Below are 72,089 nucleotides of genomic sequence, written 5' to 3'. Positions count from 1 at the left end.
ACAAACTTTTCAGTATCACCCGTATTGCTTCCAAAATCATCGGACTTCCTACACCCACACTTTCTGATATGAACAATAACGCCATCACACGACTAGCACTCTCGATATCAAATGACACTGACCACCCTCTGTATCGTTTCTTTAACCTCATGCCATCTGGACAAAGATACAGAACCTTGCCATGGAAAAAGGTCCGTTTTAGTAGGAGTTTTGTCCCCTCAGCCATCGCGGCATTAAACAAACTGCCCCGCCGATAGGATGGTTCTGTACACAGCTTGTGGGGACCTCATGTTTTGTTTTTTTTGTACTGTCTTGGTGTTATGTGCTCTGTGTTGTTTTGATGTGGGTGTTGAACTGTTGAACAGATTGTGAAGACAAATATCCTTCGGGACAATAAAGATTATTATTATTATTATTATTATTATTATTATAACCCTGCTGTCAAAGTGCTGCTGTGGCCACGGCTCTCCTCAGACTCCTCAACCATGTCTAGGCATGGCCTCTCCTTACCCCTGATTTACATGTTCTATGTGTTACACACAATACAAGAGAGAGAGGAGAGAGAGAGAGAGAGAGAGAGAATTATGTGTGGGTTTGTTTTTGCATGCGCCATTGATCTACAAATTAGTGGAATGTATGTGTTGAGGAGGAGATGGTTTACATTAACACACTGGTCACAGCAGGACATATTGGGCACTGCCACTGTTGTCATAGTTATGTTAAAAACAGCATAGGTATACATACGTGTGTGTGTGTGTGTGTGTGTGTGTGCGTGCGTGCATGACTGTGTTTGCGTGGGTGGTGCACACACACACACACACATAAAGCGATTGCCTCCATTTCAGACACGCTCAATCAACTCCCAGACTATGTGCTTCACGGCGGTGAGGTATATTCTTGCCCTGTGAGATAAGCCAATCATAAAACTATAGCACATGTTTCATATTATTCCCTCTCTCTCCTAACCAGCTTATAGCTCTGTCTGTGGCATGGAAGCATTTCAGTGCAAAGCCTGAGTTATACAAAAGGTTGCTATATGGACCGTCGACCCCACTACAGAGGCAGAAATCAGTGCAAAAAGTATTGGCATCAGAATGTAACAAAAGTAAAAGTATACTCATTATGCAGAATGTCCCATTCTAAGTTTCAAATGTCTCGTGATCTTCTGAAAATAGCAGACCTATAACAGGCTACAAGCTGATAATGCGTCGCATCACGACACATTGTGCCCTTGTAGATTGGCTATTTCCAAATGGCCGAAATGTATTATAGGCCTATAGGGCTGAAGTGGTACTGTATGTTTTATAATATTAATCAAAAATCCACAGTAACTAGCAACTAAGGTTTTCAATTTCAAATAATTGAATTGGAGTAAAAGTACAATATGTTGATGTATTTGGATATGGTGTAGAAGTACAAATATAGAAAATTAGAAATGCTCAAGTAAAGTACTTAAGTACATTTACTTAGTTACTTTACACCACTGTCCAGAATGGTACACAAATCTCCTCAGTCCTATATTTAATCTATATTTAGATTGCGTCACTTTGTGCCACGCTGCGAGCTTGTAAGTGGCCTGGCGCAATACCTTTTCAGACGGGGGTCTGCAGCCGAATGGCATATCAATGTGGTGGTCCTTGACATGAAAAACAGTTTCTGAGAAACACTGTTATAAACTCAGGATTTAGACTGACCTTGTTATTATTACTGAGATTTTTTCCCCCTCTATTGTTCCCAAGTGGTGTTTTTCTCGTCCCACCCCCGAATAAAAGAATGAAAGAAAAAAAAAAATAGGCCTTGGAACTTTCCAGCAGATCATGCGGACCCCGTCGTTTTACGTGATTCACGTTTTTTTGTATTGATTACTTCCTCCACCGGAACGCACATACTGTAGCTGAAGCATGCTAGCTTCACGCATATTCCACACACCACACACAGCCAGAGTGACACAAGAGAGACTCTGAGAGATGCAGCATGTACATGTAACAGCGCGACCTGGTTTGTTTGCAACGTTCTTATTTCTTACACCGTTGAATTGTTATCAAGACGTTGTAGCCTCAGTGGACTGAGCTGTTTATATTGCCCACAAAGCCTGCCTCAAAATCCTTGTTAGATGTACCATATTCCTGTGGCTGACAGTGAAGGTGCAGTTTCCAGGTGGCGTTCTGTTTGTTAGCACCCTCGATAAGCGAAGTGAGGTAGAGGATTGTTTACTTTTTTTTGGGGTCTTGTCTTGTATTGAAATGATGAAATTGTATTGTTGATGGTGATATTCAATTGATTAAGTTAATGCACAGATTTTATTGTTGAAAATTATGAATTGGTATGATTGTAATGGTATTTGTGTAGTTTTCACGGTGCTCAATTAATGATCTTCATCTGTGCCAGAAGAAAATAAATGACACCCGTTGAGACCGTCCACTTCTCATTCTTTCACAAATCGAGGGCCGCTACAAACGTGATCGGGACATCCCTAATTGAAATACATGTTTTTCACTGAGACTTCTATATCTGCTCGCAGAGTCTCTATTTGAACGACTTTTCGCAGCCGTTTTATGTTCTGTTATAGTATTTATATGTACTGTTGTTCTGTTTGTATATATCTGTTTGTATCTATTTCTATGTCCTGCTGTGTTGCGCTGTTTCTTATTTTATTTTACTGCTGTGCTGCTTTATTTTTTACTGTGTTTTTGTTTTATTCTATTATTGTACACTACCTTGACTCCATATATGGGCATGCTGGCATGCTCATATATGGAGATCTCTGGATCTGTCCGGTCTTGTCCCTTTTATGCCCACGTATGGAGATCAGTATATGCCTGATGAGTGATGACACACTGAGGTTAGGCAAAACACACTCCATATATGGGCAGGCATACCTGCATTGGGAACTGTCGGAGGTCAGCCTGCCCGCCAACAACAACTGGGGTTATAAATAGTTAGCGTGTCACAGGCTGTTATCATAAACCTTTAACCTATAACCAAGACCATGGCATCGGCTGAACACGGAGATTTCAAACCCAGTTGGGCGGACCAGGTTGAAGAGGAAGAAACCGATGGTCGGTTTGAAACAATCAAAGGAAACATCAAAACCATTACAGAATATCAAATAGATGAAGCAGGAAAGAAGTTCAAGATTGTGCGGACCATCAGGATTGAGACTAGAAAAACCTCAAAAGCCGTGGCCAGGAGAAAGAATTGGAAGAAATTTGGCAACTCAGAGTTTGACGCACCAGGTCCTAATGTCGCTACCACCACTGTCAGTGACGATGTCTTCATGACCTTCATCTCCAGCAAAGAGGAACTGAACGCCCAAGACCACCATCAGGATGAAGACCCCATGAACAAGCTCAAGGGACAGAAGATGGTGACCTGTCGTGTGTGCAAAGGTGACCATTGGACCACCCGCTGCCCTTACAAGGACACCCTGTTGGCAACGGGAGGCGAGGAGAAGCCTGCCGGCTCAGGAGAATCGGAGCCGGCACAGCCGGCACAGAGCAAGGCCGGAAAATATGTTCCTCCCAGTTTGAGGGACGGAGGCACACGCAGAGGAGAGACCATGCAGTCCAACCGCAGAGCTGACGACAACGCAACTATTCGTGTGAGCAATCTGTCTGAGGACGCCTGCGAGGAGGACCTTCAGGAGCTCTTTAGGCCATTTGGCTCCCTTTCCAGGACGTACCTAGTCAAGGACAAGTTCACTGGACAGTCCAAGGGCTCTGCTTTTATCAGCTTCCACCACCAGGAGGATGCAGCCAAGGCCATTGCAAAGATGTCCGGATATGGTTACGATCATCTTATTCTCAATGTTGAATGGGCAAAGCCATCAAACAACTGAGTGCCACTTATCAAACAATATGCCAGGGGAGATTGTATTGTTCCAGAAGTTCAATTTGGCTGTTATTATATGATAAAGGATTTTTTGAGAAAACAACTTAGAGTCTGAAGTATACCTCAGGTGTGAGAGATGCACATTCAAGCCACATCATTTCTATGTGGATCCAAAGATACAAAAACATCTCCTAGTTTGGGGAAATGTGACATTTCTCTCTGTGCTTTCCGCCAGGCTGTAAAGCACAGAGTATGTGTTCTCCCCTGTTATACATATCTGTGTGTATCTCCCAGTGTTGTAATTGTGTCGACTACAACTATGACAAAATGTCAACTACCTTTTTGTCACAGACGAAAACGAAACAAAAGAATAAAATCACCCTTGTGTGAAGTGAGGGGCCCTCTTGCCATCATACATCATCATACATCATCACATTCCAGCCAATTGCAATTGGCGTCCTTAATTGTCAGTCCTCACTTTTTATCCTTAATACTTACTTTGCTCAGCCAATCAAATCATCGCTAAGGGGTGCTCAGCCAATCAAATCATCGCTATGGGGTACACACAAATGGACAAAGCTGGGCATGGTAGGGACTAGCGCCCCTCAAAAAGGGCACAACTCTGGGAAATTGAAGTGTGTTTGTACTGACAATTTCATGCTTTGAGTCTTGCATAAGTACAGTATGATGATGTATTGACTCACATGACGTCATAGGGACCCTAGCCTCGGAAACCCAGACGTTTTTATTTCCAGGGAGGAAAAAAAAGTCTGGGAGCGAGGCATAGAGCAAACGTCGATCACTCTCTGCTGATTTCTGATCGTCCGCATCTTTGTTAAATTGACGCACACACGCACGCACGTACACACACACTCCTCTCTCTGTCGCTCTAATTAATTAGTCTCATGTCGCGCAGCTGCGTCTAGATTCTCCCGGCGGATCCTGCCGGGAGCTGCCTATGCCATCAAAATAGGTGGACCCCAGGCTACAGGGACCCTGACTATAGTCAAAACAATCACACCCGTGTGAAGTGAGGGGCGCTTTGTGTTTCCACAAATTTATGTCATATTTGGCGGACATTTGACCTAATTTCTTCCATTCCATTGTCAATGGCAAATATGAGATGTGTGGGGACAAGATTTATGTCATATCTGGCGGTCATTTGACAGAATTTCTCCTGTAAATGGCCCAGTTTCCCAAAGGACACCTCTTACACCATGGTGTAAGAGGTATGATGTTGCACATGCTCAAGTTGCCCTGTAGTCCGCACATGAAGCCTGTGTGCGGCCTAATTGGCTGCATGGCAGCCAATCAAACACTATGTCCTTTTTTGGGAAACACTGTCAAACACAACAACATAGAAATACACAACCTATACTAGAGCACAGCCATACCTGTCCTCATTGTGCACGTATAAGGCCTCCTGCATGAATACACAAACCTGTTTCCCTAAAGCCTCTTTAGCCTATACACACACCTGCTGACAGTATCAAAACCACTTTCTTCATCTCATTTAAATATAAAAACTTTGAAATTAAGGCCCACTTCAGCATCAAATAAATGCAATTGAATTAAAAAAAATTATGAGTGAAGAGAGCCTACTGTCAGCTGTCCAGCAGTCCAAATATTATTAAATTAAATTTCAGAATGGTAGACCTGAGGCCTACCATACCAGGCCTGCCTGTGGCCTATCATTGTGTGGCACATCTATGCATGGACTGTCTATGTTCACAGGCTTCATGTGCGGCCTAGAGGGCAACTGAGCATGTGTAGGTACAAGCAGGTGTAAGAGGTGTCCCCAAATATTGAGACGTGCGGGGACAAAAACTGTATATAGCAGAGGCTAGCCTCAAATAGAGTTCATGCGGAATACATACATAAAACTCAGTCACTTACTTGGTCAACCACACTAACTAAATAAAATCACACTCATGTGAAGTGAGGAGTGCCCACTGTCTCTGCCACATTCATTGCATTGTTATCTACTATACATGGGAAAAGTGGTACCCATACTCATTCTTTGAACTCTATCTCCGACCGAACCACACTTTCACCACACATCTCTATATGCAAAATAAATTCGGCACGCTCCCCGAACTGACATAGGCTATTTTTTTGCCGTTCAAGTGTCTTATTTACTCTGCAAATATTACTTTTATGAAACATTCCTACACGGAACACGGAATCACTGCTGCCCCAACACGGTCAGAAACAAGCCCAACCAGCCCACAAACAAGCCCTTTAAACCACGCTACTTACATACACTACAACTCGCTTACAATTCGCAAACCTGGCAACACCCTGCCTCATACGTCACCAGCTCTGTTCTGTCCGTCGAGCTCACACTCTGTTGCAGCCATCTTGCTTTTCTTTTTGATGGGCGAGTGGACATTTAATGCAAATAAATTAATTATAGGTCCAGCAAGCAAATCATGATGGTCTGTTTGTGCTCAATAGGTCACAATAACATTCCGAAATTAGGTGTTGTGTTTTCTATGACATTTTCCCCAGTAGTAGTTGCATATCTATCTCAGCTTTTGCCTGATAGCACACATGCTAACGTCAGCAGCATTTCATGACAGATTGCCATAGCAACATACAGTGTGCGCAGACCTAACATGAGTTGCTTACAACAGAAACACACAGCCTTTTAACCACGCTACTTACACACAACAGGTCGGGAGTTATTAAACCGAACGTGGACGCTGTTTCAGTGTTACATTTGCTGCGCATATCGGAATAATTGTAACGGCATGCATGATACATGTAACAACGCTAAAAAACACCATTAAACATATCGTTTTCAGCTTAAAGCAATTATATTTCATTGAAGCAACTCCTTAGCATTGTTTTCATACCATGGATGTGATAAGAAAATGTATCAAACATAAGGGAAATATTAAATAGTATCGGGTGTACCAGTTTGGGCATTTCTTTTTTTTCAATGGGCCAATACATTGATTAAACAAACGTTTGATTGATTGAGTTGTACAATGTTATACAACCCTAAACTAATTTTAGAATACACTACACAATACAATACAATTTGACACAACAATGGTACATTTCCAGCCATTCAATTAAATTCCCTTGCTTGAAAGGAAGGAAGTAAGGATGCATCTTAATACAGGATCCAGCAGCATCTTAATGATCTCCCATCTAGAACTGGAAAAACAACATTCCTCACCTATAGGCCATCCTTGGGGTGGGGAGGGGTGCTACTGTAATTGTTGCAGTGGTCAGGGTGCTTAAGTGGGCAGATACTGTAACTAGCCAGGGGTGCTAATGTCATTGTGCTGGGTGTGGTCAGGGTGCTTAAGTGGGCAGCTTAGCTACTGTAACTAGCCTATTTATTTGTTTCTAAAAATGTCAATAATTAAATATATATTTTTTAGATTTGCCAATTTTGGCAGTGCCATTGATTGATAAGTTGCAGCATTTGATGTGTGTATAGTTCTTTATCCCTTTCTCAACATTTATACAAGTGAAAACATGTGAGCAAAAAGATGTGATCACCTGTAAACTCACTCATTTACAAACAAGCTCACATCACAACAATAATCCATGTAATAATCACAATAACAATACTAATAATAATAATCATAATAATAACAATAAGCTTCTTTGTAAACTCACTCATTTACAAACAAGCTCACATCAGAACAATAATGCATGTAATAATAATAACAATAATAATAATAATCATTATAAGAAAAACAACAATAACACTAACAACAGTACAGTACAGTAAAGACGTACAGTAAAGTACAGTACAGAGGACAACATTACAGTACAGTGCCATACTAAGGAGTGCAGTACAGTATTATAATAACAACTCCCGCAATTTCTTTCTTCCCATATTGCGCTGCAACGACACTGGGATGAGGCCCCCGAAGGGGGCCGAAATTCTAGTATTGTATAAAACAAAATCTGTCACAAAATGTATTTATATTGGCCACATTCTCATGTGAATGTTCGTCTAACTGCTGCCCTAAACAAACTTAAAAGTCCATAGACTTGGCTACCATTCGATGTTTGAGGGGCGCCAGCCCCTCCTATAAACAGCTATAGTGTAGGTTCTGTCTGAACACAGACATTAAATGCCATTGACAAGGGACCGTACCTATGTTCCCTCAGCCCTATGTTCCCTCGGGTCCGCGTCAATATGCCGACGGTCCGATCGACAACCTACCTCAAACCCTCACCCTAACCCTAACCTCCCCCGGGGCAGACACCTAAACCTAACCACCCACCCTCTCCCGACCCCCAGCGCACCTCGGACCAATGCTCCTTCTGAGGGAACATAGGGCTGAGGGAACATAGGGCTGAGGGAACATAGGTATGACCCCATTGTGGGGAGATAATTCACCGACAGGGAGTTTAACTACCGAGGCGAAGCCGAGGTGGTTAATCACCCACCCTGGACGTAAATTATATCCTGACGCAACACAACCAGATATAGCCAGATATTATCCCGCTTATGGCTACGTAACATAAATGTCGGAAAACAAGGAAGTGAGTTGATCAAATAGAATCCATTTCCGGGTACTGCTTCGTCTATTTCTTGCTCAGATGTTTTCAAAAGCATTTTTGAGAGCAATGTTTAGCTGAAAATGACATTGTGTGTCACAGTGTGTGTGTGTGTTTACATGGCTGTCATGGCTTGTCAGGAAATCAGCGGGGCCCAGCAGGTACTCAGAGGGTTTGATCAGGCAGCGGTCTGTTATAGAGCGGAGCAGTCTTTTATCAAGAATTAATGAATTTAACGAAGCCATGTAATAAGCCATATTATGTTTGATTGTGTACTGGTATACAGGTGTATAGCAGATATACAAATAATATATTTTCAGCATGCAACCACAAGTGCAAAATCTGACACCATAAAGGCCTTCCAAATTTACATTTTAGTCAAAGTCAACTGTAGATTTAGTCGACTAAAACTAAAACTTTTCAGGTGACTAAAATATGACTAAAAATAAATATTCTTTCTATTCAAAACAATATGACTAAAAGCAAAACTAAATTTGCTGCATACAACCAATCAGAATTGGGCTGGATTTGGGGGCTTCCAGTCTAAAGTGTTTCATTCCACGCTATATAACCAGATGCTATAGACTCACTAAGAAAAGGCCTTTGGAACTAATTAGATGTTACTTTGGTTTAGCAGAGAGGGGGGGCCTGGGTGGTTTCTGTGTGTGAGCGTGCGTGCGTGCGTGCGTGTCTGGGGACGACGACGACGACGACAGGAAAACGTGGATGTCGCAGCGATCCATCCATCTCCATGCTTGTCAATTATGTCTGCGGTGGGTCCACTCCACCACGCATACATTTACTCTGTTCTGTGGGCACCATCTCTGAGTCACCATAGAACCAATTACCCGCGCTGGCATTCGCTGCAATGTGGGGTTCATTAAAAACAGGCAGGCGTAGGCATCAATGTGAGGTCTTCATTTGAAGCACTCGATGAATATTCATCCCGGCGCTTAAATTCAATTGTTTATGTGGAGTTGAATCACGCTAAGTGTCCCCGACGGAGTCATAACACAACCTGGTACCAGTGTTAATGGCACTATAGTGAGAGGGAGGACTATACATTAAAGTCCCTTCACTATCAAGGACCAGAACCACCAATGAAAACATTTAACAGGTTTATTGAAAACGGGAAGGACATGATTATGAACACAACAGCGGGGTGATGGCCCACGGGGTGATGGACGACGATAGAGAGAACGGGGGGGGGGGGGGGGGGGGGGGGGGAACCGGGGTTGGATGGGTTTTATATACGCGGGTGGAGGTGACCCGATTGGAGGTGGCTTGATAGGAGGTGGAGGTAGCTGCATTGGAGGTGTGGTCCTGCTCCTGAACTTATAGCTATATGAGCACCATTAAGCCTAACCCATTTAGACCTGAGGCAGATTCTACGAATGTCTTCCAAGGTCACATTCTCACCTAATACTTCGGTAGACGTCGAATGCGTATAGGCGGGGAAATTGGGATTCTTGCATATTGAATTGCCTGCGGTTTGCCTTCACACTGTCATTCGCAGCAATTGGAAACGCAGCAGGGGGGACCTTTATCAATGTGTTCCATTCATAAACTAGCCTACACAGTGAAATCTATATGGTGATACAATTACACTCATAACGTGCATGTGTCGTGCCGTCTGGGACCCCTCTCTCTCTCTCTCTCTCTCTACTGCGTAGTGCGCTCATTCAGCGCTGTGCCAAAAGAACAGTGCGTAGAGTCTACGCACTGTTCTTTTGGCACAGCGCTGCATGAGCGCACTGATATAACTCCCCAGTCCCCACACAGTGACATCACTCCATGTTTACGGCACGCACAGACAGACAGACAGACAGACAGACAGACAGAATATTCTGTAGGCTATAATAGGCTACACTGCAGTGTTTTTATGTGTTTTCTTAATAATAATAATAATAATAGCTCAGATTTATATAGCGCTTTTCTGAATACCCAAAGCGCTTTACAGGGAACACTAAGAACAGACTTTATTAAGAGAAAAAAGACAAAATAAAACATAACAGATACAGGGTTAAAAGATAAAAGGATAAACGAGACGTCAACTGGGGAAAGCTATTTTGAAGAGGTGGGTTTTGAGTGAGGTTTTGAAAGAGGGGAGAGAGGGGGCAGCTCTGAGGTGGTTGGGGAGTTCATTCCAGAGTTTGGGGGCCGAAACGTAGAAGGCCCTGTCACCCCAGGTGCGGTACTTGGCCTTGCGGACCTTCAGGAGGTTGGCTTCACTGGACCTGAGGGAACGGGGGGGGGGCATATGGTTCAAGAAGATCGGAAAGATAGGGGGGAGCCAGGTTATTGAGAGCTTTGTAGGTGGTGAGCAGGATTTTGTAGTGAATTCTTTGTTTGATGGGAAGCCAGTGTAGGTCGTGGAGGACGGGTGTGATGTGGTCTCTGGAGCGTGTACTGGTGAGCAGGCGGGCAGCGGAGTTTTGCACGTGTTGTAGTTTGGACGTAGGACTTTGGAGGTGGTGCCATAGAGAATACTGTTGCAGTAGTCAATCCGGGATGTGATGAATGCGTGTATGAGGGTTTCAGCGGCAGTGAGAGACAGAGAAGGCCGGAGGCGGGCGATATTCCTGAGGTGGAAGAAGGCGGTACGGGTGATCTGGTTTATGTGGGGGAGGAATGAGAGGGTGGAGTCAAATGTGAGCAATTGATTAATGTACACGTCCTCATTTGGATCAGGGCTTCAGTCTCCTCATTCGACCACGTCTATCCACAGTAACGGGACATCTTTGCGCTGCGTAAAATATGCCTTCTCCGTCTCCAACTGTGTTCAGCTCCTCACCCGCCACATTGTTTGCTTCATTTCCTTTATTTACTGCGGATTGCATTCACACCTGCACCGAATCGTAGTCAAGTGCGATTGGAAGCGAAGCGAAACCCCCGTTTTTGGGCGGAGTTAAAATGCGGTTCTTTGCTGCGCATTAGGATTCGAATGAGCCTTCACACCTGCCAAACGAAGCGCACTTTCTGAAAATGCGCAGCAGGATTCGTTTTAATCGCAGCAAAGCTCTCTGGTGAGAATGTGACCTAAGTCTAATGTTCTAGTCTAATTAAGGCTATGTGTTTGTTTGTTGATATACAGTGGTGCTCAAACCTTCATTTCAAGGACCTTCATTTCAAGGACCCCCAAAATGATATGTATTTACCTGCCGACCCCCATCTCAAAAACATGTTGTCCTAGGGATCCAAATAGTAGTAGTAAAGCAAATATTTGAGTTAAGACATTTAGCATTAAAAAGATTTTTTCAAAGCCAATGTTCACAATATTAAAAAAATGACAGATCTACTTGAAGCTATTTCTTTAAAAGTCTACTAATGTGCTATAAATATAGCTATAATCTAAAATGACACAGTGCTTCCCCGGTTTTAGTGTGTTATTCTGAAACATGGCACACCTCACCGTTTTCAGGGGCAGATGATACTACGTGCTAAATGTAAATAAAGGGACATTTTTAGTAGGTGACAGAAAGCCATGCCTCAGGCGCCTCTCCACATACTTACTCACCCACGAGCATACGAGCATAAATATAGCTAATTGCATTGTTAACAACCCCCCACCACAACCCCCACCACCAATTAACTGCCTTCCTCAACAGAGAATAGAAAACCAGCCAATAAGTCACTCTGGGCTTTGCATCCATTACAGGCCCTGCCCACCAAGGAGACCACACTCACGCACACTTGCACACATGCACATGCACGCACGGGAACAGAAAATGTATGCTAGTTAAAGCCACAGAGCTGAGCTGCATTCTTCTCAGCACATGTTTTCAACTTGTTGTAACCGCTGTGATACGAGAGGGACGCGTGCAGTGCTTTACAACCACTGGTTCCCAACAGAAAAAAAAAAAAAGTATAGCGAAAATAGCAGATCTACAAGATTCTGAAACGTAGTTGTTTCTCTCTATAATCTATATATTTTTTTTATTTGCATGGAATTCTTTTGCACTTAATGTTTGAATTTATCTTTAACTGATGAGAAATCCCGATCCCGACAACCTTGATGCGTGTCACTCACCATCTCTCTCCCCATTTCCTTTCTTTTGTTTTGAATCCATGATTTTTGTAACCCTTTCCATTTTTTTTTACCCAGTGTCTAATACTGGCCTGAGCTAACGTTACACTCCCTCTGCCAACCTGGGGAATGCAACGGAACGGACTGACCTCAGGATTACAGCATTTATTTCTGTGAGGGTATGCAAAAGGACATATCATGAGTGCTGCATGGCATCTTCTTCATTTCAATTTTTGTGAGGGTACCTACAATATTTTAAAAAGATCACACCCGTGTGAACTGAGTGGTGCAACTCCCCTCTCCCCCTGCCTTTCTCTCTCTCTCTCTCTCTCTCTCTCTCTCTCTCTCTCTGTAATTAGCAGGCAACAGTGCAACACTATCTCTATTTCTGGCACAACAGCGCCACAACAGCCCTACTGGTACTCATAGTCACATAGGTGAAGACGGACATTGCTGTTCCTTGGAGTGGTTGCACCACTCAATAAAGACAAATGTAGGAAACAAAAAATAAAGGGGTAATCACTACATGGTTAGCTGGAGTTAATATAACGCCTTGGTGACTTAGGTTCCAACCGCCAAGAACCTTGGTGTTGTCCTGGATAGTCAGCTCTCATTCAAAGCGCACAATACAGCGTTCACTCGATCCTGTAGATTTACACTCAGTCAGTCAGGCCAGCTCCTTATACAATCATATCAAAACTTGACTATTGTAACTCTCTCCTTAATGGCCTACCAGCATGCGCACTTAACACATCGAACACGATAACCGTACGTTTACGTTCTTAATTAATAGGTCCGGTGCAGGTAACAAGGAAGAAAAACTGCACAAGGTGAGGCCATTGTTGGGACTTGGGAAAGGGTCCTCCTTCAGTGCTTTCTTTCAGCACCCTGTGTATAGGCTTTCCTGGACTGTATAGCAGCCAAAGTGTTAAGCCTCTCCAATTGATCCAGAAGGTCACAGCTCGCTTGGTATCCAAAATTAGATGTCAGTGTACAAAACTCTGATGCTGGCCTTAAAAGTAACAAAACATTCGTTTTAAATGATTTGGCTTTTCATTTTCAAATCGACGGCCGAATTAGCTTAATGTGAGAATGTGCTGCAGAACCACTTAGGCGAGTTATTTTGCATTTTGAAACGGATTTTAAATGTCAAACAGACATCTGATGGTTTTAAATAGAGATCATTATGCAAGACGAGTGTGTTATTGCTCATATCCATCCTACGGAGGCCATCACCCCTGCACATACGCACGCACGCACATGCACGCACGTCGCACACGCACGCATACACACACACACACACACACACACACACACACACACACACACACACACACACACACAATCTGCTGACACACTAATCAATGCACATTCATTAATTCATTGGTCAACTCTGACAGTATATGTTTGACTCATTGGTTACAAAAGTGTATCTTTACATTAACATCCCGTTAAAAGGACTGACAGTATCCAACTTTTTTTTCTTCTTCAAATTGCAGAATAATCAGGTCTATTAATTGTAGCCTAGGAAATTGTTCATGCTCACCCATTTAAAACCCTGAGGCCAGTTCTACAAATGTTCTTCTAAATCGATAGTTCTCAAACTTTAGGACCCATCCCCATCGTTCCTGACCCCTCCGAATGAATACATTGGTCTACCACGGCAACATCAGCATGGGTTGGGCTGGCCAATCAGGGAAGTTGATGCCTGTTGATGTCCCTAATAATATAAATGGATCACCTTAGCAACCCCAGCCAGTTGCACTCTACGCAGCAGACAGACAGGCTCTCCACAGCAGACAGACAGGCTCTACACAGCAGACAGACAGGCTCTACACAGCAGACAGACAGGCTCTACACAGTAGACAGACAGGCTCTGCACAGCAGACAGACAGGCTCTGCACAGTAGACAGACAGGCTCTATACACAGTAGACAGACAGGCTCTGCACAGCAGACAGACAGGCTCTACACAGTAGACAGACAGGGTCTACACAGCAGACAGACAGGCTCTACACAGTAGACAGACAGGCTCTACACAGCAGACAGACAGGCTCTACACAGCAGACAGACAGGCTCTACACAGTAGACAGACAGGCTCTACACAGTAGACAGACAGGCTCTATACACAGCAGACAGACAGGCTCTACACAGTAGACAGACAGTCTATATACACAGCAGACAGACAGGCTCTACACAGTAGACAGACAGGCTATATACACAGCAGACAGACAGGCTCTACACAGTAGACAGACAGGCTCTACACAGCAGACAGACAGGCTCTACACAGTAGACAGACAGGCTCTACACAGCAGACAGACAGGCTCTACACAGTAGACAGACAGGCTCTATACACAGCAGACAGACAGGCTCTACACAGTAGACAGACAGGCTATATACACAGCAGACAGACAGGCTCTACACAGTAGACAGACAGGCTATATACACAGCAGACAGACAGGCTCTGCACAGCAGACAGACAGGCTCTACACAGTAGACAGACAGGGTCTACACAGCAGACAGACAGGCTCTACACAGTAGACAGACAGGCTCTACACAGCAGACAGACAGGCTCTACACAGTAGACAGACAGGCTCTGCACAGCAGACAGACAGGCTCTACACAGCACTGACAGAAGAAAGTGACCCTCATTCATGAAGGGTCTCATTCATTAAAAAATAAGCTATGATTTATTTTTACAGTTGCAGAGTTGCAGAAACTCATTTTCAAGGGGGTCCTCAAGGATGATGATGTCTAAAATCTAAGCTAAGGCCCTTTCTCAATTCTATTTTTACCTACCCCTCATCCCTTTTGCTTATCCCTTGCCCCTACATAATGAGTGTTGAGGGATAGGGGGATAAATCATCCCCCTAGGAATTGGAACGTGCCTAAATATTGAACGTCCCTTATAAATATTGATATGTGATATTATACACACACTTTTTGTCTCATCTTTGCACACCAGAGTGTAATTCAGCTAGATATAGCTCATTCTGACACCTGCTCAACAGTTGTACCTTGATTGATTGAATGATTGCGACATTGTTAACAATATGTATTTGTAGAATGGGTCCAGTTCAGGGAAAGTGCAGGTCAATACAAAAGAATGCTAAGATGATAAAGTTTCAATTAACCAGAACGTTTACATTTTCAATTCATCAGATCATTTTACTATAATTTAGCATTTAATGCAGACGTAGCACTCTAAAATGTGTATAGCTTCACTGTACAGATATATACTGTTAGACAGATGTAGGTTCTTAGCCTATACTTATGATTCTTGATTAATGTGTATATGCATTTAATGTATTACCATGTAATATGATAATAATGTTGGGGAGTCACCTATAAAGTGAGATGCTCATGTCTAGAACATTTAAATATGAAAAAGAAAGACAAATGCACATTTTCTCCAACAAGGGTTTTGCAAATCATTGCGTTATACCTAAAATTAAACTTTGTAACTTTATGTTGAACTTTTCATGTACAATTGACTCATATCTTAAGAAAGTGTAACCAAATGCTGTTGTATTTACATTGTGCCAAAGTTACATTCATTTGTAAAATAATATATAAATAATACATACAAATTAAATAAATAAAAACATTTTGGATGTATTTTTTTTTTGCATTGAGGTCAGTCACCTTTCTGTACACACATCACTTATAACATCACCACTAATTACATTCCTCATTTATAACAGCTCCACTTACAACAGACATGCAAAATATATAGGCTTGCTGCCACCTTGTGGTGACAACGGAGAAATGCATAATACACGTCCTGACATTAAATTAGCTTTGACAGAACTATGATTTGTTGTTGTTGTTGTTGTTGTTGTTGTTGATGTTGTTGTTGTTGTTGTTTTGCAGTGAGTGCCATTCACATGTCATTCACCTGATGTCATCATACATTATAGAGAAATGGATGAGAATAAATACATTGGTTTTGAATATAGAAAATACAAACTGTATTGTAGGCCCTATTAGTTTCAAAATACTCAAAGTTTGCACAGACTTTACACTTAACTATAGGCAATGCAGATATTGAACAAGTAACCAAAGTTAAAGTTACTATGTTGATAATAAAATGTCCTGGAAGAATAATCAAATTGATGTAATGCCGAAAAATAATTATGGGTGGCGGATGCTATAAAACATTTCAGGAAATACTTGATTTGTAGATTTTGCAAAATGTGCGTGCACGCGCCTCGTGCACGCGCATTTCCGCGCAATTTCATGCAGAAAAGTGGCTTTTACTTTCTATCTCCACACGCATGAGCAATTAACCAGGATAAGGTGCTGATATTGTGATACAGCATATTTATTAAGCCTATAGTACCAGAAATCTGTTTATTCAAATTATTATTATTTCCCCCCTCCTGTCCGAGGGGGGGCTCCAGCCCCCCCAGCACCCCTACTTCCCTCAGCTATGCTGCGTGCACACATAATTATAGCCGATCTACAAGCTGAGTCACAACGCGTTGCAGGCTTTGGTGAAATATCAAGTAGTTCCGGTCATTTTGTGGGGGGCACTGGGGGCCACGCAGTAAAGGTAAATTAATCCACAAAACTAACGTCATTTGTATTGTTGACCTATTTCTTATATTAGTGCAACTTTCGTTCTTTTTATCACACAGAACCATGTTTTTTGTGGCCATATCACTACGCCCAAAAAATAGTTCCATGTGATGGAGGGGTCAAAGTTGAATGAAAGTCGCACTAATATTTTAGAAATAGGCCAACAATACAAATTACGTTTGTTTTGTGGATTAATTTACTTTTACTGCGTGGCCCCTGCAGTGCCCCCCACAAAATTACCGAACTACTTAATATTCACTAAAACCAGAGCAGAACTCCCACCACGGGACTCGGGCAATCAATTAATACAACCAATATAATAATGGCAAGTATTTCATACAACTTAAGTTGAAAAAAATCTGAACTATCCCTTTAGCATTATGTTATACTTTATCTATTGAAAAATAGCAGAACTACAAGCTCATAGCGCGGCACAGAGTGCCACGCTACAAGCTTGTAGATCTGCTTTTTTATTGTGAAAATGGGCGCAAATCTTTGAATATATATTCATTCAGAGCGTTTTAAACGGGGGGGGGGGGGGGGGGGGGAACAACATATTTTCAGATTGGGGTCCGCGGCCAAATATATAATACATCTGGGGGTCCTTGACATGAAAAAGGTTGAGCACCACTGAAACATGGGTTTTTCAGAAAACATTTTGTAGAATCGTCCTCAGGTCTAAATGGGTTAAGATATATTTTAATATTATTATTTATTTTATTTTGGTTACAAAATAATCGTGTTTTAATCGTTTAGACGTGTTTAATGTGCAAATGAACAGTTTTTCCAATTTCAGTTTACTAGAGGGTAGACTACTCTTATTTTGAAGAGATCGTCCACCGGAAGTCTTATATTTGCCAACAAAACACTGGTGTGAACGGCACAGGCTACAGAGAAGTCTGCTGTAGTGAAAAAAACCCGATTATATCTAACTCTATGAAACAATCCTTTCTTTGTGTAACTTGCTCTGTCTGAGATTGTCTGTGCAGAGAGTGACAGACTGGCTCGTTGTGAAAACGGGAGGAATTTAATTTACACACAGAGTTCAAAGACGGTTTGTTTTGTATGCTAACGCGAATGCTAAACTAGGTTCAAGACAAGTACTCACACTTTGGAGGCGTAGCAGTGTGTTTTTTCTACAAGCAGGTATGTTTTTTGTTTTGTTTTGTTTATATACAATGAGAATGTAAGTTGGGAGTGCTGGCCTGAAAGAAAAGGGGCATTTCAGTATTCGTAAACCTGAAGGAAAATAACACAATGTTTTCATTATTATTATTAGTAGTAGCCTACTAGTAGGCAGCATACCATTTGCACAAATCATGACAAAGGCACGCTATAATCGTATAATAACGTTTACTCAAACGTTTCCTCCTGTCCTGTGCAATTCAGAGTGATCACATTTTACTTATAGGCTATCCTTTGCCTCTGTCTTGTCTTTTCTTCAGTTTTGTCTCCACCAGGCCAAAGGCATGGGGAGAGAGTAATGTTTTTAAAAAGCTCCTTAGGGATCAATGTGACAAAAACAAAATAATTTGTCATTCATGAAAAGGAATCTGTGCAGTCCATTACAATTGGTGGACAAATAGTGGAGGTAGTAGACACCTTTAAATACTTAGGCACATATATTGACAGCAAACTAAATTTCAGTGAAAATACTGACCAGATTTTTAAAACTTGTAACCAACTCCTCCACCTACTACGCAAGCTCAACTCCTTTAGAGTGAGCAAGCATATTATGGAAACAGTCTATACAAACCTGATGGGGAATCTTGACTTTTAACATGGCAATGTGGTATGGCAAAATGTAAAAGGAAGAAGCAAGCTGCAGCAAATAGTAAACCTAGCCTCAAAAATAATTGGGAAGAGACAGCAACAATTAGGCTCTATCTACAAAGAGGTACTTCGTTAAAAAGTAAAAAGTAAAAAATGAGAAAATAATTGTGTTAAGTGTTGTTGCTGTTGTTGTTTGTTTTTTACTGTAACTTGAGACCGAAGACGAATTTCCACATGTGGACAATAAATTAAACTAACTAACTAACATGCCAACGATGAACCTCTGCCCCAAATTTTCTAAAACGTTATAGCACCACCAGGAGGCCGACTTTTGAAAAACGAATTATTTGATACTACTCCTCCAGATTCTGTCCAAAAACCCTGCAAATCGTTACACACTATCTCTATAGTGTTCAAGACGCATCTGTCCGACATTTCATATTCCATCCTAAATGCTAACATTGGTTTTCAAAGTTTGCAGGATTGGTCCGTTTTGAACAAAAAAAAATCAAACAACTCAAATCATGAATGCAGCGTGCAATTCACATGACATCTTTCACACACTTTCCTACTAGGCTGATGAATATATCCCACCCTTTTTGCATTGGCCTGTTATAGCGCCACCAACAGGTGGATCTTTGCAAAACACATTTTTGGAACAAAATGCCTCAAATCATGAACGCAGTGTGCAATTTACGTGAAATCTTTCACAGACTTCCCTACTAGGCTGAGGAATTATATCCCACCCTTTTCACATTGGCCTATTATAGTGCCACCAGGAGGCAACAACCTGACCTGCCCTGGTGGAGACCTGTGCCCCGAGGGACACTTTATGTAGTTTCCCTTTGTTTTCTGTCTCCTCCTCTTGTTTTTCTTCTTATTTTTCTAAGTTTGCTTTTGATGTGAAAAAGGTTAGGCGGGATCAGCCTAAAACTTTTTGGTCTTGTCCATAAGTTGTGAGGAAAAAAACAAGATCAAATCAATACATTTAATGTTAATTTTATGACCAAAATAAACTAAAATACTACTATAATAATTAAAATATAAATTATACATAGGCCTACCTTTTTAAAGAGATAATATCTTCAATCAGAGAGATAATTACATTAAGCAACTACTTTCCCACACCATATTAAAGACTGCCAAGGATATTGAAGTGAATAAGGGCCTGGCTTACATTGTATTAAGTATAATTGCTTATTACATGGCTTGGTTGAATGCTTGATTCTGATTAGTCAATCGCTGAATTCAGTGGTCTGTTATTTCTGGATAATGACCGCTCCGCTCTATAACAGACCAATGCCTAATTAAACCCTCGGAGCACCAGCTGTGCGGATGCCCCCTGCTTTTTTATTTTTATGTATTTTCCCACAATCTTGTAACCCATTTTTTCACCCAGTGTCAATTATCTAATGTAACACTTCCTCTGCCAACCTGGGGGGGCAGTGGACTGACCTCATGCTTCCTTCTATGCATGAGGAGTCCAAGCTGCTTCTTTTCACCTGACAGTACTTTTCTCCAGTAACTAGTAAAGTAACTAGTTACTTTCACATTTTGAGTGATAATATTACATTTACTTTTTTCCAAAAGTAACATTACTATTTTCACGAGCCTTGGTGGAACTGTGGGGTTGAGTGTTTATTTATAATGGTAGACTGGGTTGGGGTCGAGTGGCTTTGCAGGCTGCTGATCCGCTCTAGATCTAGACTCTAGAGCGGATACGGAACGATGCGCTCTTGTCTGTACGTATGTGTGAAGTATCGGATGCAGAAGGGCGGGCCTTAACCCTCTAACACCCGCATTAATTTCTACTTGCAAAAAATTGATTTCAACCTTACTACTACTTTGTACTACTAGGACTGACACTAAAAAATATGTTAAAAAAAATAAAAAAATAAAGTTTGATGAAAATTTTATAATAATTATATAATAATATAATAAATTAATAATTTACATTTGGGGGATATCTTTCACAATAATGAATAAAACATGTTCTAGACATTCTAATGATCACAAAAAAACATATATTACAATTATTTTACCTACTTTTATTAGGGTAAAGGTCAAAAGTCTTAGGTTAAAAAATGTTCAAAATCGCACAGAGTCCAGACATTTTTTATTTGTGTGAATTTCAGCCTCTGTGGGGGGTGTTTATATGCAAATATCATGACCAATGGCATTGAAATGGCATTGCAATGAACATCACTGATGATGTTTAGGTGAAAAAAGAACAGAAAAAAATAATAATAATTTAGTAATTAATTAAATTAAATTTGTTGCTAAAAAGCAACTCTGGGTGCTAGAGGGTTAAACCGTCCGGGACGCAGAACAACAAACTATAGTGTGTCTTTAGAGACTAAACAAACTAAACATGGAGGAGACAGAGACACCAGCACAACAAAGCGTTATATTCAAAACTTACATTATTTTGAGTATGTCCACGATAAAGACGAGATGAACATTATTGTCCGCTGCAAGTTGTGCATGGGGAAGAAGCTATATACTCCTCCCTTATCAGTAGTCTGTTATTGTTGAAGTTATGTCTCTCTCTAACAGCATACTTTTAGGTTAGATTTAGGTGAAGAGGTGGCCACCTTTTCAGTGGTCACCGCCGCTCAGTGACATCATGTCATAGTTTTCTGTGATGGTGACCTCATCACCTAAATCTGGAGTATGAATATGTCTTTAGAGTCTTTGTAATTAACCCTGAACTATGGGATTGTAATTGTTTCTTTCCAGACTCTGGAGACCAGACAGCAGGTGCAGATGAACTCTCCAGACCCAGACGCACCTGTTTCAATTAAACAGGAGGTACCTGAAGACCAGCCAGACCTCAGTAAGTCTCTCTCTTGTCCAGCTTGAAGGTGTTCATTGTCACATGATGCAACAGTTGCTAGCTGCACTATTATTATATATTATATATATATATATATATTATTATATACTAATTATTGTGCTTCAACAGTGTGGAATAAGACAAAATTAAATGTGATACTAATGAGAAACCCATTAAATCTGCCAGGACAGTAGAATCTTTTATTTAGAATTCAGGTATGCACTTCCATAGTCTGGAAGGATGATTGTTTCTCATTGTATGGCCTTTTGCACTACACACAGAGCCAACTTGACTGAATACGGAGGGGCACACGTTAGTCCGACATGCACATACGTGGCCAGTTAAAGGTCATATAGACAAGTTTTAAGCCACATTTTTTTAAATATACTGTATATATAAATATTTATATTATTATATTAATATTTTGGCCTTTTTCCCCCCTCTATCTTCCCCTATATTATGATGCTGGGGTGTTCTGTAACAGCACACTCTCCCTTTGGCTCCCTCTGGGTGTTTACATCCACTAATATCTACTGCCGGGCAGGGCTTCAGACTAACTTTTCCACAGGTAGCACTGGTGCCACCTACCTTTTCAGTTGGTAGCGCCACCACAAATTAGTTAGCACCAACTTTTTTTTGTATAGCCCCGCAGCGCGGTATTAATATACCAGGTTTCACGTGGGAGATGTATTTTGTTCGAGGCGATCATGTATGTAGCCTGCACACAGCGCTACTCGACGCAAAATAACACGCTATTGGAAGCTATTTTTCAACGAGTTTACCGTGTTTGGGGCCGGGGACGAGGCGCAGTCAGTCCCCCATATGTTCTGTGTCTGCTGTCTCCGTGGATTCAGCGACAGCAATGCACAGCATCATCATCCCAGTTGTAAAATGTGTGCTGCTAAGTGTGCGCTCCAGGGAAACTTATGTACAGCTGATGCTGAAATCTTTATTTCTTTTTTTTCCGGGCTTGATCAGTGTGAGCGCGCCGCCGCTATTGGACTCACGCGTGCAGACAGACAGGCAGAGAGAGACGGAGCGAGAAAGAGAGGAAGGAGGCGAGACTCGACGGAATGTGGGAGAATAAAGTAATATTTTATTATCGCGCTAACGCCCGTGCTTCATGGTTGAGGCTGGGAGTGAAAGCAATAAGTAGCACCGGTGCGACCTCGTTCAAATTTAACGCACATTAAGAAATTAAGTAGCATATGCGACTTAATAGGTCGCACGCTGGAGCCCTGCTGCCGGGACGCCTCAGGGGATTTCAAACTTTTAGGTTGTGACGGTGTGTTCAACCCAGCAGTATTATAATGAAAATGTTATATATATATATCTTAGTTTTATCAACATTGTTCAATCACTATGTAGCGCTTGGTCTGGGTGGTGTGAAAGCAGATGCAAGCAGCCCTCAACCCTCACATAACCCGGTGGCTTAAGGCTCATTCATGGCCTGGATTTTCGGTGGTGAGGTGATCACCGAACTACAACATGACGTCACGAGCCGCGGTGAAGAGCAAACCACCGCCACCACCCCAGCCCTTCTCTCTGTTTTTATTCACCACCGCTCAACGTTATTTCAGCTCCGGTGGTCAGCTCACCACCGAAGATCCAGACTATAAATGAGCCTTTAACCCATTTAGGCCTGACCTCAAAATAAATAAATAAAATCTTCTAAATCCTCCAGTTTTCTGAAATAAATATTTTCACGACTTTTCAAAAATAGCAGACCTACAAGCTCGCTCTGTGAGCTTGTAGATCTGCTATTTTTCAATAGCTAAATTATAACATAATGTTTAAAACACCAAAAGGGGTTTTCCGCCCAAATTGGGTAACAACCGCACGTGGGTGCATACCATCTCAATGAATTAGAACATTGTGTAGAAGTTCATTGTTTTCCCTAATATAATTCAAAAAGTGAAATTTCATATATTCTCAATTCATTGTGCATAAAGTTAAGTATTTAAAACCTTTTTTGTTTTGATATCGATAAAAAATGACCTAAAGGTACCTATACACGTCCAAGGCACCCTGTGGTTTTGATTCTAAAGACCTGTATACAGTATATGCACACGCAAAAAAGCCCATCACACACCGGGTGTGCAGCGACGTGGCACGCGGCAACGCCTGGAAAATAGAACGGCGGCGTATCGGAGCGCCAGGCGAGGCGTGAACGCGCGTCGGAACGCCACCGGTGTGCGATAGGTTCATTGAAAATAACGGAGGCGGCTGTTTTGACGCGCGGCGTTCGCAGACGGTGTGTGTAGCCCTTAAGATATCCATTTGGGACTTCAATTTATCTCATTCGGGGCAATTGCTGCCCCAACCCTGTGGAAGGACACTCCCCAAAACTCTCATTACACGGTTTTTACTGATTTTATTCCTTTGTCTTAGTGTCCCCCCTAATACATTCGTTTTTATTTGTTTTCTCATGCCACCCATGCAAAGCACATTGAGTATTCATATAGACTATACCTGCGTTGCTGCACTAAAGAAGATGTTTTAAACAAGACCGGTTGTTTATCTGTTGGTCTTAGTCAAGTAGCGGCCTACCACCAACCTTTTTATAAGCTTATGTATTCACTATTCATTGATTCATAGAAAATAAATATCACTGTTCTCAGGCGAATATTGATATGCGATTACAATTTGATTAATTGAGATTCATTAAAGGGACACTTCACCCTTTTTGCAAAAAAATATATGTTAATGAGGTTTAGAAGCTTTAGAACACACTCCTGGGGGTCTTTATGTGTGTAATATGTGGTTTTAGATATTTTAGATTGTAGCAGTGAGCCTGTTGTCTCTGATGTCATGGACACTGGGCTCACTTCCTTCCTGGACTACATGTTGTCTCAGTAAGACAGCTCTCCCCCCTATCCACAAGGAGGAGCAGTGCACCAAAGAATCATGGGAATTGTAGTCCAGGAAGGTAGTGAGACCAGTGTCCATGACATCAGAGACAACAGGCTCACTGCTACAATCTAAAATATCTAAAAACACATATTACACACATAAATACCCCCAGAAAAGTGATCTAAAGCTTCTAAACGTCATTAACATATATTTTTTTGCAAAAAGGGTGAAGTGTCCCTTTAATTACAAAGCCCATCGAGTCCTGGACCTATTTTTCATCTGGGAGCATTTTGACTAAATCAGTGTATTTTCTCTGATCTACAGAAGAAACATGAAGCCCAACAAATAATGTAGTGAATGTATTGTATTACAATAGGAATACAGTTATTCATTTCAATCTGAGTGATGTTATTAGTTTTATTTTTTTATTTTATTTTTACGGTTCAAAGTGTATTTTGGGACGTTTCCGTCCCAAAAATTGGGAACATTGGTGAAAAGAGTTAGTCTGGAGCCCTGCCATGGACATGTTTTGATGCGGTTTGTGGTGGAAAACTGTCTTTCAAAGGTGCAGGATGTCATCGGTAGTGTGGTGACTGGCCACACCATGTCGTGTATGCCAGGAAGCACCCTATGATCCGACGGACCATTGCTCCGAAGGAGCATTGGTCCGAGGTGCGCTGGGGGTCGGGAGAGGGTGGGTGGTTAGGTTTAGGTGTCTGCCCCGGGGGAGGTTAGGGTTAGGGTGAGGGTTTGAGGTAGGTTGTCGATCGGACCAATGGACCGTCGGCATATTGACACGGACCTGTGTATGCCAAGGAAGACGTCGCATGCAGTGTTGATTTTGGTTTTAGTCATAGTCTTTTGAATAGTTTTAATTTAGTTTTAGTCGACTAAATCTGCAGTTGATTTTATCAACTAAAATGTAAATGACATTGTAATGGCTGATTTTACACTTGCTGAAATACAAGCTCACAATGCGACGCAGCGCGGCACGTTGTGAGCTTGTAGATCTGCTATTTTCAGCATGCAACCAAGTGTAAAATTACTTTTACTTATACTGCCCCTTGCAAACATTTTAGTCTACTTTTTATTTGTTGACAAAATATATCTAGTCTTAGTTTTAGTCATCATAGCTTAGGTTTTAGTCATCATAGCTTAGTTTTACATTTAGTTTTCGTCCGTTAAAAAAGGGTTGGTCAACGTTGTTGATGGTGGAGAGGGCCACTATATTTCCACACTCACTCCAGAGGGCCACTATATTTCCACACTCACTCCAGAGGGCCACTATAGTTCCACACTCACTCCGGAGGGCCACTATATTTCCACACTCACTCCGGAGGGCCACTATATTTCCACACTCACTCCAGAGGGCCACTATATTTCCACACTCACTCCAGAAGGCCACTATATTTCCACACTCACTCCAGAGGGCCACTATATTTCCACACTCACTCCAGAGGGCCACTATATTTCCACACTCACTCCAGAGGTCCACTATATTTCCACACTCACTCCAGAGGGCCACTATATTTCCACACTCACTCCAGAGGGCCACTATATTTCCACACTCACTACAGAGGTCCACTATATTTCCACACTCACTCCAGAGGGCCACTATATTTCCACACTCACTCTAGAGGGCCACTATATTTCCACACTCACTCCAGAGGGCCACTATATTTCCACACTCACTCTAGAGGGCCACTATATTTCCACACTCACTCCAGAGGGCCACTATATTTCCACACTCACTCCAGAGGTCCACTATTTCCACACTCACTCCAGAGGGCCACTATATTTCCACACTCACTCTAGAGGGCCACTATATTTCCACACTCACTCCAGAGGGCCACTATATTTCCACACTGAATATTGCACACACATTGCATATTACTGTCATAGCTAAAATAGCTATTGTTGCTATTTCTTTATTTGGAAAACCTGAATGAGCCATGAGCACCAGTATATGACTATGAGTACCAGTAGGGGCGCTGTTGTGCCAGAAACAGAGAGAGAGATAGTATTAGAGCTGCACTGTTGCCTGCTAATGAGAGAGAGAGAGAGAGAGAGAGGAGAGGAGGGGGGAGAGAGGGGAGTTGCACCACTCAGTTCACACGGTTGTGATTTTGATGTTTTTTAAATTAGAATCCTGAAAAGTAACATTTTTATTTAATTTCAAATGCCTTTAATTTTAATTATGTTACCTTTATGAAATAAATAGTAAATACGTGTGTGTGTGTGTGTGTGTGTGTGTGTGTGTGTGTGTGTGTGTGTGTGTGTGTGTGTGTGTGTGTGATTAAAACAGTCCATGGAGTGCCATTGACTTTGCTCTTACCATCAATGGGTGGATTAAGTGGTTGTGTGACAGGGCCCACCCGATGTGCTGTTCTCAAACCCTGTCCAGGGTAATGCGGACGACGTACAGTTAGCCTCTCGGGAAGATAGTGTTATTAAAAAAATGTTCGCTAGAACAGATAGATTTCGAGACCTGTCCGGTCTAGAGGCAAAACGCACTAAGTGTGCTGTTCTCTACCAGAGGCGTAGTGGTGGCAACCGCTGGTATAAGTCTAGTGCCTCGTTCAGACCAAGGAAGCTAGAAGCTGCTGCTGGATATATACAATTGTATTTCTTTCCATAAATACGGTATGCTCTTGCTAAATCAACATTAACATTACATACAGATCCGCTATTTAAAAAAAATGCCCGCAGGGTTTCGCTCGTGGCCCGGGGGAGAGGAGAGGTCCCCCCCCCCCCAAGATGAACACTTCCAGCCGGGGTAAAAAAGGGAGGATCGAGGAGATCCGGTCCGTGTTCTCGTTCGGTTATTTACAAGCATGTTTACCAAGATTATATTATTTATTCATCCATAAATAGGTTACTAAATATATAATTATTTCTCCTCTACAGTCGCTATTTTACATTTTAGACTTTAAAATGCGCGTCTGCTCGGACAGCTTTGCTTTGCCTGTTTTCTTTCTCGTTTCAAAGCCAGTCCAGGCCGCTTGACTGACAGCTATCTTGTACACGCCCACTATCTAAAAAAAAAAGAAGCTGCGTCGAAATCATTTTAGCTTTGCTTTTTTTTTCTAGCTTCGTAGGTGTGAACGAAGCTTAAGGCTGACAAAAGCCCTGAGTTCACCATCAACTCACAGCCCATACGTGTGTATGACCTACATGAGTCATACAACTACCTATGGCATAGATTTTATATTGCAGGGGAATGGAAAGAACATGTTGAGTACATAACATCCAAGTTTACAATGCAATGTCATGCAAAATAATGAAAATAATGCCCTACACCAGATATTGTTGTTGTTGATGAGGACAGCAGAGAAGTGACCATTTCGGAAGTGGCATGTACATTTGACCACAGTCTGGAAGAGGCATTCCTTACCAAGGTGCTTAACACATCAATTGCTGAACCAGTATCTATACGTCATATGTTTATCGATCACGGTGTGCTGAAGACGTATCTATACGCTTTTATAGCTGTTTTATTGAATACTTTAGTTCATCTTTCTATGCGCCCGGACAACATATAAAGTGACACGAATCGGCTCTACAAAGATCCGGTATGTGATCCGGGAGAAAAAAGCCCCCCCCCTCCTGAAAACAGGCGTTGGAGGCGGCCTGCCCGGCATAGACCAACGCAGATGTCAGGGGATCTAAAATGGACGTGCCCATGCTCTAGTGTGTGTGAATAGAATAGTAACACTCGATTCCTCCTCCCCTCCCGTTTCTACATGGTTTCTCCCGAGGGAGAATTGTGGGGGAGGGTCTCTCCGTGTCGGATCGCATTCGCAGTGCCCCCCCCATTGCAAAGTGCCTTGCACCTCTCTCATTCTCGGAAATAGATAGAACACAGCCGTAAGCATCGATTTGCCCGCAGCCCGTATATAAGCTATAAAATCCCACGGCGAATAAGAATAATCCTCAACGATCGGCATTGCATAACGTTTGCAACACACATGGAGTCATGGACAGATGCACGAAACGAATCACATTATCGAGGGACCGCCATGATCAAGCGGCCCGCTACATGTCTTTCGTTGGAGATCACCATAGCGTTTCGCCAGCCAAATGCAGCCGTCACTATCGGTTGTGTGATTGTAACCTTTTTATTCATTATAATTGCAGTGATAATACCGCAATGGAGGCGTCTGGGACCCGGTTGTATGTATAACGAATACACATGTCCTCATCCTAAACCGTTGTGTTCCATCGAGTTGTCATTTTGTCGATATCACAGCCGGGCTTAGCATCTCTCTCGATACCGTCGACGAAGCTTTTTTTTCATCGCTGATTGCTCCTACGTGCTTCAGTGCTTAGACATGTGCAGACATGTCAACGACTAACCTCACCGATCCAGTAACGCGTCTCACCGTTACACTATGGTTCTGAAACGATCGGTGGAATGTAGCCTACACAGATCAAGACTTTTGTTGCCCCCCCTGTTACTGCGATTGAGACAATGAGCAGATATGTGAGATAGATTAGGCGAGGCGCGCATAATCATCATAATCATGAAGTTATCATCATAGCGAGTTATAAAGGTCACAGACATTGACAGGCAGATATAAAAATAAACATAAATAAATTATTATCATATACATACTACACACTGAATGAAAGCCCAGAATGTCTACTTTTAGGAGGAAAAAACAATACACATTGATCCCATGTACAGTTTGTCAGTAATTGGCTATTAAATGCAGCTTGCGAGAATTTTGTGTGTGTGTGTGTGTGTGTGTGTGTGCGTGTGCGTGTGTGGTCCATATCACTTCCGGTCTCCCGATGAGAGCAGAAAAACCATCATCGCAAGGATCGCAGCGTTGGCACTCGGCTATCTGCCTTGGAATAAACAACAGAAATGCCATTTGGGACAAGGAATTGGAGTTAAAAGCGATTGAAAGAAACGGATAGATCTGCGGTTTTGGTGCTCGGCCAGATTTATCCAAAACACGTAGATTTACTGAAGAAGGGAAGCAGCTGATTCGAGTAGCTAATGTTGTATGTCTGAGCAGACTGGGCGTAACATTGTGGCATTTTTATTTAGTAAGTAAGTAAGTACATTTTATTTGTAAAAGCACCTTTCAAGACAAAGTCACAAGGTGCTGAACAGAACACGGAACCAAGCAATCAACAAGTTAAAAACAAACAGGAAAAACATAGCACAAAAAAGTTAAAGGACAATAAAAAATGTAACGAAGAATAAACGAAGCAAAAACTGCAAATGTAGGCATGTGAAATGGTAAACTATAGAGGCAGAATCACAAAAACATAGGTATGTAAAAATAAATCGGGTAAGAGCTACATGGGAAAATAAATACGGAATAAATGTGTCTTTAACTGTCTCTTAAAAGAGTCTACTGACTCAGCATTTTTTAGCATGAGGGGCAGGGCGTTCCAAAGAGTGGGGGTATTTAGCTCATAAAGGCGAGTTTGTATCTGTGGATTATATTTTGGTTCTAAAATGGTTAGTCCCAATACTTGATTCTGATTGGCTGGTTACCGTCACGTGACCGTTGTACATTTCACCGATAATCCACACCTTCAATCACTTTGTATCATCCTGCAGCCTAGCTGTACTGGGGAAGGTACCCGGTAACCTGAGACCTCTCGTGGATTATTGCTTTATTTTAGCATATCAAAATTCCAAGAAATTGCCTGTTATTTCCTTCTGTGGTCCTGTGACCACGCAGTGGGGTGTCTTGATAACCTGCTTTGCACAAAACATCTAGTACCACTTTAATGTGCTCCCAGTTTCGCTCTACATAAACTCTGTTGACCCTGTCTGTTTAACTGGTTTACAATATGTGAGTACATTTGACTGAGGGACTGCCATTGGATTATTTTTTTAAAAATTGTTTTTTCATGTCAGGGAACCATAGCTTCAAATTGACATTGGTTGTTCAGTTTCACCCACCAGTTTTAGAGATATGGCTTATAGAGTAATGTCTTGCAGAAAACAGCGAGTTGAGTAAACAGGCTTGAGAGGTTCACTTATGTGGTCTCTAAGGGCCGATTCATACTCCTATTTTACCGCTGTTTCGGCGCTGTAGTGCCGAAATGATTTTGGCTCGTCAGAATTTTTCAGTAGCACCGAAGAGCCGCTCTAAAATAGCAGTATGAATCGGCCCTTACATTACACCTAGCTACATGTTTAAGCATTTATTTCATTACATTACATTACATTTCAGCTCTGCCATTTATTTCAGACATGCGCTAGTAGTATGCCTGTGCTATAAACCCATTTTGAAAAAAAAAAAAAAAAAAGTTTTTCCTCCTCTGGTGAAAAGCTGAAATTTGTCAAATCTGGTCACTTATTGTCCCGCTGCCGTCCGAGTTGTGGCTCTCTCTGTATCCAAGCAGTCTGCTTTGTGCATTTGTATGTCTATTACTGACCTGGTAATTGTCACGGCCTGTACCAATATGCTTCAAGAAGTGTCTGCATGGTTTTACAGAACACAGCATCTCTTGATTGACAGTACTCCAGCCAATGATATTTTTCATAGTTGGCTGGCAACGGGCACACTTCCTGAGCATTATTGTTGCAGCCGTGGACATTGCTGGCTGGCTGAGCGACTTCATACGCTCTAGCCATTTATTGCCTTCGAATGAAACAATATTTGTCACTCCCATCACTCAATAACGATCAAGTCGGTAGTTCTCTTTACTGGTATAGTTTATTAGACCAACTTCTTCAAACACATTTGGAATTACCGTACCTCACTGGCAGCATAGTGCAGTGAAGGGAATGCGTGCAGTATAGTAAACAACTGTAACACAAAACAATCCATCAATTAAACTCATGTTGAAACATAACGCATAACTCAAAGACATAAAACTTGTGTTGACTGGACATTGAGACAACATACCTTTCCAGCGACACCACGCTGCTTACAAACATCCCTCTCACGGAGGTGCAAACATGCTCTGGGCTAGTGAGCCTCTACCAGGACACGATATGGTAATTTACCGGAAATCACCTGTATTAGCTACTTCCGTTAACAAATACATTAGAAACGCAAGTTCAAGGCAAATCTACATTACATTAATAAAGAATACAAAAAATGACTATAAACTGACATTGTATGACAGTCATACTATTTGATATATCGTTATAACCCACATGTTACTGATTTAAGAGAATGATAATGTAATCCATTCTTTATTGCGAGCGGAGGTCACAGTTACTACGAAACCTTGCGTTTTTTGACACCTAACTCACAATCCATGTCACTCTGTCACGTCACCCAACTCAAATCCCCGTCGCTCACCCCCAGGCAAGCCCCCAGGTCATCGTGACATCACGTTACATCAGCCCCCTGGTACCCCAGGTAAGCCCCCAGGTGCCCAGGTCATCGTGGCATCAGGTCATTGTGATTTATTGGTAAAAGTTAATCACATGCCGATCTGCCCCAGCAGTACGACCTCCACGCTCTCACAGAGGAGACTGCCGTCGAGCGGCACCGTCGTCTGGCCAGAACTAGAGTTCAAACTAGAGTTCTCAACAGGCCCGAAAATGAAGGCCTGGCCCGAGGGAGGGCGAAATCCATTTCACCCGATGGATTTCACCCTTACTGCCTACCTGGGCCCTCATCAAACCCTGTACATTCAATACACTGCCCCCGCTGCCACCCTTATATCTCCATATATGGAGCTGACCTGTTCTGACATTCCATATTCTTGATCTGACCTATCGCACCCTGTACACTCGAGATACGCTCCATATATGGCCAGTGCACATCTCACCCTCAGGCGTCTTACTGGTTTCCTAGGCAATGGGTTAAATACACAGAGCCATGCGTATGTACTGCGTACACAACATATTATTTCATAGAGGCATCATAAAAACAATGAATACACCCAATGACAATAACTTTGAATTATAAAAATCACACCCGTATGAAGTGAGGGGGGTTTATAAATTCCTTCAAATGTCCGGGGTTTTACACGTATCGCCTGTATATGTATCGCTATACGCTCACAGACCATTCAGACCAATGTGTATTACAATGCACGTTCAATGGTTCGTAGTGGAAAAACACTGAGAGGTGGACTTTCAGCCTGCATTGGCCTCATTGGCAAGCTCACGTGTGGATGTAGATCAGCCCCCTCAAGGAACCATGAGGGTCCCTGGATCACACCTTTGAGAGCCACTGCTTTAAATAAATACATAACTAATATAGAGCATATTTGATCAAATTTAGGAGCCAAACTTTTTTGACAAATAAATGTAATTCAAACAGAATCGCGCACACACAACACATGCACATCCACGACATGCATGTGCACGTGCATGTGCACATGCATGCGCACATGCACGCACGCATGTGTCCTCTTTTTGGTAATTCAGAATATGGTATGCCTAATATGCAGGGCTAGACATTACATTTTTGAGGCACTTGTCCTTCGGACAAGTACATTTCCCATTCACTTGTAAGGGCACAAAAGTCACTTGTCCGGAGCATGAGCACACAAATTGGTCAACATTTTAAATCAACTAAGTCCTATCTGTGCACGGTTACCAGACTGACCTCGTCTGCATTTAAACTTGTAGCACCCAAAAATTAATTCCTTTGAGTCGTTTTAGGGACTAGTTTTATATTAATTTGAAAGTTCTGACAGAAAATGTGTATTTAGTCAAATATCTCCTCTTTTCCACAAGCTGCACACGGACTACATTCTCTCTGGTGAGGGGCCCGGAATGAGTGCAGGACCGAACATATCAAAACTTTAGGAAGCACAAATGTATGGGGCACAAAAAACAGGTTTTGTGATCAATTGCCCAACACCAATCGCAACACACTGTCAATTGTGTGCGCCATAATGTTTGTGCTTCCCAAACATCGACTGTTCCCAATGGAAGTTTTTATATTTTCAGTCTAGCTTTTCCTCATGTAAAAGTGGCAATATTTTATATGTTTTCTGCCAGAACTTTCACATGGATATGAAACTAGAGGACAATATCTGACTCAAAGTCTTAAGAATTAATTACTAGGCGAGTATACACGCAGTGCTACAAGTTTACATGCTGATGTGGTCAGTCTGCTAACTGCTCTGATAGGACTGATATATGGCTGTGTATTTGGAATACATGACATGACAGACATGTTACAGACATGTTACATTACAGACATTCTAGGGCTATTAACAGTATTGGAAAGGTGATGATTAGGAAAGCCAGACAATAATAACAGACAATATTGTTGGCTGGTATGAGCCAGTGTTGTTTTTTTCAGAATATTTTGATTTAGTCTTAGTCTTTTGAATAAGACACATTAAAGTCTTTAGTCCCATTTAGTCTTCTGAAATTATTTTTTGTTAGTCTAGTCTTAGTCGACGAAATATCAAAACAATTAAGTCTTAGTCTAGTCTTAGTCTTTTAGTCTTAGTCTACAAACACAGATTTAGTTTTGATATGAAACCGGTCTCATTTCGTTTTTAGTAACAAAAGTACATGTCCATGATCGTATCATGGTCTGCCCTGCTCTCCCTGAAAAGTGCAATAGTATGACTAGTGCAATAGTATGACTAAAAGTGCATACTGCAGATACAGTATGAGTCATACTAGGGCTGCACGATTAATCAAATTTTAATCTAAATCACGATTTTTGGATTTGGACGATTACAAAAAAAGTTAATCGAAAATCGTTTTTCCCTTTAACTAGGGTATTTACGGTAAATCTCTCTCGCACTCGCCTGCTGCCGGGCTACCGTAGTTACTTCCTCCTCCCTCTGCCGCGCAGAGAGAAAACCTGAAAGCAGCGTTAGCATGTCTCAGATGTGGAGCATACAGTCTTGGAACTAGGGCTGGGCCACACATGGACATATCATCAACCTGCGATGGGAGCAGTCCCTATTGATTGAAATATTCTCTCTTTATGAAAGAAATAAAATATTGGTGTTTTTAAAATAAAAAAAATATTCATAGAGGGCAATGATAATGTTTTAAGGCATATTTGTCTTATTAGCCAGGGATCCTTAAGGTTTGGAATTTATTCCAATAGGAAAATTCACATTTGTTTGCAAAAAAAAAAAACATATTTTGAGACAATGTATTTCTTTTACTGAGAAAATTGTAAATCGAAATCGAGGTTTTTCTTTTAGGCAAAATCGTGCAGCCCTAACTCATACTGTTGTATGACATTCATTCAAGCCAAAAGTACAATGTTCTTGAAAAATAGAACCACATAATTCTGAACATTCTACTGTCAAAAAGTGCAATTCTCTTATTCTCAAAAGAAATGGTGAGCATCCGACTATAACACTGTCTGCTGAGGCTACACCATCAGAGTACTCTGAGCGTCCAATCCATTTGGCTATGGCATCCACCTTGGTCCTTTGTTCTTTAGTCACATTTGTACTTGGAAGCACTGAGAAAAGCTGTAGAGATGTTCTGCTGAACCTTGTGATGTACTAGAACTTCCACTTGGCTCATCATCTTTGTCAGCAGACTGAGGTAGTGGTTGAGCACAGTGAGCAGAGGTCTTCTGTTTCTTTATCTGTGATAGTGAATAAAGGAAGTAATCAAGTTGTGTTTTTCTCTCTCACCTAATCCCCTCACATCTCTCTCTGACATACACACACGCACAAACACACACACACACACACACACACACACACACACACGCACCACTTTGTCCCGTCATAACAACATCCACTATGATGGTACATTTCTTCAAACGTGAATACTTTGTAATACAGTTTGTTTCAATTTGAGGACAATTGAATAGTTTAGAGTAGTTCACGGTAGTTTATCCGATTAAACAACAACATAGTATTGGATGGAGTAGTCTCCAAATGTCGCTTGAGGTTGTGTTCTTCCCTTTGAGTTTACCGTCACACGTTACACAAGTGGTCTTGTCCGTCCTGGCCTGAAATTTGACCAGACGTCAACTCTTCGTTTGCGTCCCAAAGGCTCCGATAAAACAGACATGATTTCTGTTCACTGTTGTCAAAGACTTTCTGACGGTTAATGTACATACAGTACATGGACCGGGTGCGAACTGCGGAGCGCCGCGCTGCACTGGCGAGTCGAGTGAAATAAAACCAAAACGGTGCAACTAAACAAATAAAGGAAATAAAATAATCGTAATATAATGTAACGAAACGTTCTGCAAACTACCGGTAAGCAAACGTTTATCCTGCTAGTTTTCCCTCCATAGAGTTATCGACTTGTTGTGTTTGTTTGTGTAACCAACCATGCTGTTTTCCTGCATGCAACATCCTGGCACCGGGTGGATCAACCTAAACTAACGCGATGAGGGTCGTTCTGATTGGATCTCTTTTCCATTCGTCCCGCCCTAACATTTTCGTCTCGTCTGATTTGTTGACTAACATGTCCATTACATTTAGTCTTCATGTTCGTCTTCATAGGATACTTTTTATTTATTCTTTAGTTTGTCTTCGTCCTGGAAAAAGCTTTGTTGACAAACATTTTAGTCTTAGTCTTAGTCCACAAAATCAACACTGGTATGAGCGTCACAGAAAAAGTGAAATCAAGAGTCACTTGTACAACGGACAAGTAAAATTTTAATGCACTTGTCCGGGAAGATTTAATACTTGTCCCGGACAAGCGGATAAGCCTTAATGTCAAGCCCTGTATTTATTTTTCTCTCATTGTATCTTTTCTAGACTCCCTGCACCCCTCCCTGTTTCCCCCTGAACAACATCAGGAGAGGAGCTCCAGTCTGGTCAAGGACAAACAACCTCCACAACATGAGAGGAGCTCCAGTCTGCTCCAGGACAAACCAGAGCCTCCTTCACATATTAAAAAGGAACACGAGGAGCTACTAGAAACTACAGGGGAGGCTGAAGCCTCAACGTGGACTAGTGAAGGAGGAGCAGGAGGAGGAGATGATGATGAGGATGATGATGATGATGATGATGATGATGAAGAAAACAGAGACACAGAGCCTTTAGCCAGCACCTCGACTGAACACATGAAAACACAAGCTTATATAAACTACTGGGTTGCATCACAACAATCGACTAGTGATGAGCAGCTCTCTTCACGCTGTTCTGAATCTGACACCGAAGATGATTGTGGGGAGACAGTAAAACCTTTCCCCTGTAAACTGTGTGACAAGAGTTTCAATCGGCCAGGTCATTTGAAGGGACACATGTTTGTCCACACTGGAGAAAAGCCATTCCGCTGTTCACACTGTGAGAAGAGTTTCAATCGGTCAACTAACCTCATGAGGCACGCGTTGATCCATAATAATGGGGAAAAACCTTTCAAATGTACAAATTGTGACAAGAGTTTCTTTCGGTCGTATGATCTGAAGGCACACCAGCTTGTCCACACTGGAGGAAAACCTTTCCACTGTGAACATTGTGACAAGAGTTTCAATCAGTCCGCTCAATTGAAGGCACACCAGCTTGTCCACACTGGAGAGAAACATTTCCAATGCGAACATTGTGGCAAGAGTTTCTATTATTTACATCAGCTGAAGACACACCGTCTATCACACACTGGAGAGAAACCTTTCCACTGCACACAGTGTGACAAGAGATTCAGTACGTCATCTAAGCTGAAGGTGCACCAGCGTGTCCACACGGGAGAAAAACCTTATAGTTGTAAATACTGTGACAAGAGCTTCAAAGGGTTAACTGACGTGAAGAGACACCAGCGTATCCACACAGGAGAAAGACCTTTCTGCTGTAAATACTGTGACAAGAGTTTCCGTGTGGCAGGTGCTCTCAAGTGTCACCATCGTATCCACACTGGAGAAAAACCTTTCCACTGTAAACGTTGTGACAAGAGGTTCCGTGAGAAATGTCACCTGAAGACACACAAATGTCCACTATAAATGGCCTCACTGGGAGGATAAACAGCTGTATGTTGTCATGGAGTTGGATAGACTTGTCTTGTATTGTATTTTTGAGGGGCGCTAGCCCCTCCTATATACAGGATTAATGTTTGTTTTTAGTTCAATGTTTGTTTTAAAAACTTAATAGACAATGAAGGGAAAATGTACGTCATTGTCCCTCATTACGTCATATTGTCTCTTTATTGTTAATGGCATTTAATGTACATCACCTAATCAACATGAGTCAGACTTTAATATATTAGCGCCCCTCACTTCACACAGGTGTGACTTTTGGTCATATGTCCACTAGGGGTTGGGACGATATGGGTACCTCGCGATACGATACGATAGGCCCTATATCGATATATTGTATGAAATTCCATCAATGATATATCACGAAATAACTACAAAATACTTGGAACTGAAAAAACCCGCTATTTTCGTGCTCGGACACAGGGAGTGACACACATAGCTGTCTATAGGAGTGGTTGCACCACTCAAACACTAAATTAATACTCAATAAACTCCCCCTTTGCCTCATACCCTCAACATAATACCTCACAAACACCACCAACTGGCCATTATAACTGGTATCATCATAATACCTCACAAACACCACCAACTGACCATTATCACTGGCGTCACCACCAACTGACCATTATCACTGGCGTCAGTGGACTTGTCCACTGCTGGGGAAATGCAATCTGCATTTTGTATTCCCACAAAGCTGTTTGGCCATCCAGTAATTCAGTACTTCTGGTTGCTGTGGGATTTGCTTTATTTTAGCTGTCATTTCCTCCTTTTCTAAACATGTTGTTCATCACTTCATTATGAACAACATTATTTTATTTAATATATCGAGGTGATCAAGCTGCCTCATGCTACAGAAAGGGGAGATAGGCGCATGCCCTATGGGCCTCGTGGCTCAGCAAGGCTTACTTATGCTTCAATTTACTTGGACTAGTAGTTAGAAGTAGAACATTTTAATATACAAATAGTTGCAAGCAGTGATAATGGTGGCCAAGCAGGAAAGCAATTAAGACAATATGCATAATAAGTCATATAAACAGACTGAAGTTGAGAGAAATAAGACCATGCAATTAAGAAATAGTTGAACGTAAAACAAGAACTAAACCTAACCTTAAACCTAATCTCAATAAAAGTATGGCCAATCTTAATCCTAACCTCAGTGAAATGTATGGCTAAATCTTATTCTAACTGTTTTAATTTATTTTTAATAAGACATTCTTTCCAAAACGATTCTTAAAAATAAACAGTAACAGTAATTGCTTTGGATTAATTTATCACGGTTAAAATGGAGTTTGACGTTTCAATGGATTTGTATAGGAAGGGGGTGAGGCAGCTAACATGAATATCAAATAACTACATAATGAATCGAGCAACTTAAACTGTCTGGGGTGTTTACATAAGCCTGAGTAGATGGTAAAATTACCAACATCTTTTTTTCCTTCTAGCGAAATACCTTTTAATCTAATCTCAGTAAAATTGTGCCTAAATCTAAAATTAAATCTAGTAAAACTATTACATGTGTGAATGAACGAGGCTTCAGGAAATACGTTTCTACACCTTGCCAATGTAGAAGAACCAATGAGTTTTAACTCATTTTCTGCTAAAGATTGGACGCATTCAATTAAGGTCAACAATACAAATTATGCTAGTTTTGCTGATTTATTTACTTTTAATGCGTGGCCCCAGTGCCCCCCACAACATGAAACTAGTTTAATGTTCACCAAAACTAGAGCAGAACTCCCACCACTGGACTCGGGCAATCAATGAATACAGTTGCAAACTATTGTTTGTTGTTTTGTCTTGCTTTGTCTTTGTCTACTGTATGTTTGGCTCCAAAATCATTTTTGATATATCTCTGTCGCCACACTGTCAGCACTTTAATACTGCCTTTTCTCTCCAGGACAATGTTTTTGATTAAGTCTGCTATGCAGCTGCATCCTTATCAAACCCTTCAGATAGCGTGACCTCGTTACTACAGCAAAGACTGTTAAAGAGTTTACAAGTTGTCATAGCAACGCATTCAACTTCAAGAGTCCAGCGAGACTGCCTCTCATTGTCTTGTGATGGCGACGTCACTACCCATCACCTTCCCTTACCCCTTCTCGGGTATTGGCACTGATGACGCGGAGGAGAGAACATGCTCCCACAGCGTCCCCAGCGGGAATCGAACCCAGGACCTTCTAGCTGTGAGGCGACAGCACTACCGACTGCCACCGTGCCCCTGCATCTCTATTTTCTGTCCTCACTTTTTATTCTCGATACGTACATTGCTCAGCCAATCAAATCATCGCTATGCGGTACACACAAACACACAAAGCTGGGCATAGGATGGTCTTGCGCCCCTCAAAAAATAATAACAAGAAATGCACTCTGTCGAGGTGCCAGCTTGCGCAGAGTGGGCAAGTACTGCTACTACCTAATGTCTATTACAACTGCTGTTCTAAATCCTTTAGACCCGTTATTGACCTTATACCAACCTTGAAACCTACCTTAGTTACGTCACCATCAACAGCCAATAAGGGACCACTATCTTACCCCAACAAACTTATCCACACTTTTCCTGGGCTGTGTGTGCTCCACTTACTGTTGATTTAATTGGATATCATTGGTCATCTGACCAGTTTCATTGGCTTTCATTGGATCAAATCGACAGGAACTGGAGCACACACAGCCCAGGAAAAGTTGAGGTATACATACAGTAAATACATACATACACACATAGGCCTACATACATACATCAAGAATGGTGGTCCCTGATTGGCCGACGGACAACACTGACATACCCAGCCGATTACAGTACTTGTTTGCTCTGCTTGCGCAAGTAATAATAATAACATTGAAACATCTTAATTACGTCACCATCAACAGCCAATTATGGACCACTGAGGACAGACCCACATACTCATCCGATCACAGTACTTGTGCACTATGCTTGTGCAAGTAACAATAACAATTTAATGTTTAACAAGCATTCATTTGTCAATTTGTCATTGTCAATGGCTTTTTTAAAACAAACATTGAACTACACCCAAACATTAAACTTCTATATAAGATGGGCTGGCACCCCTCAAAAATAAGACTAAGCCGACTTGATCAGACACATGGCGTAAATTCTCCATTCATGTCAAGTGGGAATTTAATCCTTGTGTAAGACAAAGTTCCCTCAGAAACACTTGTGTGAATTGAGGACCGCGCTCTTATCATCATATCACATATGACAACTTTTAAAATGTTTTATTTTTGTGGCTTTCGCCTTTATTTTATATATTTTTATGGAGGGACAGACAGTAGGCTGACAGGAAATGGGGAGAGAGATGGGGGGGGGGGGGGGGAGACAGACATGCAGTAAAGGCCGTCGGGCCCCTATGACAACTTTTGAGGGTTTGTGCAACACAAAATTGTGTAAACATTAATGACATGTGTATGGTGATGTTTGATGATATAAGAGCACCCCTACACGGGTGTGAAGTGTGGGGTGGTATAAACACAAACATTGAAGTGAGGATGCAAATTGTCATTGGCCAGAATAACATGATTTATGATAAGCCCGCCTGTCACTTTACATGGGTATGGTCAGCTTTGAGGGTTTGTGTAAACGCAAAGATTGAATGACAATGGATGTCCCCTTTCGGGACCCTCGGTCACATATTCTGTATTTTGGATGGCGGTACCTTAGGGTCCCTTGAAAGTTAATCCACTCCATAGGATGCAACTGTACCACTGTCTGGTCACGGACACATCTAGCGTTCCTTGAGTGTTGAGATGTTTCAAAGATTCATAAAGTATCAATCGGAGACTGTGCTTCTCTGAAAATGCACTCTTCCTCACATCCCATGTCCCGCCTCCCGCACCACGATTGATTAGCTGCACGTTGCTGTATCTGGTGGTATATAGGAGGGGCTAGCACCTCTAAAAAAAAAAACGAGATTCCCGAAAGGGGCTAAATGAATGGTCAGCTTTGAGTGTTTGTGTAAAAACAAACATTGAAGACGTAGGTGAGGACGCAAATTGTGATTGGCTGGAATGAGATGATGTATGATGACTTACTATATGAGAGTGCCCCTCACTTCACATGTGTGTGATTTTATTTGTTACTTTACATGTCAATTTGTATTTATCACTTGTCATCAGTGTTCTCAGTTTATAAACCTACCTTCATCGATATTGTTTTTCCTGGTAGAAAACACACTAGAAAAAGTGCCCCTCGGGGAACAGGTCTCCAGGTCAGGTTGTGGCCTCCTGGTGGTGCTATATTAGGGCAATGTGAAAAGGGTGCCATTTGTTCTCACGCCTTTGATTAGCCCCTCTCGGGACCACCCCGGTTGAGCTCCTTTCATTGTTCACCCGTAGGGTCCCTCAGCAGTTCGTAAGCACCCAATAGAACGCAGCTGTACATACGATCCGTTCAGGCTGTGCTGCGCTCCGCTTAACGACAGGGCTCCACCGGGCGCGTTGCGTCTCCGTCGCGTGCGTCAAAAAACGAACCGGGGCAATTTTAATGGTGACGGAGACGCGACGCAACGTGGGCTGTGGAGCCTCCCTTCACTGATTAAAAAGGGAACATTCTGTGACGGTGACGGAGACGCGACGCTGACGCGCCCGGTGGAGCCCCGGTAAACGTGGTCGTGAGATGTTTCAAAGAAGCATAACTCTGCTATAGGAGACAACGGAAACGTGGAAGAATTTTCATTTGGAGCAGATGCCTTTTTTTCCTGTTTTAGCTGTTCTGAAATTCTCTCTTCCTTCCTTGACTTCCTTATTGACTTCCCATTCTACCGCCTCCCACACCGACACTGGCTAGCTGCGCTTCCCTACGTTCCTGCCTCTGATCTGCTCTGTCACAGCTAGCCAGTGTCGGTGCGGGAGGCGGTACAATGGGAAGTCGATAAGGAAGTCAAGGAAGGGAGGAAGATATAATTTCAGAGCAGCCTAAACGGAAATACTGCTCCAAATAAAAATTCTGCTATAGCAGCGTTATGCATCTTTGAAACATCTCACGACCACCAGCACGGCCTGAACGGATCGTATGTACAGCTGCATTCTATTGGGTGCTTACGAACTGCAGAGGGACCCTACGGGTGAACGATGAAAAGAGCTCAACCTGGGGGTTCCGAGAGGGGCTTGCCTTTGATGGCAATTGGATGATTTGAGGCATTTTGTTCCAAAAATGTGTTTTGCAAAAATGCACCTGTTGGTGTTGCTATAACAGGCCAATGTGAAAAGGGTGGGATATATTCCTCAGCCTAGTAGGAAAGTCTGTGAAATATCTCACGTAAATTGCATGCTGCATTCATGATTTGAGGCTTTTTGTTCAAATCGGACCAATCCTGCAAACTTTGAAAGCCAATGTTGGCCAATTGGGATGGGATATGAAATATTGGACAGATCCGTCGTGAACACATGACTATAGAGAGAGTGTGTAACGATTTGGACAATCTGGAGGAGTAATAGCAAAGAAAATGTTTTTCAAAAGTTGGCCTCCTGGTGGCGCTATAACGGGCATCCAGAGAATGTGCGTGCAGAGTTTGGCATCGACCAGGTTAACGGTGCCGGAGTTTACCTGGTAACAGACGGATGGACGCACACACAGATGGACACACACACGGACGGAGTGCAAAACATACTCTAGTCTCTCCCCATGCCTTTGGCCTGGTGGAGACAATAACGCCTCCAAAGTGGGTATAAGGTCTGGGTTTTCTATAGTCTCGACTGTACTTGAAACCAGCCAAGCAATAGGATTAGCATACAAAGCAAACTGTCTTTGTAATTCGTCTGGAAAACTGGAAATTCCTCCCGTTTTCACAACGAGCCAGTCTGTCAGTCTTTACACAGACTGTCGTGCAACTGCAAGCGCAAGCTCCACAAAGACAAAGGTTTGTTCTATACATTCACAGACAGTCTGACAGACTGCATCACGTCCCTCGATCTCTACTCTGTGTTTGGCTCTCCTGTTGGATGTTAGCTGTGGACGACACACTGATAAAGCATTACACTTGTTTACAACAGGTCCACCCTTTTCAATTAATCAGAATAGTAAACTGAATCCATTGGAAAAACAAAACGAAACATTTTACACATTCAAACTACACATTAAGCATTTAAACGATGCTCTAGCTACAACACACAATTAGGCTACTGTGGAAAATAAATAAATAATAATAATATAACTAAATGGATACATGTAAAAGCCATAATTTGTAAAGGCGATGCACTCCAGTGAACCGCATTTATCCATATTTTCTATATTTACTTATTTTGTACAAATAAACATACTGTAAATTGTAGAGCATAATCCAAATGCCTAATGTATAATTTTATTTGGAAAATGTATAGTTTATATTCTAGAGGATACTCTTATTTTGAAGAGATCGTCCGCCGGAAGTCGTATATATGCAAGCTAATATTTGCTGACAGGACACTGGTAGTGGTTCGCACACAGACAACAGCTCTCTGCTAAGCTAAGTCCATCGACCACGGCAGTTTCTCTGCAAAAGTAAGTAGCCTGTACTATTATATAGTTGCCGAAAACAAACGTAGCATCTGTTGAAATACACACTGTTACGGGACAGCAGTGGGCACGCTAATTCTGTGGATTTTCGTCAGACTTGCGCATAGCCGATATCAATGCAATGTTTACATAGACGTCTGAAAAGCCAGCCACTGATCAGTGCAGGCAATATTTGATACACTTCACGTTTTGAATGCATTAAGAAAGTTTCCAAGTTGAATTAACTTATAGCCTATTGTATTTACGCACTCTATATTTATATTGAGGGGGTTGTTGGATGAACTTTTAAGTGCAGGGGTGAACAATGAAACTATTCTAAATCCATGGGATACAATCACATAATTGCTGGTGTTTTTTTTTTACCACGAATCCTGATGCCACAAATAATATTGCAATTTTGAGGAATGAGCCATTTCTCTCCCGTTACACTCTGTTGTACTGTACATGTAGACACTCAAAAACAATAATAGCACATCAATAACATCCCTATGCAGCATGTTATTTGTCATGTCTGAGTTGATTGTGTAGGACCTAATACTACCCCTTTTAGACTTAAGTGTTTGACTGTACTCTGTTGCTAGTATTTATACATTCATGGCTAAACTATTAAATCAATCACACCACATCCAAATACATCTCAAGTCTAAGCTAGGGTATTTTACCCTAAGGCTGAACGATTTTGAGAAAAAACTAATTGCGATTTTCCTGACCAATATTGCGATTTGCGATTATATTTGAGTTTATTGAGTGAAGGATGAAAACAAAAATATGACTTGCTTCCAGTTCCAGCATGTATCGTATTTATTGTTTTTAAGTACATTTTCTCCAGCACACCGGAAATTGGAAATCAATTATACAGTGTGGACATGGACAATATTTTCAAGAAATGTCACCGTCAGATAGATGCTACATATTATGCTGCAACAAAAGAAAATCAGGGCTATGAAGTATGAAAGCTCTTCTATAAACCCAGTAAGACGTGAGGCACATTCTACAAGGTGGGTGTCTGAACTCTGAACTAGAGATGCTCCGATCAGGTTTTTTGGGGCCGATCACCGATCACTGAAATCAGTATAGGCCGATACCGATATTACCGATACCGATCACAGCGTCATAAAATCCATACATTTTTCCATTGTGTAGCATATATACTTACTCTATTTAATGAATGACTCTTCTTACACATCATTGACATTGTTAAGTATAAAAATTAGGAGATGAGAAAGTATCATGAATTGACAGCCGTTTATTGCAACATGCAATATTTCACTCTAGACTCACAATTTGGAGTTTAGCTACAAGCTTTTGTATGGAAAAAATAAAGTCATACTCAGGAAAACAATGAGAATAAGAACTGTACACTGTCACATGTGCAACTTCAACATTCTCTCTACCAGTGCAACATTCTCTCTAGAGACACTCTAAGTATGCAAAGTTCACAGCATTAGCAATAAACAAAAACGAGAATAAGAACTGTGTATACTGTGACTGTCACATGTGCAACTGCAACATCTAGTTGTCTCTACTAGTGCAACATTCTCTCTAGCGACACTCTGTCTTGGAGACAACTTGGAGCTTATATTTAATTATACTGTAGCTTTCCTGTGAAAAATAAACTCTCAAACTGTATTACTGCAACAGGTTACAGGCAGCCAAACCAAAATAAAATAGTTTCAAGGTTATTTATCTGCATGTATGATAAGACAGGATAAGTATGCAAAGTTCACAGCATTAGCAATAAACAAAATAAAACCCCAATGAGAATAAGTACAAAAATAAAATAATAAATAAAAAAATAACTGTACACTAGCTGTCACATGTACAATTGCAACATTCTCTCTAGTAGTCTCTACTAGTGCAATATTCTCTCTAGAGACACTGTCTTGGAGACAGTACAGCTTTGAGCTTATATTTAATTATACTGTAGGCAGCTTTCCTGTCAAAAATCAAACTGCAACAGGTTACAGGCAGCCAAAATAAAATGGAAAATAAAATAAAACATGAATGCAACAATCTTAAGTAGGCCTATCAGCTGAGGTAGTCCCTGTCTGTGGCCTTTAGAGGAGTAGGTAGAGAGCCGTGAGCAATAAAGTAAAGTGCACAGTAAATACAAAAGTTAAAAAAACAAAAAAACATTGCAGCTCAATCTGTAGGCCTGGCTATATCTGCTGTCATCATTTCAGCTGAGGCATTACTGTAGACTTTTAGGAAGATGGGGCAGGCGGGGGGGGGGGGGGGGGGGGGGGTTAGGCTGAGGCTCTGAGCCACTCCCCTACATGTGCATCTATCTGATGGTGATGATGGACACTTCACAGCATGTCGGGATGCTGTTATCATGCAAGTTTTCTGAATGATAACTAAACATTATTTTCTGTTGGTGATTTCCACAGAGCACCACAGAGATCTCGCGCCATCAGGAGAGATGGCCTCCAAAATATATTTGGCACGTTCAGAGGAACGGAGGGAGATGGACCAGGGACATGGACTGTTTGATGCAACGCTGCAACCTGTAGTAAGGTTGCACAGGATAGGTATGTACCGTTTTATTTACACTTACAGCTAGTTAAACATGTGCTGCTCTGTAGGCTAACTGTCCTGTTGTCACTGTCAAAGTGGGGTCCTTGAGTGGGTTCCAGGGGGTCCCCAGATATATGATGGATAGTTAGTAGGGATGTCACAATCAGGTTTTTTTTTGGTCCTGGTCCGATTCCGATCATTTGATTTTGAGTATCTGCCGATAACGTTTTTTTCCCGATCCGATATTTATATTTTGATAGAACACTCATGCCATAATACAATATAAAAAAATCACAGACAATATCCAGTCTAATATCATGATAATTATGATGTCCCGATCGGGTTTTTCTTACTACCATTCTGTTTATTTGAAAATTCGTAAATTACCCATCATGTGGTCGGATGATCGGATCAGCCCTAGAGTGTGGTCTAAAGCAGGGTTTCTCAAAGTGTGGTCTGTGCATAGATCACGTTGTCTATGTATGGTTCGGTTGCGCAAGGTTGCGCAAGGTGGTGAAAAACAACCGTGCTGTTTTCGTGCTCAGACGCACCCACCCAGCCACCCACCCACATAGCTCCGTAAGGAGCACCACTCAAAAATAATATTTAGGCATAAATAGACTGCACACCTTTATTCAATGACAAGCAAATAGCTTGCCTATTTGCAATTGTAGGCTATAGGCCTGTAAGGGGCTTAATCATTCACCCATTCAAATAAGTTAACAGCCATTCAGATAACAGGCAGATCTGGTCATCTGGGTCAGATAGGCTGAGCGCTTATGCGAGATGGGATGGGACCGCGGCGGGCATCGTTTAAACGGCGACACCAGCACATACGAGCACACACCAGCCTTCATCCATATGTTTGATTAATTCACCAATCACTCCATAAACGTTGATTATTTATGACTACCTTGCCAGGTTGTCTCTCATTAACGTGGGTGCAGGCATCACTCACCCACACCACTTGAGCAGTTTGCATTGGGATCGCCTTCGCCTATCTAGGCTACATGACTGCTTTAATGTGCACTGCGCACGGATGGGTAGAATTAATATAGTAGCCTACAAAGGTATTCCATTCATGCAACATTCAGGGTAGGCCTACAGCTATAATGTAATTAATGCAGGTGTTCGTTCTTTATTTAAGATACAACACAGTAGACACACCAGTTGGGTTTGCAAGTTGCGCGTGCACGTGATAGGGTGGGGGGTGAGACAGGCAGCAAGGCAAGTGGCTATTGGCTTTTTCCATCATGCTATGGTTTCCTTACTTTGTATTGCAGTTGTTCATGTCGCAATTTTTTCATGTCATCACATTTATAAACGCTCAGAACGAAATTAAGGAAGGATCAGCTGTTTGGGATCACCGACGTGAGTGTACTCCAAAACCAACACTCGGAATTTGAGGCAGACTTTACACTCCATTGATACATGAGGGCCTTGGAACCTTCTTTGGTGCTTCCACGGATCAGACAGCCATTTTTGTTGGTTCCAGATCCAAGCCAACTGGGGTTCAGAAGAAGGGTTCTGAACAAATTCATCTTTTATGGAATCACTCTGAAATGACACAGGCTTTACATCCCTCCCATGTGCATTTTCTTTGTGTGTGCGTGCACACGTGCATCTATGTCCGATGGGGATGATGGACACATGACAGCATGTCAGGATGCTGTTATCATGCAGGTTTCTGAATGATAACATTCTTTTCTGTTGGTGATTTCCACAGAGCACCACAGAGATATCACGCCATCAGGAGAGATGGCCTCCAAAAGATACTTAGCATGGTCATGGTCAGATGCAACGCTGCAACCCGTAGTAAGGCTGTGCAGGATAGGTATGTACCGTTGGTGTTTCCACGGAACAGACAGCCATTGTTTTGGTTCCACTTCTGAGCCAACGTTTAGGGTTCTGAATAGGGGTGCACGATTATAAAATTATGACCGATATCTGATCTCCGACTATTATATTTGCAGGGTCATATCTGTCTATACCGATTCTGACCGATTCCGATATTATACAGAGGACCACAATGGAAACGAGCCTAGCCCCTAGCTTGGCCCAAAGCCTGTCAATGAAGTATTCAATCAATCAATACATAGCCTATACTCTTTTCCAAGTATCTGTTTTCACAACTGAATGACTACTGAGTACACAAAGTATTTATTTTTATTTTTTTATTCATATTGAACTCATTGATGATTGTTTACATTTTCCATTTAAAATAATTTTGCTGGTGAAAACCGATTAAATAATCTGTATTATTTTGAGACCATTTTTATGGCCGATATGGCCAATTCCGATTATGCTACCGATTAATCGTGCATCCCTTTTTTTTTTTTTTTTTTTTTTTCGTGCATCCCTAGTGCTGAACCAATTAATCTTAAGTGGAAACACTCTCACTATCGTGTGTGTGCCCGTGCCCATCACAGCCTGTCAGGATGCTGTTATCATGCAGGTTTCTGAATGATAATTAAACATTCCTTTCTGTCAGTGATTTCCAAAGAGCACCACAGAGATATCGCGCCATCAGGAGAGATGGCCTCCAAAAGATTGTTAGCACGGTCAGAGGAACAGCGGGAGATGGACCAGGGACATGGACTGTTTGATACAACGCTGCAACCCGTAGTAAAGTTGTACAGAATTGGTATGTACCGTTTTATTTACAGCTAGTTAAACATGTGCTGCTCTGTAACTGTCTTGTTGTACCGTGGATTCAAACCCGGTTGTCCTGCACAAGTGCTGAAGTCTGTTCCAGTGAGCTAATGGGGCCTGGCAACAGATTGTCATCAAAGGGGAAGTGAAGTGTTTTTTGTTTTCTTGCTCTCACTTGTAAGCACTTTTTTTTAATTTTTTTATCTGAACTAATGTAAGTTGAATACTGACTTTTTAACAAATGTGTATTTGTAATTGTATGTCTACTGTAATGTTTATTCTTATGTGGACCCCAGGAAGACTAGCTGGTTTCTATGGCACCGGCTAATGGGGATCCTTAATTTAATCAAAAAATCAAAGGGGACGTGGCTTGTGATATGGTAAATGGTTGTGAGATGAACGGTTTAATACAACCAGTAAGACGCCTGAAGGGTGAGGTCACACATCCGCCTGGGTGATGGCAGACTGCTGGGCGAGCGCTGGTGCTTTTGAATGGCGGGTGGGGGGACCATATATGGTCATGCTTGGGGTTGACTAACTAACTGACTGACGGGAAATGTATGTTTTCATTGTAAATGCGACCTACAGTCGCAATACTAATGATTGGGCAGTAGATTTGGTAACTGCAGACCATGTATGTTGTTGTTGAAGCTATACTACTGAATTGATCAATAAAGATCTATCTATCTTATACCAGCTCAGTGTCCAGTATTGCATACAGTAATGTTTCATTTTTGTAGTATTAATTTCATTTCTATTGAGTACGCTTTCGAACATACAAATGTGACTTGTGACTTTTGTTATGTGTATGTGTGCGTGTGTGCTTGTGTCCAGTCTTTGACCAGTCTGAGCCTGAGGAGGAATGTGAGGTCCATGGAGCACCTAAATTCATCGAGGACCACTCGGGTGTAGAAATTGGAGAGACTGACCGAGCCTGGAAGACCCTGCCTCCTGGATTTGAGGTATACAGTATGGCGTACCACACATTCACTAGAAACGCTGAACTATATGCAGTCTAAGACTATGTCCAGACAGAGACGATCCACAGACAAACAGACGTTTTTTATTGTATTGCCGTTTCAGCCACACTAAGCCGACTAAAACGGTGAACGAAGTGGATACATATGAAAACGCAACTCTTGCGCCACTGTGTGGACATCCAAATCTGTATATTTCCTGAACCGATGACGCAAAAGCCCGACCTGTGCCTTAACACTCATGTGCCACCCCTGAACAATAATAAACAAAGATGGTGGCATCCACTGTTTGCATTCTTTGCATACGTGCTGCAGAAAATAGTTAAGGCTTTTACAACAAATTGTACGGCTCCTATAACCACCACCGTCAGCAACTACTGTCTGTTCTTGTTTACGTCTCACAGCGGCTGCAGTGTTGGCAGATTGTGTGAGAGAAATGAGCAACCAGGGGCCCGTTCCACGAAACTTGGATTAGAGATTAAGCCGGGATTTAACACAAATCCTGGCTTAATATATCCTGGATCAGTGATTAACCGGTTTCATGAAAGCTGGTTAATCTTGCCAGATTAATTTAACCAGTTAATCTGGATATGTTGAGGCTTGATTCGGTTTCATGAAAGTGATGCTACATTAGTTACCATGGAAACTAATGCTTTGGACTTAGCCTGCTCCGGACCAGGCTAACAGCCAGGTTTAACATAATCCTGATGTATTTACTGTTCATTAAGCAGTCAAACTGAAAACAAACCAATTGTGTTTTCCAGATTTATTCAATTATTATGGGTTTATGTTGCCTTATTTGTATCGTTCTGCATTAAAGGACTAATTTAAGCACTATATAAAATCAAATAACCAAAATATATAGGCTGCACAACATCATGACAGCTTGTGAGCTTGTAGATCAGCTGCTTTTGGTGAATGATCCCCATGAAATAGGTTTGCTGTCGTGCAAGTGCACGGTTAAGAAGAATTATTATTATTATTATTTATTTTTTTGTAAAAGTGAAAACCACTAAATATTACTTACCATTACTCATTGTTTTACAACATATTGTAACGTTTCACCCACTACTAGTCATACATACTTACACCTAGAAACCCCATTCAAACCTATTTAGGTTCATCCTATGGTGGACATGTGTGTCTGAAAAAGAATCTTTGAAATGTTTCATAGTTTTAGAAATATAGTGCTTTCAAATTTGAGACATTTATAGGCAGATAGTGGCACTTCAAAAAATCACTTTCACCTAGAAACTCCATTCACACTTTGTAAAATTCAGCTTACTGTGGAGACACATGCTGGCACTTTTTACTTTGAAATGTTTTGTAGTTTCTGAGTTATTTAACTTAAACGTCATCATTATGCTTACAATATTACGAATTCTGTTTTAAGTTAATAGTAGTGGTAAAATGTAAACTATATTTTTGGGGTAGTTAATCATTCAGTCTATCCACTATTGAGAGTATGTTCTCTCTTTAATTACAGCAGCAGTATTTATTTTAGAAGCTTAAGTCCTTGTATCAGTAAGTCTTGAATAGATTAGTAAAGATAATGAGATATACAGAAGGGGGCTGTAATGCAACTATTAAGGATGCAAACTGCCTTAATACCCCATGAAGAAGAAGGATCAGTAAATCTGTGATCCACATAATGGCTCTAGAGACAAAAAGCCAGACTGTCTATTAAACCAGGCTTGCTGATCCCGGCTCGCCAAATCCGCCAATTCTGAGCCTCGCTTGGCTTTAGTGGAACGGAATAAACCAGGCTGTAAAGATCAGGATTTTAAAAGCCTGGCTTTGGCCTATATCCTGGATTAGTTAATCCAAGATTCGTGAAACAGGCCCGTCTATACAAACAAGCTCAAAAGCGACCAGGTTATTTGAAAATAGCAGATCTACAAGTTTGTGTCATTTAGAGCTTTAATCTGGCCTAAAGTTTTGAGGCCGACCCGGCCCAGCCCAACAGAAGTTCAGCCCAAGCCCGGCTCGAAGCCTGATACATGCTTAATTGCTCCAGGCAGCCGTTTTTTCTCATTAGATCTTGGTAATTTGTTAAGAAACCCATGTCTTAACGAATGGTTTTTTACCCCTTTTTTAACTCGAAAATATGTATGTGATATGCATAATAAGAGTACTATGTTCATGTTGTGTTTACATGTTACATGTTTAGATGTTAATAATAATCAGGGGGGCACACCACCGATACGTCGTCAAAATGTTTTCTGCGCGTAGAAATAAAACTAGTGTTGACTAATCATTACATGTGGCTCTTATTTATGAAACTTTCCCAAAGTTATGTGCTCACCCCCGCCGAGGTTATTATATCGATGGTTATTTTTTAAATGAATTAGAAACAAATGTTTCGCTCAAAAATTCCTGCCGAAGTTCGAGTCTTAAACAGGGCTAGGGTACAGCCTTAACACACACACAGACGCACACACACACACACACGCACACACGCACACACACACACACACACACAGAGAGAGAGCTTGGAGCAAATAGTATAAAGGCCTACACAAATACAATGCTATAATTGAAATAAACTGTCCTAATTAAGGAAGAAAAATAATTTGGATTGGAGCCTCGATCGAAGGACACGGTGGCCTGAGGCCTCCGCTAGCTCAGACATATGAGCCTAAACAGGCATAGCCTGGGGTCCACCTATGCTTCCTATGGCATAGGCAATAAATATACTAAAATATAGTACATTTATTATATAAATGTATTATCAAGGTAAACGTTATTGTCCACAAGGGGAATTTGTCTTGGGCTTTCACCCTAGCTACAGCCACACATAAAACATCAATGACAACAAAAATACATTACAGAGGAAGACACGACATTACACAATTGCACACACGATGTGGATAATCTAGCCTCACGTAGTTACCGCTGTTTCAGAGCCTCATTCAGCATCTTAGTTGATGCTGATCCAAACAATTTTTTTAATTTTTTAGTTGCACTAAAGTTGTGCTAAAGATATGTTAAACATATTTATATGTATATATTTCAATGTACTACCCCCCCCTCTCCCGCCGAAAAAATACATTTTAATTACAAATAAAGTACAGCACAGTACACCTTTGCTGGTGTCATTAAGTATATTAAAGTATACTATCATTACATTTATATTAACAATATATCAAGTACTAAATAAATATATTGCAATTATGCTTAAAATATACTATCAATTTATTACAAATATACTTAGAGTATGTAATACATTAATTTGAAGTATACTTTTAATAGTTTGAAGTAGTAATATAATAATAACGCATTTACACTACAATAAAGACAATTATATTGATGGCCTATACTATTATTACAATTAAAGTGTTTGTATTGTAACATTATCACTACATTGCTAGTATACTTGAAACTATTAAAAGTATACTTCAAATTAATTTATATTATACTCAAAGTATATTTGTAATACATAGATAGTAATACTTGAAACTAATACAAGTATACTTCAAATCCATTGTGCTGCACTTGCAACACGTGCCTACGTGCAGCTAGTTAACACTTTCTGAGATCCTCCAGGTAGCAGGTATCTGGAGGACATCAGGTATCTAGCAAAGTCTTGTGCACCTGGAGGCTCAGGTGAGTAGTTGTCTTTAAAAGGATTGGAGTGTTGAGGAAGATTGAGGTATGTCTTGGTTGGTTGTGTCCTCTTTGTTGGCTCTTCTCTTTTAACCCATTCTGACCTGAGATCAGATTCATACGAGGTTTTCCACTGGACACACACTGGTCTGATCAACCCATTCTGACCTGAGATCAGATTCTAAAAATGTCAGTCGTTCTTCGATTTTTCAAAAATAGCAGACCTACAAGCTCGTATCGCGCCACTCGGTGGCGCGATATGAGCTTGTAGATCTGCTATTTTTCAATAGCTAAAGCATAACATGATGCTAACACCAAAATGGGTGCCCGGTCAGAATGGGTTAATTTCAATACTTCCATACTGTGGAAGTTGGTTAACATGGGTGCCTTTGTCAACAGCTGGATTAGCACCAGGGGTTCTTAAAGGCTTCTCGTCCCTCTCAGGTGAACTCACTGGTGAGTGTTTGGGAAGCTGCTGGACGTATTATTTAGCACGTTGCACTGAGTTGAGAGGCTGCTGAAGAACCGGGGACAATGGTGTTTGATTAGCATGTTGTGCTGGAATGACAGATTGTTGTAGAGCAGGGGGGCATCAGTGTTTGATTAGCATGCTGATGCACGTACTCTCTGGTAAGTTGTGCTGAGTTGAGAGCTGGTTGTAGAACAGGGTGTTCTTGCACTTCTTGGTATTCGTCCTCACTTTCACTCTCCACAGCTTCCTCATATAGACTGCGGCTTCAGCAGAGGCAGCAGCAGCCCTCTGAGACTGGAGAATATGGAAGGTGGCGTCAAGTTCAGCCTTTTGTTTGATCACTTCAGCTTCTTGTTTAGGGAATGCCACTTCAGCCTGAGCAGCCTTTGCCTTAGCCTGTGCTTTTACATATAAAGACGCTATTGAGGATCGTTGTTATGGACCTTCGTCTAGGGTGAAGGGACATGACACAATTTGAGAGGAGACAGGATGAAAAGAACTTCAGTCTGTAGTCGCTCTTTTTGTTCAACAGTAGAGACAATTTGTACATTTATTGTTCACAATTCTCACTTTTTGGCTTCAGAGTGCAGGTGCTATTCTATAACAAAACTAATCTAACTGGAAATCAAAAGTTTACCCCTACCTAAAGGCTCTAACAGAAGGTTTAAACAAAATTCCCTAACTACCCTAACTAACCAAAATTACAACAAGTTAACAAAAGAAAACACCTGGCACTCCTACATGGAGAAGGTAGGAACCGGGTTTCTTATTTAACAAGGGTAAATCATAGGCTACAGATTTAAAGACAAATTAAAGGTGGACTTTGCACTAGGCACTGGGCTCAACAAAACAAAACATAACTTACGGCATAATGAACAAGAACAAACGAAAACAATAATAAGGCAGGCACAAGAGAGGACTAGAGGGATCGAGTCTCTGCTGCTGAATGCTGTCGTCCCCTGCTGAAGGCCAAGTTCAACTGAGCTTTTATACAGAGACAGGAAGAGTGCCCAGCCAACAGGAAACTGGTGTTGTCGGGGAGAACCAATAAGGAACAGAGGGGCAGGTCCAATCAGGGACCTGTCACTCGGAGCCATGTCTGTCAATTCACTTGAGTACTGTACATGGCACCAAAACCATCTGGGCACTAGGGACATGTGGGCACCAGGACAACTGGGCACTAGCGACATGTGGGCACCAGGACAACTGGGCATTAGGGACATGTTGGCACCTGGACAACTGGGCAGTTGTCCATGTGCCCACATGTCCCTAGTGCCCAGGTTTCCAGTTTGGGAAACACTGACTGTTCTACCTGCAAAAGTTTTTTCAGAGGCATATCTCACCAAGGGTCAAGGGTCTAATGTCAACTAAATTAGAGGTACCCGATATGAAAAAGGTTAATAATATTCACTGCTATTGATACTAATTGCAGAATGAATAACAGTGTAGAAGAATAACTTTGTTTTGATGGTTTGACAGTTTTACTGACTTACTTAGAATTCCCATACCAATTTATTTAACCTGTTCAAAAAGCAAGGCAATGACTTGAATTTGTATTATAATCATTGATGTTAAAGAAATGTAATCAAACAAAAGTCAAATAACTTTATGAATGGATATTTATTGCTTAAGTGTGCTCTTAACAGTTATTGCTTCTCAGTGTAAACATTTCTTCCATGTCAGTTTCAAACTGTAAATACAGAAATTCAGAATTTGAATGTAATCAAACAAAAATATATAACTTAAACATATTCATCTCTTTACAATAATAAAGCAAAAATATCTCCACATCAGTTTCAAACAGTACTGTAAATACTGACGGCCACAATGAATGTAATCAAATTTTTAAAAAAAGCATCTCTTCACCATAAAACAAAAAACCTCCATCAGTTATGAACTGTAAACACTGACAGCCAGACAGTTTAACCAGTAAGACGCGCAAACGCGGGAAGCGAACGCAGCTGAGACCCTGCAGATCATGTCTGTCTGTCCCGCTGTTACTGTATATGTGGACCTGGCCCCTTTTGTGCCCATATATGGAGCTGAGTGATTGCTGATGCAACACACTCCATATTTGGATAGCGGGACAGACAGACAGACAGACACACAGACATGATCTGCTAGGTCTCATAGTAAGTGCTCACTGCGTTCGCAATCAAACAAACACAGAACAAGCAGCAATAAAATCCAATAAAACTCTATTTAAAGTCGTAAAATACTATAGTATAGTGCAATTGTATTTTGCGATTTCCATGTGAGTCACAAAACACCTCCATATCTCATCCATATCCAAGGCCTGGGCCCTCTTGGACTCCACACTTAGCACCCCAAGATCTCAGTCTGTCATCATTCATGGTGGTGCGCATGTGATTCTTTTTATCAATTTCAATGCAGAAAAGCTGCATTCACAAGAAGCTGTGCTGACATGTAGGCCAGGGCCACTGCAATTTTGCACAACCTGAAGAGTTCACAGAATACCTCACTGAATGGCTCTAGGAATACTGTGAACTCTAGTAAACATTCCAGCAGGCAAGCAAAACAAAACAACAATTCACATATTGTGTCACTGTGGATTTTTTTTTTTTTTAGTTCATTCACATTCTGATTCTGCATCGTCATCAGAGTCAGTGCTGGTCTCCTCCCTCCCTAATAGTATTGATTGACATAGATACCACCTCATTAACTATTTGTATTGTATTGTATTATTTTATGTTGACTTTATTTAAAATGTCATTTATATTTAAATTGTACTTCTTACAGCATAACGTGCAGATTCTGATCAAAGGCCTACCATGAAACACTACAATGCCATCAGTTTAAATTTGTAATTAAAACAAAAGTAGGTAAATTCACAGAACAAGTGGGACTACATTTTAAAACATTTTCTTCATACCTGTACTTTCACCTGGAGGTCCATCGGAGCTGGTCTGGCCCTGGATGTTTTGTTCAACACGGGATGGTCTCTCCCTTGGTGCATCTGAAAGTATTGATTGACATACAGTATGACTATATTTTATTTACTTCATTATCTATATTTTTAATTGTATTTAAATGTAAGTTGTACTTTTTACACTATAGCATAAAATGCACATGTTTAACAAAGGCATGCCATTAAAAAAAACTGCACGACAGCACACAAGGCCATCAGATTAAATTTGTAATTAAAAAGTAAGTAATTGTGTCATTCACTGAACTGCAAAAAAATGCATAACATTGAGTAATATGGGATAAGTATGACCATATTTTAAATCATTTTCTGCCAATGTGTATTTTCACCTGGAGGTCCATAGGTGCTGGTGTGGACCTGGACGTTTTGTTCAACAACACTGCATCCAGTCTCACCCTCACTTTCACTGTTGCTGTCAGTTTCAACTTTGCTTTCAGCAGTCTTATATGCACTGTCACTGTGACTGTCAAGCAGTGTCTGCTTCTTCTTAAAGAAGTCTTTAATGCATCCTTGTTTTCTTTTCATTGTTTGTTTTTGTGCATCATTGAGACCTGGCCAAAAAAAAAGAGTTAGTTAGTTAGCAAGGTCTACCTTGAGAACATAGAAAGCATGAAAGCCATCATTTATTATGCCAAATTTCAATTTATGTGGATACAATTTAAAATTATACTTCCCTCTACATTTAATCAACTAAGAACAAGAACAAGAAACAAAACAAAAAACACCAATGCCAGCAAACAGAGACACTACACATACATTACCGGTAGTTTGGTTTGTTTGATCCAAGCCTTAACCCACACACGCACATATCTAAAGCCAACACTTGCAAACCAAACTAAATTAACGTTAAACAGTAACTCTGTCTCCGTTGGTTTTGTTTTCACTGAGTCAGGCTGAATTGGGCTATGCCAGTGGTAACCAACCTTTTCAAGCCCAAGAGCCCATTTTATTCCCAATTGTAAGCCAAGATCTACCACTAAAACGTGTTAGAAAAAACACTTGTTTTTTTGCTATTTCTGACAGGCTCAATGCATGTGCACACATCCACACAAAGACTAAAGCTTAAATTAGAATAAATACTTATAGTAAGTTATATTATCAATGTCAAATAATATTAAGACAAATTAGAAATAATTAGTATTAGAAATATTTTGTTTCTCATTTCAATGAATATTCACATTGGCAGATGTTCAAATGACATAGGCATAACATGACCATATATATTTGCACAGATATGGTGACATACTCTCAGGGTCAGCCCACCTTTAATGAGACTGCTGTGACTGCACTTTATCTGCAAGCGTTTTGAAATCTGGTTCATATTTAGTGATTGCCAGTCTGAGGGTGTCATTAAGATGTGAGTCAGTCATACGAGTTCTAAACTTGGATTTTATTATTTTCATTTGTGAAAAGGCCATTTCACATAAGTACGTGGAACCAAAGTATAGGCATGCAGCTTCAGTGCACACGACACAATCAGGGGATACTTCTCTGCTTACAAGAGACCAAAATTCCTTCTCTTTAGCTCTGACCTGCAGGTGACAGTCACTTACTAATCCAATAATCTCCATTTAAATATCTGAAGTTAATGCAAACACATCCTGCATTTTATCGGACAGCAGTTCAATGACAGTAGGCTCAGTAAAGAGGAAAGGGTTTGATACAAAAGCAGCTACTTGACTCATGTGTTGTACTTCAACAAGTTTTCATATTTCATATTTATCATATTTTTTGCTCTATGTGTGCATGTGTACAGAATTCAAACTGTAGCATTGATTATTGTCACGGACAGAAGTCATTCTTTCCCTTTGCATATGCCCTGGAGTGCACTCGCCTATTAGTTTGCATTGCAGACTGGTATATTCAGTATATTTTTCTCATTTTTATATTTTTGTTGTTGCTGCGCAGCAGTTGAGGAGAACGCAACTATGCATTCCTTTAAGCAACACAACTTCTGCAGCTGCATCCATATGTTTAGAATTTGCATCAATGATCAAATCCCAATAATAAAAAATATTATAACAACGAACAACGAAAACTGAAGGAGCAGGGCGCTATCGGCTAGTACTCAAGTGTCTGCAGCCTGTCACGAGCCCGTAATGAACGCACGTTGTTCCGTATTTTAATGTCGGGTCGGAGAATAAATACAGTATGAATGACGGCGGGATTTATTTGACAACTCTGTCCTGCTTTCTTCACGAGAAGAGAAGAGCGCTCACAGCTGCTAATATGGTAGCAGCCCTGTGGCTGACCTGTCAGTTCTCTTTACGGCTTGTTGTGAACCTTGATGTGAACCTGGGTCTGGGAAGCTCAGAGCTGCAGCCATTGGCTCATGATACGAGCACACGACCAATGGGACAGATCATTCAGTGTTGCTAAGATACCACCCACCCACCACACACGCACACACACCCTTGGACGATGGGGTCTATTCTCAAACTCAGAGCCACAGCGCTCTGCTCAAAATTAATTTGCATGTGACGAGCGGCACTGACATTATTCAAATGGGTCGGACACTTCGCGATCGACTGGAAACGTTCCCGCGATCGACTGGTAGATCGCGAACCCCTGGTTGGTGACCCCTGGGCTATGCTAATGCTACTAGTAAACAGAGTTTGAGCCATGCTATGCTATGCTGCTAACCATGGCAACATTATAGAACCACATGAACAGTAACGTTAGTTTGCTAAACATTGTTATGACTCAATACATACTTGTAATGTAATCAATCCATAATAATGTATACATATAGCGTTTACCTCTCGTAAACAGTAGCTGGTTCCGACGCTGCGGTGATATAGACTTTGAAATAGCCGGTCTCGTCTGAAAAGACTGAAATTAATGTGTTGCCAGATTTCGAGAGAGAAACCAGCAAACAGGTATGGAAAAACAAGCCCAAGCGACGTTATAGACAACACAAGCCCAGATTGACGAAGTCGCTTACAAAAAGCAAATTTGGCAACGAATTGTAGCAGACGATGATTGACGACAATCGGAGCCAATGGAAATGGGGGGGCACACGGGGTGGCCAATCAGATTACAAGGGGGGCCAGTGCCACCCTGTGCCACCCCCTAGGCCCCGCCCCTGCATGTACACTCAAGACACTGCCCCCGCTTCCACCCTTAGATCTCCATATATGGAGCTGACCTGTGCTGACATCCCATTTGTTGATCTGACCTCATCAAACCCTGTACACTCTCCATATATGGCACGCTCCATATATGGCCAGTACAGAATTAATTCCACATGTTGATCTGACCCCCCATGCCAAAGAGCCAGCACTCACCCAGGCAGATGTGTGCACGGGCGAGGTCGCTTCTCACCCTTGGGCGTCTTGTGTGTGTGTGTGTGTGTGTGTGTGTGTGTGTGTGTGTGTGTGTGTATGTGTGTGTTTTTTTTTTCAGGTTAGAAAGTCAAATATTCAAGGTGCAGGTCTTGGAGTATTTTATTGTGGACACTCTAAGCTTCCTGTGGGAATTCACTTTGGTCCATATGAGGGAGTGAAGACTGTCAAAGAGGAAGCTGAAAAGAGTGGATACTCCTGGGCGGTGAGTGTGTGTGATGACTGATGTTACACTCGCTGAAAATAACCGATCTACAAGCTCACAACGCGTTGCAGTGCTTTGTCAGTGTATTCCTGTGAGGATTCCATATTGCCCCCCCTAGATAATAATAGTCAGATGGTTTTATGGCAGCATATAGCGAGCATGGTTCCGTCCTCGGGTTGAGTACAGAGTGACGTAGAGGGTGCACTGTGATTGACCGCCTACACTTAAACCTAACCCTAACCTTAACCTCAGTAAAACTATACCTAAACCTAACCTCAGTAAAACTAACGCAGTGGTTGGGGGCGTTTCCAAGGACCCGGAAGAACGACGGAATCCGAGGACGATTCCCTCCTCGCGTTAGCATAACGTATACTTAAGTGGCCTTGTGGCCAGGGCTCCAGCGTGCGACCGATTAAGTCGCATGTGCTACTTAACCCATTTTTGGCGGGAACCCCTTTTGGTGTTAGCATTAGCTATTGAAAAATAGCAGATGTACAAGCTCATAGCGCGCCACCGAGTGGCGCGCTACGAGCTTGTAGCTCTGCTATTTTTGAAAAACCGAAGAACCACTGACATAGAAACATAGCTTTTTCAGACTGTCAAGATGTAGAACACATTTTTAGAATCTGATCTCAGGTCAAAATGGGTTAATTTCCTAATGTGCGAGTTAAATTTGAACGAGGTCGCACCGGTGCTACTTATTGCTTTCACTCCCAGCCTCAACCATGAAGCACGGGCATTAGCGCGATAATAAAATATGACTTTATTCTCGCTCATTCCCATCTCTCTCTTTCTCGCTCCCTCTCTCTGCCTGTCTGTCTGCACAAGACACGCGTGAGTGCAACAGCGGCGGAGCGCTCATTGATCAACCCCGAAAAAAACGAAACAAAGATTTCAGCATCAGCTGTACACTTAAGTTTCCCTGGAGTGCACACTTAGCACACATTTTACAACTGGGATGATGATGCTGTGCATTGCTGTCGCTGAATCCACGGAGACAGCAGACACAGAACATATGGGGGACTGCGCGCCTCGTCCATATTCCATGTTATGTGCTTAATTTAAGGCATTTATGCTTCAGCCAAGAAAACCTTTGCTAGCCTTGGTGTTATTTAAGGTCATACGCAGGGCTGCACACAACCTTTTTGATCTAGTACTCAGAGGAGCACCTGGAGGAGTTACTTGGTGCTCCTAAAATGCGGCCACCCATCTCGCTGGATGGATAAAAGCGGGATGCAGGAATAACTTATAGGCAAAACGATATTTATTGGATAAGTGGGGACAGGGGAGTCAATGGAGATTATTGCAACTCTAGATTGACAGCGCATTTGTAATTTTGACGACGCATGTGCACTGGCGCACCACTTATGTGCAGCCCTGGTCATACGAAGAAAAAGTTGGTGCTACCTAATTTCTGGTGGCGCTACCAACTGAAAAGGTAGGTGGCACCAGTGCTACCTGTGAAAAAGTTAGTCTGGAGCCCTGCTTGTGGCCATACAGTAGGTCAGGAGCCTAGTTTCTCACTGAGCTGGTATGTCGGTATACATAACATGTTTCTTTGTGTTTAGATCCGCAGGGGGGGAAACCGTTACGACTACATTGATGCCAAGGACGAGACTTGGTCCAACTGGATGAGGTATAGGACATAATTATCTGGTTGCAAACTCTTACTCTTGTAGATCACCGCTTATCATCAATTTTATAATTGCACACAGGCTTGTCAAATATCAGTAATATCCTAGAATACTAACTATAGTGTGTGTGTGTGTGTGTGTGTGTGTGTGTCAGGTATGTGAACTGTGCTCGTCATGAAAAGGAACAGAACCTGATAGCGTTCCAGCATCGAGGACATATATTGTACCGTTGCTTCCGCCCTGTGGCCAGGGGAGAGGAACTGCTGGTCTGGTACGGGGACGAGTATGCGAAGGAACTGGGAATCATCTTTGACGAGCTGTGGAACAACAAGAGCACTGCCAAAGGTAGGCTACCCATCTATCTGTCTGTTAAGGCTTCTGGCAAACGATAAACGGCTAAAGAAAGAAAAACGGGTGCGCTTCTTCTGGAAAATGCCCTTGTTTAAGGTAGTGGGGGCTCAGCTTTGAAAATGACTTAAACGGAACCCTGGCTGATAAGACTTATCTTCAGCTTAAAACATTATACTTGCCCTCTGTAACTAATATTTAAAATGTAAAACACATATATGATATCTTCTTCACTTTAACCCTTTAACACCCCAAACGACCGGGGTTATTCAATCCATTAAATCATAGTGCCCAGCGATTTTTAGCAGCGTAGCACATTTAGCGACGGACCGGATGCTATCCCAATTGTGGCTGAAGTAGCTTGATGTAGCCAAAACACTCTCGATGCGATCGACAACAACGGTAGGTATGATTCATTCTAACGTGACTAACGACGGGACCGCAATGGGCCGTCTAACACATAATATTTTCTTAGAATTGGACAGAATGATTTATATCAAGAGTTATTCACGTTTTAAGATTTTCGATCTTGTCTACTAAAATGGGTAAAATGGCAAAAGTTTCGATGACGTCCCACCGGAAAATAACATTGAATGTTGTGCAACAGGCGCTCCCAGCCTGTGGAGTGATGCGATCAGTTTTGATATCAATAATCCGTCCTTTTGATCAATCTCCGTCCTGAGTGCTGGGCATTACTTTTTTTTTTTTTATATATTTTTTATCCCACGATTTTGTAACCCATTTTTCACCCCTGTGTCAATCATCTACTGTGATCCTGGGCTCTACACACCCTCCGCCAACCTGGGGAGAGCAACGGACTTAACTCATGCTTCCCTCATGCTTGAGTGTCCTGCAGCAAGTTGCTCCTTTACACCTGACAGGGGGGAGTTTCCCTGGTTGGACGTAGCGCGTGAAAGGAACACGTTATTCCAACCAGTTCCTTTCCCCTCCATCAGGCTCCCCGGCTGGCCAGGGGGAGGCAGTTTAGAGACCAGGATTACTGCATGTTTTTGTGAGGGTACCTACCCTAGGGGACACGGGGAGAACATGCAAACTCCACACAGAAAGGCCCTTTCGCCAACCCTGCCTTCGGTTATGGGCATTACTAATTGATTGAACAGAAAACTCTGGCGTAATTGACGTAATTAATTAATTATTCCAAACCTTCCGTTGCCGTAATTGTTTTATTCCCTATATTCGGGTGATTCTTTTTAAATGTATTAGCATGTTTTAGCCGATCTCGTCCACCTAAAACCGGCCGAAATCTTTATGTGCATAGCTGCTCAAAATGCGATATTCGGGGCTTAATTAGAGCTTAATTTGACTTAGATAATGACAAAAACAATGATCGCACGGAATGGGGGACAGATCACTGTAACACACAGTGAAGAAACCTAGCGGATGTTGACACCTGTTGAACCGGAAACGATTGACTGTCAGATTCGGAATTTGGTCAAAACCGGCATAATAGTGAAGTTATTTTTCTATTTCCATTCAAATGATGAATTAAAATCACAAATAGAGCTGGCATCAAGGGGTTAGAAATAGTTAATATTTTAATCCTAAGAGGGGCGCCATTTTAAGTGCCTGGCGTAGTTATGATGTCACACGCCTACTTGTGTACTTGTGTACACAAGTACTTGTGTACACAAGTCCCATATTGCGAAGAAGGAAATTGCTGGATTTGACAGACTCCACTTCAGCTGTGTTTTTTAGCCCAGTATTGTGCCCTGTTAATTTGCCCCGGGCCACCCGTAACTTCGGGCCAAGTGCTGAAGCCCTATGCGAGCCTGTGCATTAATCTGGGTTGGGGATGAGGTGGTATAGATTATAGACTCTAGTCTAGAACATAAAATGTCTCGTTTTTGCTGATCTCTCTTTATCTCTCTCTCTCAGGAGTGTTGCCCCAGACTGAGGTCTTCTCCTGTCCTGAGTGTCCATATTCCTTCACATCTCAGGGCTACCTCAACAAACACTTGAAGAGGAGCCACAACGATGTCTACTGCCAAACACTGTGGAGGGAACACATCACCTCAGCTGCAGCCTGTCAGCCAAACAATGGCTCTGTAACCAAGCAGAAACCAGGAGGCACAGACCACCAGCTTGTCCACACTGGAGAAAAACCTTTCCAGTGTAGTCACTGTGACAAGAGCTTCAGTCGGTCACAAAACCTGGACAGACACCAGCTTGTCCACACCAGAGAAAAACCTTTCCAGTGTAGTTACTGTGACAAGTGTTTCAGTCGGCCAGGTCACCTGGAAATGCACCAGCTTGTGCACACTGGAGAAAAACCTTTCCAGTGTACTCACTGTGACAAGAGTTTCAGGAAGTTACAAAACCTGAAAATACACCAGCTTGTCCACACTGGAGAAAAACCTTTCCAGTGTACTCACTGTGGCAAGAGATTTTGTCTGTCACGCTCCCTGAACAACCACCAGCTTGTCCATACCGGAGAAAAACCTTTCCAGTGTAGTCACTGTGGCAAGAGATTTAGTCTGTCATGCAACCTGAACAGACACCAGCTTGTCCACACAGGAGAAAAGCCTTTCCAGTGTATTCACTGTGGCAAGAGCTTTAGACTGTCACTCTACCTGAACAGACACCAGCTTGTCCACACAGGAGAAAAACCTTTCGAGTGTAATCACTGTGACAAGAGTTTCAGTCAGGCAGGTGTCCGGAACATACACCAGCGTATCCACACTGGAGAAAAACCTTTCCAGTGTACTCACTGTGACAAGACATTCATACGGACTGGTCACTGGCAGAGACACCAGCTTGTCCACACTGGAGGAAAACCTTTCCAGTGTAAACACTGTGACAAGAATTTCAGTCAGTCACAAAACCTGAAGACACACCAGCTTGTCCACACTGGAGAAAAACGTTTCCAGTGTACTCTCTGTGACAAGAGTTTCAGTCTGTCACAAAACCTGAACAGACACCAGCTTGTCCACACTGGAGAAAAACCTTTCCAGTGCACTCACTGTGACAAGAGTTTTAGACAGTCGGAACACCTGAACAGACACCAGATTGTCCACACCAGAGAAAAACCTTCTCATCTGTAAAGACTAAAGAGTGTCACAAGAGTTACAGTGAGTTACGTCCACTGTAATTGTACCTGCATATTCACACTAATTGCAGTAGGCCTGTCTAAGTTATCGCGATAACACGTTACCGCAAATTCCTTTTTTTAATGCGTGATCAACGCACAGTGGAGTTTGAGAGAGCAGTTGAGAGACGCATGCATGTTGCAGTCAGTGAGTTTTCCCTGAGGCCAATTGGCCCGCCTCTCTCTCATCTCCTCTCTGTCTCTCATTCACACTCCTCAGTCAGCCTGCCTGCTGGTAGCCTGCTGTCAGAGTTGAGCTCATTTTGATCACTAGCTGTCAGCTAGGCTGAATAACTCCGTTGTGCTCGTTACTTGGGCAAGCAGAAGTACTGTGGTTGGCTGCGTATACATGTATGGTATGTAGGCCTGTCCTAGAAAAAGATAAATCTCAGACAGTTTTGGTTGACAAAGATAGCAGTTAGTTGTGAATAGGGGTGCAGCGGTTCAGTTAGCCCACGGTTAGGTCATACCTCGGTATGGGGTCCACGGTTTCGGTTCGGTACAGTAAAAAAAATTAAGTTTATTTATAGCATAGGCATATATTATTTTATTAGGCATTTTCTGGGCCGACAGAGTGCTACACTTCTGTGATAGAGTGCTAGACTTCTAAGTAGGACGGTGTATGGCCGATAGAGTGCTAGACTTCTAAGTAGGACGGTGTGTGACAGAGAAATAAATTATCCGCAGCTGGAAGAAATTCATTAATTTCAAACCGAAAGACTGCGGTACATTAGGGCGTATTGGACCATGTATGGTTGTATGCTGTACCGAACGGTTCGGTTTTAAACCGTAAACCGCTGCACCCCTAGTTGTGAAGGCTACAAAACATGCTAATGCTAACACATGACTGCTATAGTGTGTCTGAGAGAGAGAGAGTGAGAGAGAGGATTCTGGACAGTATTTGTTATTGTTCCAATAATAATAAAAATACATTTGCATAAAACAAGCATAATTTGTCTACTCACATGTTGATAAGATTATTAAAAACTTGAAAACGATCTGTTTAAGGCAGTGGTTCTGAAACAGTGGTCCATGGACCACCAGTGGTCCTTGAGGGGGTTCCAGGTGGTCCGCAGCTAAATGATGGAAAGTTGGTAACCAAATGGAAGAGTGTAAGATCGAGGGGGCACGGTGGCACAGTCAGTAGTGCTGTCGCCTCACATCTAGAAGGTCCTCCCCGTGCCCCCTATGGTAGGTACCATCACAAAAAACATGCAGTAATCCTGGTCTCAAAACTACCTCCCCCTGGCCAGCCGGGGCGGCTTATGGAGGGGAAAGGCACTGGTCCGAATAATATGTTCCTTCCACATGCTACGTCCAGCCCGGGGAAACTCCCCCCTGTCAGGTGAAAAAGAAGCAGCTTTGACTCCTCATGCATAGTAGGAAGCATGAAGTCAGTCCGCTGCCCTCCCCAGGTTGGCAGAGGAAGTGTAGCACCCTAACCTGACTGCCATATTGCGGGAGTATTGAGTTCACAAGTTCCCTCCTCCTACCTGCATCTCTCTCAAGCAGAAACGATGAACCGGAAGCAGCGGGACAAAAATCTCCATAATCATTTGAGTTATAATCCTGTTAGGTTGTGTTTACATTTGCGCTGTGGCACAGCTTCAATACGTCACCAGTCTCTCGTTGATCCCACCTCTAGTGGCCGTATACGGCCACATATCACTCTGATCAGCATTTGATCAGAGTACATCGTCTCTGCCTGAGAGAGACCAGATGGGAGCAGGGAACTCACTACTGCCACCATCTGGCGGAGTCAAGTTAGTAGCACCCAGGATTACATTAGATAATAGACACTGGGTGAAAAAATGGGGATAAAATAATAAGAAAAGAAAGTGTATAAATTAAACAAAGTTAGTGCAAACGAGTTGGGCATGCCCCGTAGTGGTCTGTTGGCACTGTCTCAAATATTACATAGGTATAGTTATGGTTAAAAACCAAAATAATTGATGAAATAGATTTTACATACAACAACAATTGTTGGAAAAACGAGCAAATACAAAGGCATCGTTTTGTAAAAAATCATAACAATTATGCACTTGGTAACTACTTTTTTGAAATTTGGCATGGTGTTAGATATGGGCATAAGGTTTTCAAAAAACACCAAAACATGTTCTTATTTGACATATTATTTCCCAACAATTTACATATATTTTTAAACAGGATATGTCCATGAATAATAATAAAGTACAAGACAATTACAATTCATACAATTAAACAAATATTAAAATGCACAGACCACATCACAGTTCCCTACCCCAACCCAACAGCTGATTCAAGTTAACCACTATACATCCAAAGCCTCTTCAATGTCACCATGAAGTCCGAGACCTCTCCCATATTTTATAGAATACAGCAGGTTCAACCAAAAGCTGATCGTGGGGCCATTGACATAGCACGATTGAGTGTCTGGCGGCTCTGGCCTGTAACGGGCAAAGGTCAATCTTGTCCCCTAGTTACTAGGTCACAGGCTGAAAAGTTTGGGAACCCATGTACTAGGGCCTAGTACATGGGTTCCCAAACTTTTCAGCCTGTGACCCCAAAATAATGCTGCCATTGACTCGCAACCCCAACCCATCCCAGGAGATAATTTGATGCACATATAATTACACAGTAATGTACGTATTAAGCCTAGGGGTGTGTAACAATTATAGTTCAAATGTATTTGTAATCATTTTTACAATGGATTGTACAAATAATTTTGAGATCCCACTGTCCGTGTCCTGTGACCACTGACCAGGGCTCGACAGTGCGACTAGGTAGTCACATTTGCTACTAAAAATAGAACAGTGCGAGTTGTAAAATGCCGTTTGTAGCACCTGTGCTACTACAGTAAAGAACCTGGGGTCATTATTGATTCTTAATTGAATTTTAATTTACACATTAATCATGTTACCAAGATTGCTTATTTTCACCTTAGAAATATTGCATGAATCAGACCCTATTTGTCTTTGGACGATGCAAAAACGCTAATCCACACCTTTGTTTTTTTTCTCGGCTTGATTACTGCAATGCATTTTTTTCTGGACTGCCTAAGAAAACAACAGAATTACAACTTGTCCAAAATGCAGCAGCCAGAGTTTTAACTAGAACTAAGATGAGAGAACATATTACTGTGTGAGAGGGAGAGGAAGGACTCCAGGGAGGGTAGAGAGGAGAGAATAGAGGATGAGAGGGAGGAGGGGTTTAGGGACTTGAGATTGCGTCGGGAGGTGACGTTCGGAGGGTTAACAGGTTTAGGCGGGAGGGTGGAGAGAGAGAGGGAGAAGTTTATGAAGTGGTGGACCTAATTAAAGGGGTAACAGAGAGTGTGGAGGGAGAGCAGGCTCTGGAGAACACAAGGTCCAAAACATTACCAGCCTTGTGAGTGGGAGGGGAGGGAGATAGGGAGAGGTCAAATGAGGCCAGAAGGGATGTAACGGGAAGATACTTCTCTGTGGTAGGAAGGTTGAAGTCAACCAGTAGAATCAGAGGGGTGCCATCTTCCGGAAACGAGCTCATCAGAGAGTCTAGTTCTTCCAGGAAGTTCCCAAGAGTTCCTGGAGGGCGATAGAGCACAATGAGGATGAGGGGGACTGGCTGTGATATTGAGATAGCATGAAATTCACATGTGGACAGAGAAAGGTGAGAGAGATTTAAGACACGGAAATTCCATTTGGGGGATGTTAGTAGCCCTGTACCACCCCCTGTACCTGTTTGGCGAGGGGTGTGGGTGAACTTGTGTGAAACAGAGAGGGAGGCGGGAGTTGCAGTGTTATCTGGGGTGATCCAGGTTTCAGTCAGAGCAAGGAAATGCAGGGACTTGGACCACAATGTGGTGACTGGGTGAACGAGCTGGATAGATGAGATTTGAGGGATCTCTGTGACTGGAGAGGTAGTGTCTAGGGCGACATGAGGAGGACAGTATAGGGACGGTGGGAAAGCACATTCTAAACAGGTATAAGAGATAATAATAATAATAAAGTAATAATAATAATAAATACAACTAATAATTATAACATAATAGTAGGAAGTAAGTTGATACAGAACCCTAGGACGGCCTCCTTCGATGTGTCTGGGTGTCCGGGTCTTTGGATTGGACGCTAGGCTATATTTAGTCAGCCTGTGTGATTTTTACAAAAATAAAGAAAGGAAATGTATAGAAAAGTTCAGAGTATGTGCTCACTTACTGTGTACCAGAGTGCAGGTTAACAAGCAAATGCAGAGTCAGACCGGTAGTCAGAGTGTATGTGAAAGTGGGCCCTATATATAGGGCTGGAAAGAGATTTTCTACAAATGTAGGTGGAGCTAATAGTTCAAATGAGCTGTTGTTGATGGCTCAGTTGATAGCAATTAGTCCTAATGATCTCTTTGTTCAGTTTCAGAGATACAGTCTGATTAGTGTGCCAACTAAAACACAGACAGAAGACAAAACAGATAGTACAAAAATAAAGAAAGGAAATGTATAGAAAAGTTCAGAGTATGTGCTCACTTACCTGTCTGTCTGTCTCTATCTATCACTGACCATGCACGTTCAACAGTCTATTTAGATTGCCTCGCAGTCGCTACGCTAGTCGCTGCAGTGTCTGCAGGGCGGTCAACTGTCAATTATACACGCCGGGGGCGGCGGTGGCTCAGGGGTAGAGTGCCTGGATGGGAACCGCAAGGTTGCCAGTTCAAACCCGGGCTCCCCCAGAGTTACTGTCAAAGTGTCCTTGAGCAAGACACTGAACCCCTAATTGCTCCCGATGTGCTAGTTGGTGCCTTGCATGGTTTCCGCTGCCATCGGTGTATGAATGGGTGAATGTAATGCACAATCTATGTAAAGCGCCTTGGATAAAGGCGCTATATAAATGCACCATTTACCATTTACCAATGTGCAGCCAAAATAATGTGGTACTGGTGGTGGTGGGCTGACTGGCTGGGTTAGCCTATACCAGTGGTAACCAACCTTTTCAAGCCCAAGAGCCCATTTTATTCCCAATTGTAAGCCAAGATCTACCACTAAAACATGTTAGAAAAAACACTTGTTTTTTTGCTATTTCTGACAGGCATGTACATACACACATCCACACACAGACTAAAGCTTAAATTAGAATAAATACTTATAGTAAGTTATATTATCAATGTCAAATAATATTAAGACAAATGTATTAGAAATAAAAAATATTAGGACAAAAATACAAATAAACTTCTTTGTTGAGTTTTTTTAAATAAAACAAAATGCTTTTACAGCACAATATTTTGTTTCTCATTTCAATGAAGTGACTGCACTTTATCTGCAAGCGTTTTGAAATATGGTTCATATTTAGTGATTGCCAGTCTGAGGGTGTCATTAAGATGCGAGTCAGTCATACGAGTTCTTCATGATAGCGTCCCAGACCCAGACACGTTGAATACTAAACTTATTTGTAAAGTTCGCCAACTTTTAACCAAACGTGGGAGAAACACTGCACGGCTGCACGCACAAATAAAGAGTGCACTCGCGTGCACATGACAGATTATTATCGATCAAAACAATCCTTAGCGTCGCTTACAAAAGCATGTGTTGCACACGGTTGCACAGCATGAATGATAAGTAATCACCGACCTGGCTGGATACATATCAGTGGTCCATATCCATTGTGTGACCTGCTTAACGAGCAACGGCAGCCGAGTAAGCCGTATCATTCATGCTGTGCAACACATGTTTTTGTAAGCGACGCTAAGGATTGTTTTGATCGATAATAATCTGTGTGCGTGCGTGAGTGCACTCTTTATTTGTGCGTGCAGCCGTGCACAGTGTTTCTCCCACGTTTGGTTAAAAGTTGGCGTTCGAACTTTACAAATAAGTTTGGTATTCAACGTGTCGGGGACGCTATCATACTGCGTTCACTCTGACGCTGTGTGCTGCCTGCGACTGCGAGGGAACAACAGACACACAGGACACAGCAGCACATGAGCACATAGTGCTAAAAGGGGGAGGGCCGAGGGCGGTGCGGTGGAAGCAAGGGGAACAGATCTTCAAGCTAAAATGCATCGAGCCTCTACACGTTGTTAGCTTGTAGATCTGCTCTTTTTTGCGTACGACATTCTGCTGTGTATTGGCAGTGATGGCTGGCTGCCCGTCACTTCGCGATCGACGTGAAAGGTTCCCGCGAGCTACCGGTAGCTCGCGAACCCCAGGTTGGTTACCCCTGGCCTATACCTATCTCCGATGTGGTTCCCACTTGCGCTGGCACGGCACATTTGGCATTCCAGTGACGCGTTGGGTTTATTAAACGAGAAGGAGATTGCACATACCGTAACTACAGAAAGACATCGGCCTGCTGTAGATTAGGCTATACAGTATATAGGCTACCCTGCCTGTTGGGACTCTCCGCAGCTGCAGCACTGCACTTTCCAACGTCCCATCATGGAAATAGTCCAGCACAGACAGCTCAAATCCTTGCATGTATGCGCTCATGCAAAACACTGTTTAAATGGCTTAAGCATCAAGCGCAATTTCAATTGTGAAGTTGGAAATCTCCTAATT

The 72,089-nt window shown here is 42.0% G+C and overlaps 3 protein-coding genes across 3 annotated transcripts; all 3 read left to right on the top strand.

Annotated features, from left to right (window-relative positions):
* Positions 1-2,989: 2,989 nt before the first annotated feature.
* LOC308336271 (eukaryotic translation initiation factor 3 subunit G-like) lies at positions 2,990-3,838 on the top strand (the record flags this gene model as incomplete). Its single annotated transcript, XM_080793582.1, has 1 exon — positions 2,990-3,838. One exon carries the CDS (start codon positions 2,990-2,992, stop codon positions 3,836-3,838), a length of 849 nt encoding a protein of 282 aa, XP_080649708.1.
* A 14,015-nt stretch (positions 3,839-17,853) lies between these two features.
* LOC308336261 (uncharacterized protein) lies at positions 17,854-38,041 on the top strand. The gene is made up of 3 exons (XM_080793573.1): positions 17,854-18,113; positions 21,480-21,576; positions 36,070-38,041. The coding sequence occupies exons 2-3, from the start codon at positions 21,507-21,509 to the stop codon at positions 37,245-37,247; spliced, it is 1,248 nt and encodes a 415-aa protein (XP_080649699.1). The 5' UTR covers positions 17,854-18,113; positions 21,480-21,506; the 3' UTR covers positions 37,248-38,041.
* Positions 38,042-43,701: 5,660 nt separating this feature from the next.
* LOC308336278 (uncharacterized protein) lies at positions 43,702-67,071 on the top strand. Its single transcript, XM_080793589.1, has 9 exons — positions 43,702-43,770; positions 46,176-46,316; positions 48,029-48,136; positions 48,794-48,946; positions 49,789-49,916; positions 60,362-60,505; positions 62,074-62,141; positions 62,294-62,484; positions 64,384-67,071. The coding sequence occupies exons 2-9, from the start codon at positions 46,208-46,210 to the stop codon at positions 65,547-65,549; spliced, it is 2,067 nt and encodes a 688-aa protein (XP_080649715.1). The 5' UTR covers positions 43,702-43,770; positions 46,176-46,207; the 3' UTR covers positions 65,550-67,071.
* The last annotated feature ends 5,018 nt before the right edge of the window (positions 67,072-72,089 follow it).

The sequence above is a fragment of the Protomyctophum bolini genome, assembly GCF_963924005.1.
Source record: "Protomyctophum bolini genome assembly, chromosome: 21".
Taxonomy (NCBI): Eukaryota; Metazoa; Chordata; class Actinopteri; order Myctophiformes; family Myctophidae; genus Protomyctophum; species Protomyctophum bolini.
Note: the sequence above shows the minus strand (reverse complement) of the source record. Positions and strands in the feature narration are given on the sequence as shown.

Bases quoted from the DNA above. Each gene is read 5' to 3' on its own strand.
- LOC308336261 (XM_080793573.1), top strand. From the start codon at position 21,507: ATGAACTCTCCAGACCCAGACGCACCTGTTTCAATTAAACAGGAGGTA. The intron at 21,577-36,069 runs GTAAGTCTCTCT...TATCTTTTCTAG, and splicing joins TGAAGACCAGCCAGACCTCA to ACTCCCTGCACCCCTCCCTG.
- LOC308336278 (XM_080793589.1), top strand. From the start codon at position 46,208: ATGGCCTCCAAAATATATTTGGCACGTTCAGAGGAACGGAGGGAGATG. The intron at 49,917-60,361 runs GTATACAGTATG...TTTTTTTTTCAG, and splicing joins CCCTGCCTCCTGGATTTGAG to GTTAGAAAGTCAAATATTCA. The intron at 60,506-62,073 runs GTGAGTGTGTGT...CTTTGTGTTTAG, and splicing joins AGAGTGGATACTCCTGGGCG to ATCCGCAGGGGGGGAAACCG.